The sequence below is a fragment of the Lepidochelys olivacea genome (genome assembly GCF_965140295.1).
Source record: "Lepidochelys olivacea isolate rLepOli2 genome assembly, chromosome: 3".
Taxonomy (NCBI): Eukaryota; Metazoa; Chordata; order Testudines; family Cheloniidae; genus Lepidochelys; species Lepidochelys olivacea.
Window position 1 is genome coordinate 23671200 of NC_140413.1, and position 71729 is coordinate 23742928.

At 44.2% G+C, this 71729-nt stretch overlaps 3 protein-coding genes across 3 annotated transcripts; all 3 read left to right on the forward strand.

Moving 5' to 3' along the window:
- Nucleotides 1–12222: 12222 nt before the first annotated feature.
- On the forward strand, nt 12223–16051 carry LOC311518820 (uncharacterized protein). The gene is made up of 2 exons (XM_084624895.1): nt 12223–12343; nt 12995–16051. Exon 2 carries the CDS (start codon nt 13030–13032, stop codon nt 15817–15819), a length of 2790 nt encoding a protein of 929 aa, XP_084481021.1. The 5' UTR covers nt 12223–12343; nt 12995–13029; the 3' UTR covers nt 15820–16051.
- A 10812-nt stretch (nt 16052–26863) lies between these two features.
- On the forward strand, nt 26864–39458 carry LOC311518615 (cytosolic 5'-nucleotidase 1A-like). The gene is made up of 6 exons (XM_084624569.1): nt 26864–27318; nt 28084–28251; nt 34724–34853; nt 35762–35884; nt 36860–37044; nt 38548–39458. The coding sequence occupies exons 1-6, from the start codon at nt 27160–27162 to the stop codon at nt 38908–38910; spliced, it is 1128 nt and encodes a 375-aa protein (XP_084480695.1). The 5' UTR covers nt 26864–27159; the 3' UTR covers nt 38911–39458.
- An 8047-nt stretch (nt 39459–47505) lies between these two features.
- LOC311518614 (retinol dehydrogenase 14-like) lies at nt 47506–55242 on the forward strand. Its single transcript, XM_084624568.1, has 2 exons — nt 47506–48042; nt 52712–55242. Exons 1-2 carry the CDS (start codon nt 47521–47523, stop codon nt 53327–53329), a joined length of 1140 nt encoding a protein of 379 aa, XP_084480694.1. The 5' UTR covers nt 47506–47520; the 3' UTR covers nt 53330–55242.
- Nucleotides 55243–71729: the final 16487 nt, after the last annotated feature.

Here is a 71729-nt window from a genome sequence, read left to right on the forward strand (position 1 = left end):
CTGGATAGATGCAGTAATTTAATAAATAACACCAGATCTGGTCAAAAAAACAGAATTCCGATCCCATGGGAAATTATTTAGTTTTGTCCCCAATTAGGACAAAAAGTAGAAATCCTGGAATTTTTCGCAAAATAAAATATAAGGCTGAAACATTTCATTTCAATAAGGTTAAGTGTTTCATTTTGACAATAAATATAATTATAATATGTCAAAACAATAAAGTCAACATGAAATATTTCAACTTTATCAAAGTGAAACATTTCAATAGTTTCCCTGTCAAAAATGTTGACAAAATCTGTATGTTCCTGCAAGACATTTTGATTTAGTGGAATCAGCATTTACTAATGGAAAATTTTTGAGCAGTTCTAGATGACACTTTAAAAGCAATCACTGTGCTAACATGTGAATTAGTGAAACAACAATAGAAGAAAACTCACCCAGAATTTCAGCAGATGTATTACACTCTAACAATTCTCTGCTTTATTTCAACTTAAAGCGCAGGTCTGAGAAGTGACTGTGAAAACAGTACATTTTTTATCAACAGGTCTGCTACTCCTTGTGAGTATTCAGATTCATTTTCTTGCAATCTGTCTTTATTTGTTCTATGAAGCAACACCTATGGTGCTATATAGTCTATAACAAAATTAATCTCTGCATAATTTAGATTTAAAAACCGTATGTATTAATTGTTTTTTCCACTCAGGTTCTCTGCAGAGCCACAAAAAAAAAAAATGAGTGAGATGGATTCTTATCCTTCTTGTGCATCACCAGCAGAGCTACTTACTAAACTATTTACAGAGCAAATTCATGCTTAAAGATTGCAAAATTAGCACTGAGGGCATAGATTCATAGATACTAAGGTCAGAAGGGACCATTATGATCATCTAGTCTGACCTCCAGCACAACGTAGGCCACAGAATTTCACCCATCCACTCCTGTGAAAAACCTCTCACATATGTCTGAGCTATTGAAGTCCTCAAATCGTGGTTTAAAGACTTCAAGGAGCAGAGAATCCTCCAGCAAGTGACCTGTGTCCCGTGTGAGCTACACGAAAGCTTATGCTCGAATAAATTTGTTAGTCTCTAAGGTGCCACAAGTACTCCTTTTTGCGGATACAGACTAACACGGCTGCTACTCTGAAACTTGTGGGGAGGTAAAGATGGCAGTGAGCTACCTTTCTGCCTCCTTTGGTTCTGGTCTCTTCAGTATTTTCTAGCAGTTACAAGATTTCTCTAATTTACATGGCTGGTTCACTAGTAGTGATGCCACTGATCCAAGATTGCAAGAGCCCAGTATATTCTAACTCTGCCCCTCCAATAATAATAATTAAATAATATGGAGGAGAAGTTGTTAAATACTCCTCTGAAACTACAAATCTACTGACTTCAAAGGGAGTTGGATTATGTCAGGAGACCAGACCGTAGTCAGTCTGGGCAAGTGGTCAGAGCAGGAGTCAGGCCTAGTGGTTGGAATCTGACTGCCAGAGCTCAAGGTCATAGAATCATAGAATATTAGGGTTGGAAGAGATCTCAGGAGGTCATCTAGTCCAAACCCCTGCTCAAAGCAGGACTAACACCCACTAAATCATCTCAGCCAGGGCTTTGTCAAGCCAGGCCTTAAAAACCTCTAAGGACGGAGATTCCACCACCTCCCTAGAAGCACTGGAATGTGTTACCACCACCCTCCTAGTGAAATAATGTTTCCTAATATCCAACCTAGACCTCCCGCACTGCAACTTGAGACCATTGGTTCTTGTTCTGTCATCTGCCACCACTGAGAACAGCCGAGCTACCTCCTCTTTGGAACCACTTCAGGTAGTTGAAGGCTGCTATCAAATCCCCCCTCACTCTTCTCTTCTGCAGACTATATAACCCCAGTTCCCTCAGCCTCTCCTCGTAAGTCATGTGCCCCAGCCCCCTAATCATTTTCGTTGCCCTCCGCTGGACTCTCTCCAATTTGTCCACATCCCTTCTGTAGTGGGGGGACCAAAACTGGACACAATACTCCAGGTGTGGCCTCACCTGTGCTGAATAGAGGGAAATAATCACTTCCTTCGATCTGCTGGCAATGCTTTTACTAATGCAGCCCAATATGCCGTTGGCCTTCTTGGCAGCAAGGGCACACTGCTGCCTCATATCCAGCTTCTCGTCCACTATAATCCCTAGGTCCCTTTCTGCAGAACTGCTGCCTAGCCAGTTGGTCCCCAACCTGTAGCGGTGCATGGGTTTCACGGCAGAGTCAGAGCCAGGGATCAGAGCCAAAGGTCAAAACAGGAATCACAGTCTGAATGACAGAGCCACAGGTGAAGACAGAGTCAGAGCCAGGAATCAGAGCTGAAGGTCAGAACAGATTATGTGGCGTTAGCAAAGCCAGGAGCAAGGCTGGGACAGGCCTGGAATGAGGCCAGGTGCAGGACAGGGTCTAAGCTGGAATGAGGCTGGATGCAGGGCAGGATCTAGGCTGGAGCAGAGCAGGAACAGGGGTAGGAGAGAGGTGAGCCCAGGGAGGCAGAGAAATGATGGGCATGAGCACTGAGCAGCTGCTGATCGTCCGCAGCTGCTGGTCTTAAAAGCAAAAGACTTGGCTGCCTTAGCCAATCAGGTGGTTCTGCTGTGGCCCAGCTGCACTCATTGGCTGCCTGAAGATTGGGCAGGCACAGCTGCAGGCCTTCATTCCTGACAGACTGAGTCCTACATAGGTGAATACATAACTAATAAACATAAGTGCCTTGTGTGTGTGTGGGGGGGGGGAGTCTGGATTGTTAAGGATTCAATTCATATTCTTTTTTTTCTTCTTTATCCTCCCACACCCTCAGATACATAAAGCATCCACCAGTTTCCGCCATTTATTTCCATCTTGTGCTGGCCTATTCAGGCTTCTGAATGTCATGTTGATGGATTTAGCTTCATTCTCTATTGTTCTACATAAGAACAATAGATTTCTGTAGGTTGCCCTCTTTTTCTTTTTCCAGCTGGTCTCCACGTTGTCACCTGACATGGAAGTGTTGTTGGCATCCATAAATAATGTCCTAAAAATGTCCATTGTCTTCATCTTGCCATGCTTGATGCTTCAACTTAGAATTTCTGATGTTGTTATCACATTGCCTGGTTCATGACCATGAGTGCCAACGTCAGGGCAGACTGTCAAAAAGCAGGGCAGACACCCCAAACTGGTGGCATGTTCTATAATTAGATTTCACCATCCCAGTAACAAATGTGAACTCCTGGATCACTCTAACAGTCTTACCATGGAGTCACTCCAATCTATCTTGCACCCAGGCAAGCTGGACTTAGTAATAAATGGTCATTGATTCAAAAAAAAAAAAAAAATCACAAAATATTCAGGTTCTCCCAGTCCCAAGAGACAAATCACTTACCCCAGGTCAATTTGTACCTCAAATCTCACATCAAAGACAATGCCTATAGCCAATCCTATAGTAAACTAACTAAAGATATATTAACTAGGAAAAATAAATAAGAGTTATTTACAGGTTAAAGCAGGCAACATATAAGCACATGAGTGCTAGAGCTGTAGAAATCTGTCTGAATGTCTTTTAGGGCTAACCATGGGTGACCCAGAAGATCTCTGCTTTTGTTTCTTAGCTCCAGCCCTTGTGAGAGTCCAAACAGAGAAAACTCTTTATATGCCCTCCCCCAAGAGTTCAAACCAATGGGATGAGTGCTCCTGCACATAACTTCTTCATGGGTGAATGCGGCCCATTTAGTTTTGATAGTCTTTCGTGATGGGTGGGGGAAGTATTCTTCCTGGCTAGGTTCATAAGTTCAGAACAGGCATTTTTTACAATTATAAAGCAAACGTTTCATATTACCTTATAGCATGAGATACAGACATTACCAGTAAGATTAATGCAGGCAGCAACTTACAAGAATTTTATAGAGTCTAAACACTAAACACATCCTTACAAGTCTAACACCTATCTTGAACAATACTAACATACAGGTGAGGTAGTCTGGTTTCAAGCTATGAATTTGTGAGTTCTCAGCTGATGCCAAGAGACTTCTCAGGAGCCGGCACCTGGTCTACCAACGTCACAGTTGTACATAAACTCTTTCCAAAAGACTCTGAAAATCTTCTGCAGACATTTACTTTGGAATGAGTTGATCTTCTTATCAATTGCTGTTGTGGATTTCCATGACTCTGTTCCATAAAGGAGGACAGAAATGATGCTGGTGTTAAAAATTCATATTTTTGTATCAGTGCTGATCATGCTACTTTTCCAAATCTTTCCAAGTTTATCCTTGTGATGTTGTTTGACATCTAGCATGGTGTCACCATCATAGCACATCTTGCTCTCCAGATACATAAAATGACTTACTTCCTCCAGTACTTCTCCATCTACTCAGATGTTTGCTTTTGGAACGTTAATAGCCATATATCATGTCTTCCCCTTCTTGATGAACAAACCAACTTGTTTTTCTCTGTCTGCCAAAAGCTGGGTCTTTTTTTCCCATTAAGCAATGTCATTAGCAAAAACAAGGTCATCCAACTGCACTTTATCATTTGCCCATAAAATTCCTCATTTGCCTTCTGGGGTTATTTTCCTCATGACACTGTCAGTGACCATTACAAACAACAGGGACATAATACACCCTTCCCTTACTCCAGTTGTCACTGCAAACCATTGGCTGATGTTATCACCATCTCTAACTGCATATCTGGCATTATCACATAGGTCTTTGATTATTCTAATTAAGATATCAGAACTGTTGATATGGTGAACTATTATGTTTGCTGTTTCTGACAGATTCTGCAATATGAATTAAAATTATCAGGGCATATATTAAAATTGGAATCCACTACCCTAGGAAAAAAGGGTCATATAAATCATCCAGTGGGAATGAAAATAGGTTTTATAAGGACTCTAAGTGCAAATCAGAAGTAATTCATGATTCATTTTGTCTGCATTGCTGTGCTCTAATTTAATTGACTAGTTATCTTTCTTTGACATTTCATCATAATTGTTGGCAGTGTAGCCTTTTCCTTTAAAAAACATTTGTCAGACAATAAAAATAAGACAAGAAGTTGGCTACTGGTTACTTCAGAGCTTTTTTATTAAACTGCAAAGAGTTTTATGTTTTTAGATGTGGATATAGTGACAAAGCTCTGTCCTTGCCTCCATGGGCCCCGCATTTCCTGGTGGATTTCGCTAGCCTCAGAGGCTCACTGTGACCCTCCACATAACCTTTCTCTCTCTAGAGACAAGGATCACAGCCTACTGAGCCATTTTCATCATAAGCCAGTGACGGAGGTGAGGAGAAGTTATCCTTCCTTGCACAGTCTCTGTTGTCTCCCAGTCTCAGTGATTAATCAGGGGGCAAAGGTGCGGGGGGGGCACCCAGGCCCACCCTCTACTCCAGGCTCCAGCCCAGGGACCCTAATAGTATCAGCTATGGTAGCTGACCTTTTAGACACATGACATGTACAATTCCCTGGGCTATTTCCCCCACAGCAGCCCTCACTTCCTCAAGCTCCACTTCACCCTTACCTCAGGGCCTCCTTCCTTGTGCCTGATATGGTGTGTACTGCTCAGCCTCTCCACCAGCACAACTTCCTTCCACAGCTCCTGACGTGCACACCCACCTGACTGACTGGGAGGCTTTTAACTAGTTTCAGCCAGCCCCTGATTGGCTTCAGGTGTCCCAATCAACCTAGCATTCTCCCTGCCTTCTAGAAAGTTCTTAATTGGCCCCAGGTGTCTTAACTGACGTGGAGCAGCTTCCATTTCACTTAACCTGGTACCAGGGATTTGTTTAGCCTGGAGCTAATATATCTATCTCCCACTACTTTTCTATAGCCATCTGGCCTTGCCCCGTCACAATATATTAAAGGCAGAGCTGGTACTGATGTCTAAGTTTAGGTTCCTAATACATTTCATTATAAGCCTAGATTTCAGTTGCTTATAACTTTGCCAAACTGTAACTATTTGGGCTTAAATGAGACAGTTCTTCAAGTGCTTGTCCCTATGTCTCTGCCACACGTGGGTACGCATGCACTTCATGTGCCTGAGACCAGAGCTTTGTAGCAGATAGTGTCTGTTGGTCCATGCCCGTGCAGTTACTCTCCTTGTGCTCTGAACTGAGGAAATAAAGCATGGCAAGGACCGAGACCTCTCCAATTCTTTGTTACGATCGCATGGCCTGAGTCAGAATCCTCTGGGTCTAAAACGATCTTCCTCTACTTTCAGAATCTATAAATATATTGTAAATAGTTTTTAATATTAGCCTTAGTGCCTCAGTGGTTTTAGTATTTATAGTTAATATAGTTTGATAGTTTCTCCCCATCTCAGGGAGTCTCTCCCTGTGGAGAAGGACTATACCCAGAGTCCCAGGGTTAAGAACTGTATCTGTTGCCCCAAGTCCTTCTCCATCAGAAATGAACACCAGTGCTGACTTACTGTTTTGGGAGGCTCACATCGCTACTAAGTGCAGCATTTCTTGCTCCTCCCTTCCCTGAATCCACAAGGGAAAAGAGCTCCATCTGCAGAAACAACTCATGGAGAATGCCATGAGACCCCAGTTGGATGCAGGCCAGAAAGTCCCCATGTACAACAGCCTCAGACTTCAAGCAGTGCCCCTCCAAGCACAAGCTCCGAAGCAGAGGCCAAAACTGTTAAGCCTTTTCATGAGAGCAGGGGACATACTCACAGGCATGAAGACAGATCCCTTTCCAGGTCTACCTCTAAGAAAAAAGATCCCTCTCCATGTCTCTCCAAGTCAGATTCCTTGCATGCATGGCAAAGGAATTAGGTCTGCATAAATCTTCTGGCCCTGAGACCACTCCAGATGACAAGAGTGATAAACACCTTGACATTCTGGAGAGGAAGGTATTTCCATCAACCAGGGTCCAATTCAGAGTTGCTAACTACCAGACCTTGTTAGCAAAGTATGATTTCACCAAATATTCCAAATTTGTAGAATTCAGGGACAAACTCCCCCCAGAAGGATATGGCTCAATGCCAGACCCTCATCGGTGGAGGCAAGCTTGCGGCTAAGACATCACTTCAGGCAGATGTGGACTCCACTGATACTGTGTTTAAAACCTTTGCCATAGTCATGACGTGCAAATCATAGCTTCACTCTTCGAGGTTCCCCAAGGAGGTCCAGAATACTATCAAGGACTTCTCCTTTCATGAGTTTAATCTGTTCAATGAAAAGACTAATGAGTCACTTCACTCTCTTAAGAACTCCAGAACAACCCTCCGCTCCCTTGGCATTTATACCCCAGCCTTAAAGAGAAATGCCTCAAGCAAATTTACAGACCCAGACCTCCCTCTCAGCCATTTTACTGCCAGCACCCTTACGAACCACCATGTAAATGCTTGAGGGTGCAAAAACCCAGGTACATGATATCCTCCACCTCAACTACTGCCACTCAACTGCACCCATCACCCAGGACACCTGAGAACTGTGTATCTATAGTGATGCCATGCCACATGATCCCCCAAACCTTTGGTGATTGCTTTGCCAATTTTGCCCACAACTGGAGGGCAATAAGAACAGACAAGTGGGTACTAGAGATCACCCACTTTGGGCACAAACAGACTGTTAACACAAATGATGCCACATTTCATAGAGAAAAAGTCTCCCTTCACCTCCACCCAAAATTCATCCCCAAGGTAATTTCTGAATTTCACACGAACCAAGTTATTAATTTACCAGTATTCTTACCAATACCCTACACTTCAATAAAGAAAAAGAGACTGACTCCCTTGCCGACAAATGAGCCTTGGTCTCTTATCTGCAACAGATAAACCAATTTGAAAATACCAAGGATATTTGCCATTATAGCAGAGCATTTGCCAGGACAAGCATTATCTGCCCAAAAGACTATCTCCATAGATCTCTAGATGCATCATTCTGTGTTATCGGTTGGCCTGTATTCCTCCCCCAGAAACGGTGAGGGCCCACTCCACAAGAGCACAAGCAACCTCAACAGCATCTCTTTGAGAAGTACCTATTCTGGACGTTTGTGAGGAAGCTACTTGGAACTCCAGCCACACCTTTATGAAGCATTACACCTTAGTCCAGTCCTCTTCTACAGATGCAACTGTGGTGAGAGCAGCATCACAGACATTCCTACCAACTGCATCCTCGCACTCTGTTTGAATACTGCTTACCAATCACCCACATGTGGAATACACATAAGGATTAGTACTCATAAAAGAAGTGGAGGTTACATACCTGTAACTGGAGGTTCTTTGAGATGTGTAGTCCCTATCTGTATTCCATTACCCACCCGCTTTGGATCTTATTTGATTTGTGGTAAGAAGAGTAACTGGAAAGGCATTGGCCCATGCCACCCCTTATGTCTTTGTTTCAGAGCACAAGAGCAACTGTGCAGGCATGGACCAATGGACACTACTTACAACAAATCTCGGCACAAATTAGGCACATGGAGAGCATGAGCATCTGTGTGTGGAATACAGATAGGGACCACACATCTTGAACAACCTCCAGTAACAGGCAAGTAACCTCCATATGTCTGCCTCAGACTTTTGTTTTTTCCCCCTCAACAAAAATGGTTCAGCTGTTTCAGCAAACACGGATGGAGGAAAATAATTTGTTTTGCTCATGTTCAAAAATTCTTACAATTTTTGCCATTCCCTGTGAAAATCTACCTGAATTTGGCCTAGTTAGAAGTCTAAAAAATATCAGTCTGCACATTCTCAGTAGAGACTTGATAGAGTTTAGCAGCTAAATTCTCTGAAGATTTCATCTGCACTTACCACGGTACATGCCCACCCAATTCCTAGGAGCTGACCAGACTGAACATGTACTGTCCCCCACAATCAGACCTAGCGTGATGCATAGCAGGGTTCCAAGGCTGAACAGAACTTTCTCTGCAATTGCATCTTCTGGCTGCTGGGAGCTGTTGTAACACTAGGAACCAGAAATGAGAGCCAGAAGACTACCTCTCCTGTCCTCTCAGTGCCCTCTCCCCCTCCACGCCCATGCCACATGGAAGCAAGGAATTAGCCTGACTGGAATGCTGAGGGGAGAGAGCTCGGCAGAATACTGAGACAATAAGTAGCAGGGAAGAAAGGCAGAAAGGAGTGGAATGGAGGTGGAGAAACTGAGGGCCAGTGAAGCACTCAGATTCTATGCACTCAGATCCTATGGTGATAACAGCCATTAAAAAAGCCCACAAATAAGTTAATAATTCTCTATTCAGAGTCTGTGCAGTATCTAAGACATGGGGCCACACACCGAGCAGTGAGGATAAAACGAAACATTGAATAGCTACCCACTTAGTGAGCACCATATATCCTGTGCAGGGTCTTGTGGAAAGGATATGTGATTATATAGTGAATGCTACCTCAAGTAAAGACCCATAGGACAAGAGGTCCCCAAACTGTAGGACATGCCTCCTAGGGGGGCACAGAGGAACCTTCAGAGGGCATGGCGGTGCCGGGCCAACCCCCATGGGGGTGGGAAGGGAGCACCACCCAGTCCTGCTCTGCCCCCAGCCTCAGGCCCCAGCTGCAGCTCCGCTCCTGGCCGTGACCCCAGCCTCGGCCCCTGGCCACGGCTCCATCCCCAGCCCCAGCCCCGCCCCTAGCTGCAGCCCCAGTCTTGGCCCCCTTCCCCCGCTTGGCCCCCTTCCCCCGCTTGGCCTCCTTCCCCCTCCCCAGAGCTCATGGGGCATGACTGTGAAAAGTTTGGGGACCACTGCCATAGTACCAGCAAAAATCTATTGCCTAGAAGAGGTAGGGCTAGGTTCATCCTATCTGGAACAGGAAACACCCTGCACTTCAGGACCATTCATAGCCAAGGAAGGCAAGCTATGTTTCTAGCTTCCATTTCTCGGACTCTCTGTCAAGGGCCACTGATTTAATTTCCATTGGGAGCTCAATGCAAGCCCTGTTGGGAGTGGCATCCTTGGGCTGTCCTGGTTCATCCTGAGCTTCCTCCAGGTCGGGGCTGCTCATTTTTTAGGTGGTGTTATTCCCCTAGACACCTCCAGCAGAGAGGAGGTCATATCGAGGAATGGATCTTGATAACTTAAGGATAAAGTACTGCAACTCTTCAACAGCCCTGAGGAACATTATGCAGCCGATTGGAACAGGAAGTATCCAGTTTAAAACAGCAGGGAGAATTTACAGTACATAGACAATATTTAATTACCCAAATTGAAACCTGGCCAGGCACCAGAGCTATCAGCCTTAATCGTGTGAAAAGTGGCCACAGGAGCTTTACTACTCAGAAGTGGTGATCAGCGCAATGGTTTTGCAAATGTCATTGGGGATCACCTCCAGGACCACAGTGCTTCCAAAAAGCACACTGGTGTAGGGGCATTCGTTCAGTACCAACTCAGAGGGAAGACTGCTACCTTCTGACTCGTCCAGTCCACTTCCAGCAGCACATTCAACACTGACTTACACTGAACCTATTTAACCTCTGAGAGCTGACAGGGTTGCAGCACAAATGGGTGTGATGGCAACCCAAAACAAGAACACGGGATACAACCGAAGTAGTAGCAAACATGGATGACAGGCACCATCACCTAGAATTCACTCAAACCCAGACCAGCAAATGGAAACGATAACAATACTTTTCTTTGTATGCCTGTAGTTTCTCTCTCTGAGGCTCCTAAAGTACTTTACAAAACGTACTGAATCCAGCCTCGCGACCATCCATTAATTGTAAGACCAAAAGCAACCATTATGATAGTCTTGTCCAAACTCTGGTGTAACACAGACAATTGAATTTCACCCAGTAAAATTTCTGCATTGAGCCCAATAACTTGTGGTTGACCTACAGCTAGGGTGACCAGATAGCAACTGTGAAAAAACGGGATAGGGGGTGGGGGGTAATAGGTGCCTATATAAGAAAAAGTCCCAAAAAACAGGACTGTCCCTATACAAACGGGACATCTGGTCACCCTACCTAGAGCGTACATTTTAGAAAGATGTGCCGTAATGACTGTCTCGCTGCAACTGATTTCCAGTGGATAGATTCACACTAGCTCCTCTCACTTTGGAGCTAGTGAACTAAAAGTAGCAGCATGGACAGTGCTGCTGGTGCGGCACCTCCAGCTAGCCACCACCCACGCTGCAACTTCCATGCTCCTATTTTTAGCATGCCAGCTTGAGCAGAACCGGTACAAGTCTGTCTACCTGTGCTGGGAATCACACCTCCCAGCGGCAGTGTAGATGTACCTTAAAGACTTCACATCCTTTGTTAGGCTGCTCCGGTGTCTAAATGGTTCAATATATTATTTGCAGTTTACATTTTGCTATATTTAAAAATCTGTCGGTGCCTAATTTTTGGCTGTGAAAGGTCACTAGGCACTTAGGTTTCTACCTCTGGTGATGCACGAACACCTTGATCTAGGAGCCCAGATCTATCTATCTATCTCATGCCTAAGCCTCAGTGAGATCCTCAGCTCACATGATGATAGGCTATTCCACCTATCTCATCTGCGGGGCCTGGTCCGGCAGGCATCCTCAAAGCAAACCTCATGCCACACAAAATGGGTGGGGGGAGCGGGTGGAAGGAGGAGGAGCTGGAGGAGAAGGAGACAGAACTGCAACACCTTTTATTTGGCTCTGGCCCAGAGAGGTTAAATGTTTTCCCCGAAGTCACAAGGCAAATCTACTGCCAAACTTGGTACAGACCCCAATCTCCTTACTCCCTGTCCTGTGCGCTATAGCTGATTGCAAGCTCTTTGGAGCAGGGACTGTCTTTTGATCTGTGTTTGTACAGCATCTAACACAGTGGGGTCCGGGTCCCTGATACGACCACAATAATAATAAAATAATAATTAATATAACCCTAAGACCATTCTAGCTCCCTATAGGAATCATCATAATTATTATTATTATTCTTATTATTATTACATGCCTTCAGTAGGGTCCTGTCATCAGTAGAAGATGAAGATTAGTAGAAAATGAAGAATAATACGGAGAACAGGGAACTTGAACTGTAACCAAATACAGCTTGACAGACATTCTCAGGGAGGCCAAAAGTAAGCTCGTACCTACTGAAAATACACAAAGAACTGTGGCTATGTCATGTGAAGACAGCAGACATATCTAACACAACAGTATCTAACACAAAAGCACTCTTATGCCTTTGGGCAGTGTCATAAATATAAAGGGAAGGGTAAACCCCTTTGAAATCCCTCCTGGCCAGGGGAAAGCTCCTCTCACCTGTAAAGGGTTAAGAAGCTAAAGGTAACCTCGCTGGCACCTGACCAAAATGACCAATGAGGAGACAAGATACTTTCAAAAGCTGGGAGGAGGGAGAGAAACAAAGGGTCTGTGTCTGTCTGTAGTCCTCTTGGCCAGGGACAGAACAGGAATGGAGTCTTAGAACTTTTAGTAAGTAATCTAGCTAGGTATGTGTTAGATTATGATTTCTTTAAATGGCTGAGAAAAGACTTGTGCTGAATAGAATAACTATTTCTGTCTGTGTATCTTTTTTGTAACTTAAGGTTTTGCCTAGAGGGCTTCTCTATGTTTTTGAATCTAATTACCCTGTAAGATATCTACCATCCTGATTTTACAGGGGGGATTTCTTTATTTCTATTTACTTCTATTTTTTTATTAAAAGTCTTCTTGTAAAACACTGAATGCTTTTTCATTGTTCTCAGATCCAAGGGTTTGGGTCTGTGGTCACCTATGCAAATTGGTGAGGCTTTTTATCCAACATTTCCCAGGAAAGGGGGGGTGCAAGTGTTGGGAGGATTGTTCAGTGTTCTTAAGATCCAAGGGTCTGGGTCTGTAGTCACCTAGGCAAATTGGTGAGGCTTTTTACCAAACCTTGTCCAGGAAGTGGGGTGCAAGGTTTTGGGAAGTATTTTGGGGGGAAGGACGCGTCCAAACAGCTCTTCCCCAGTAACCAGTATTAGTTTGGTGGTGGTAGCGGCCAGTCCAAGGTGTAATATTTTGTACCTTGGGGAAGTTTTGACCTAAGCTGGTAAAGATAAGCTTAGGAGGTTTTTCATGCAGGTCCCCACATCTGTACCCTAGAGTTCAGAGTGGGGGAGGAACCGTGACATGGTGGCATGTCTCCAGCATCAAGGGAACAGTTCCAGACCGAACAGGAAGCAGATGAAAGCATCCAGAGAGCGTGGACGGCGGCACGGAGCAACCCACCGCCTCTCAGCTCTTCTAATCGATCCAGGTTTGTGGTAGAAAGAGGACTTTTATACAAGGAAACTCTTTCTGGGGGACACCAGGAAGACTGGCATCCTCAGAGACAGTTGGTAGTTCCCACTAAATACCGGGCCAAGCTCTTGAGCTTAGCCCATGATCACCCTAGTGGCCATGCTGGGGTGAACAGGACCAAAGACCGTTTGGGGGGGTCATTCCACTGGGAGGGAATGGGCAAGGATGTTTCTACCTATGTCCAGTCTTGTGAGGTGTGCCAAAGAGTGGGAAAACCCCAAGACCAGGTCAAAGCTCCTCTCCAGCCACTCCCCATCATTGAAGTTCCATTTCAGCGAGTAGCTGTGGATATTCTGGGTCCTTTTCCGAAAAAGACACCCAGAGGAAAGCAGTACATACTGACTTTCATGGATTTTGCCACCCGATGGCCGGAAGCAGTAGCTCTAAGCAACACCAGGGCTAAAAGTGTGTGCCAGGCACTAGCAGACATTTTTGCCAGGGTAGGTTGGCCCTCCGACATCCTCACAGATGCAGGGACTAATTTCCTGGCAGGAACTATGAAAAACCTTTGGGAAGCTCATGGGGTAAATCACTTGGTTGCCACTCCTTACCATCATCAAACAAATGGCATGGTGGAGAAGTTTAATGGAACTTTGGGGGCCATGATACGTAAATTCGTAAATGAGCACTCCAATGATTGGGACCTAGTATTGCAGCAGTTGCTCTTTGCCTACAGAGCTGTACCACATCCCAGTTTAGGGTTTTCCCCATTTGAACTTGTATATGGCCGTGAGGTTAAGGGGCCATTGCAGTTGGTGAAGCAGCAATGGGAGGGATTTACACCTTCTCCAGGAACTAACATTCTGGACTTTGTAACCAACCTACAAAACACCCTCCGAACCTCTTTAGCCCTTGCTAGAGAAAACTTACAGGATGCTCAAAAAGAACAAAAAGCCTGGTATGATAAACATGCCAGAGAGCGTTCCTTCAAAGTAGGAGACCAGGTCATGGTCTTAAAGGCGCTCCAGGCCCATAAAATGGAAGCATCGTGGGAAGGGCCATTCGTGGTCCAGGAGCGCCTGGGAGCTGTTAATTATCTCATAGCATTCCCCACCTCCAACCGAAAGCCTAAGGTGTATCATATTAATTCTCTAAAGCCCTTTTATTCCAGAGAATTAAAGGTTTGTCAGTTTACAGCCCAGGGAGGAGACGACGCTGAGTGGCCTGAAGGTGTCTATTACGAAGGGAAATGTGCTGGTGGTGTGGAAGAGGTGAACCTCTCCATGACCCTTGGGCGTATGCAGCGACAGCAGATCCAGGAGCTGTGCACTAGCTACGCGCCAACGTTCTCAGCCACCCCAGGACTGACTGAACGGGCATACCACTCCATTGACACAGGTAATGCTCACCCAATTAGGGTCCAACCTTACCGGGTGTCTCCTCAAGCTAAAACTGCTATAGAACGGGAGATCCAGGATATGTTACAGATGGGTGTAATCGGCCCCTCTGAAAGTGCATGGGCATCTCCAGTGGTTCTAGTTCCCAAACCAGATGGGGAAATACGTTTTTGCGTGGACTACCGTAAGCTAAATGCTGTAACTCGCCCAGACAACTATCCCATGCCACGCACAGATGAACTATTAGAGAAACTGGGAAGGGCCCAGTTCATCTCTACCTTGGACTTAACCAAGGGGTACTGGCAGGTACCGCTAGATGAATCTGCCAAGGAAAGGTCAGCCTTCATCACACATCTCGGGCTGTATGAATTTAATGTACTCCCTTTCGGGCTGCGAAATGCACCCGCCACTTTCCAAAGACTTGTAGATGGTCTCCTAGCGGGATTAGGAGAATATGCAGTCGCCTACCTTGACGATGTGGCCATATTTTCGGATTCCTGGGCAGACCACCTGGAACATCTACAAAAAGTCCTTGAGCGCATAAGGGAGGCAGGACTAACTGTTAAGGCTAAGAAGTGTCAAATAGGCCTAAACAGAGTGACTTACCTTGGACACCAGGTGGGTCAAGGAACTATCAGCCCCCTACAGGCCAAAGTGGATGCTATCCAAAAGTGGCCTGTCCCAAAGTCAAAGAAACAGGTTCAATCCTTCTTAGGCTTGGCCGGTTATTACAGACGATTTGTACCGCACTACAGCCAAATCGCTGCCCCACTGACAGACCTAACCAAAAAGAAACAGCCAAATGCTGTTCAGTGGACCGGAAAGTGTCAGAAGGCCTTTAACAAGCTTAAAGCGACACTCATGTCTGACCCTGTACTAAGGGCCCCAGACTTTGACAAACCGTTCCTAGTAACCACAGATGCATCCGAGCGTGGTGTGGGAGCAGTTTTAATGCAGAAAGGACCTGATCAAGAATTCCACCCTGTAGTGTTTCTCAGCAAAAAACTGTCTGAGAGGGAAAGCAACTGGTCAGTCACTGAAAAAGAATGTTATGCCATTGTCTACGCTCTGGAAAAGCTACGCCCATATGTTTGGGGACGGCGTTTCCACCTGCAAACCGACCATGCTGCACTAAAGTGGCTTCACACCGTCAAAGAAACTAACAGAAAACTTCTTCGGTGGAGTTTAGCTCTCCAAGATTTTGATTTCGACATCCAACACATCTCAGGAGCTTCTAACAAAGTGGCTGATGCACTCTCCCGTGAAAGTTTCCCAGAATCAACTGGTTAAAATCGTCCTTGAGATGTGGAAAATATTGTTAGTCTTTATGTACTTGGTAGTATATTTAGAGATGCATGTGTCTTATTAACTCTGTTTTCCTAGAGCTCCAGGAAGAAATCCCAGCCAGTGTTTCACCCTAGCTGAGATTTGGGGGGCGTGTCATAAATATAAAGGGAAGGGTAAACCCCTTTGAAATCCCTCCTGGCCAGGGGAAAGCTCCTCTCACCTGTAAAGGGTTAAGAAGCTAAAGGTAACCTCGCTGGCACCTGACCAAAATGACCAATGAGGAGACAAGATACTTTCAAAAGCTGGGAGGAGGGAGAGAAACAAAGGGTCTGTGTCTGTCTGTAGTCCTCTTGGCCAGGGACAGAACAGGAATGGAGTCTTAGAACTTTTAGTAAGTAATCTAGCTAGGTATGTGTTAGATTATGATTTCTTTAAATGGCTGAGAAAAGACTTGGGCTGAATAGAATAACTATTTCTGTCTGTGTATCTTTTTTGTAACTTAAGGTTTTGCCTAGAGGGCTTCTCTATGTTTTTGAATCTAATTACCCTGTAAGATATCTACCATCCTGATTTTACAGGGGGGATTTCTTTATTTCTATTTACTTCTATTTTTTTATTAAAAGTCTTCTTGTAAAACACTGAATGCTTTTTCATTGTTCTCAGATCCAAGGGTTTGGGTCTGTGGTCACCTATGCAAATTGGTGAGGCTTTTTATCCAACATTTCCCAGGAAAGGGGGGGTGCAAGTGTTGGGAGGATTGTTCAGTGTTCTTAAGATCCAAGGGTCTGGGTCTGTAGTCACCTAGGCAAATTGGTGAGGCTTTTTACCAAACCTTGTCCAGGAAGTGGGGTGCAAGGTTTTGGGAAGTATTTTGGGGGGAAGAACGCGTCCAAACAGCTCTTCCCCAGTAACCAGTATTAGTTTGGTGGTGGTAGCGGCCAGTCCAAGGTGTAATATTTTGTACCTTGGGGAAGTTTTGACCTAAACTGGTGAAGATAAGCTTAGGAGGTTTTTCATGCAGGTCCCCACATCTGTACCCTAGAGTTCAGAGTGGGGGAGGAACCGTGACAGGCAGTGTCATAATACAAACACTAACACATTATCATTAGTTTTATTCTCTATGCGCCTACTCTCAATGGCTCATTACAGCAAAAAGTACTAACCAACTTGAAAAAGAAATGTGACACACTGCAAAATGGAATTGTGTTGCAACTCAGAGAACAGCCACATTGTAGATGAGTCACTGACAGGCTTGAAACTGCAACTCAGACAAGCCCTAAAGCTCTTCTAGCTGAATGTACACTAGTTTTGGGTTCTCAGGCACTGCTTTTCCCCTCTGGAGTGCTCTTCAATAACCACTCATGATTGTCTTCATACAACTGGGTCTTAACTATATATACAGTCAAATGCATCCCACTAGAGTTAAGCTTATCTCCTCTATGAACTGGTATAAGTGCACAATACCAGTGGTTCTCAAAGTCAGTCCACCACTTGTTCAGGGAAAGCCCCTGGCGGGCCAGGCCGGTTTGTTTACCTGCCACATCCGCAGGTTCGGCCGATCGCAGCTCCCACTGGCTGCGGTTTGCTGCTCCAGGCCAATGGGGGCTGCAGAAAGCGGTGCGGGTCGAGGGACGTGCTGGCCACCCTTATAGAATCATAGAATCATAGAATATCAGGGTTGGAAGGGACCCCAGAAGGTCATCTAGTCCAACCCCCTGCTCAAAGCAGGACCAATTCCCAGTTAAATCATCCCAGCCAGGGCTTTGTCAAGCCTGACCTTAAAAACCTCTAAGGAAGGAGATTCTACCACCTCCCTAGGTAACGCATTCCAGTGTTTCACCACCCTCTTAGTGAAAAAGTTTTTCCTAATATCCAATCTAAACCTCCCCCACTTGCACCTTCCCGCAGCCCCCATTGACCTGGAGTGGCAAACCACAGCCAGTGGGAGCCGTGATCTGCCAAACCTGCGGACACGGCAGGTAAACAAACCAGCCTGGCCCACCAGCGGCTTTCCCTGAAAAAGCGGCGGACTGGCTTTGAGAACTACTGCAATATATCACTGCCCTTACTTAAGGCAATTGGTAGCTGTCAATAATTGTAACCCCACCCTGTAATTACCTAGAAGTGTTTAATAAATGTAATTATTAAAACACATTTACAACAAAAAATATTTTCCCCTTAAGCCCTTTATCCATTCATGCCATTAAGGCCACAACTCTCAATTGTGACATCACTGTGCATGAGTAGTGACAAGTGTATAAACCAAAATTCTGCCCTCCGAATTCCCTTCTGCAACTCCCATTATTTGACACAAGTATCTGAGGGTAGAATTGGGCCTTATATTTGAGAGGAAAAGGCAGATGTATTGTTGTAGCAAAGGCTCAGTAGTCTTTCAATGTAAATATGGAACACAGTCAAAGTTACAATGTAATCAGTTTACTTTTTGTTCTGATGATAGCTATGCTTTTCCATTGTCATTGCCTCCCAAAAACTCTGTCACCTGTCAGATCTTGCAGAAGGGACTGTGGAATAGCTGCCATTAATGATACTTGAGTATGAACATAGTCTAAAGCAATGTTCCCTTAAAAGGAGATAAGTGGAAAACAAGAATTTACACTCTGTGTATGGATAAAAAGTATAGCTAAAAAGTAGCAACATTCTTGTTAGTCCTCTCTGTTTTTAAATTTAACAAGCGAAATGTGCCATACAGACAGTGTGATAGTCATGTATGCCAGTGTATGACTAATTTTTCCTTGGTATTTTCAATACGCTATTTTCATAAGATACCTTGACATTCCCATGAACCCTAATGGAAGACTATGTGACCTAGCAGATAAATTGTTGCCCATATTTTGCAAAGGTAGGGTATGTAAATCAGGATTGAGTCATACTATGCTTTAATATCTTTTGTTATTTGTCAAAACAAATAATTAGGTTTTTCAGCACCTAGGTCCAGATTTACCAAAGGACTTAGGCACCTGAGAGGGGTAGGGTTTAGGACATTTCCTTTTCCACAGCATCTGCTCTTGGCTAGCTTAGGTGGCTCTCCACCCAGCATGTATAGGGAGCCTGGGGGCTGGATCCGCAATGGTATTTAGGTGCCATTAAAATCTATGGGAATTAGGTATATAAATAGCTTAGAGGGTCTGGGCCTGGGCCTCTCACTAGGCAGCAGGTACATAAAAGTTAGACTCTGCAATGCCTAGTGTTGCAACATTTAATTCCCTTTGTGGAGAGGGTCCCAATCCTGCACAGACAGATCCATGTGCACATGTGGAAGAGTTTGCAGGACTGAGGCCTTAATTTATCTGTATCAACCAAAAGATACTTGACATGTAATACAATGCCAATTAAACAATCCTCCCCAATTAGCAAGACTGCTTTTAAATTGTTGATGATACTTTGCATACATCCTTTCCGTAAGACCCTGGAAACAGACCTTGTGTGAACACTTTAGCCCTCTTATTGATATTTTGTTTTACAATTCAAATATGCTTCTGTTTTATCTTGAGAGCAGTAGAAGAATCTTCCCAGGGCTAATCTAATACCCAGATATTTCCAGAATATTAATCAAAGTCTGTGTGCCCTAATCTAGACGTGTCTGTTGTATAACTCAAATGATGTAAGTTCAACTCCTGTTGGGCTTTAACAGGTCTATGATCATTTTGCAACATGTAAATTAGGGATTAATTACTACTTTTCTAAAGCTAAATGAAAAAGGCATATGACATATTTTTCAATGATATATCTTCACTGAAATTGATGGAATTACACTGGGGGGTAAATTTTGGACAGCATGTCTGAATATAAATATTTGCAGCTAGATTCTGCTCTTGTCAGACCTGCTTGCCTCACCTCCTCTTCATTTTGGTTAATCTACTTGGATCTTGGCTCCTGGATTGGTGTGTATAGTAGTCCCAGCCTACCGTTGAATGCGTATCACTTCGAGCAGCTGGGCACGGAGTTGGTGGTGAGTGAGAAGAGCCAAGGTTCTGCTCCCTTTCCTCCCCACTCACTGGCCAGGCACAAGGGGAAAATAAACTACACCATTTTTGTCTCCCCCAGAGAACAGTGGAAATATTGACTCTGGTTCACAGTTCTTTCCCTTAGTTGCTTTTGAAGAAGTACAGTTATGTGCCATCCTTTGCTCAGCCTAAATAATCATAATATGTTTGTTCAAAAAGTTAAGAAAATAGTTCAGTGATATAAAGATATGATATATATGGGCTTTTTTTTATACATGCAGCCTTCTAGGGAACAAAGATCCCCAGAAGGCTGCATTCATGCTGATGTCATGAACCTAATTCTCTAGGGGACTAGAGAAAAGTCAGGGTGTTGACCAAAGTGAAAGAGGAGAGCGGAAACTTCTGCTGCAGGGATTGCTAGAGCGGCTTAGGGGAAGGAGATCTCAGTTAAATGAGTTCTCTGCCTCCCATGCACCAAATGTTCCTGTGACGCTGGCAAACCAGGTGCCAGCTCATGCCAAGGCCCCTACACCTCACTGAACACTGATAAATGCATACCTGGAAACCAGTCTGGCTCGCCTCTCTATTAGTAATGTTAAAATAGAGATTAGAATTATAAGAATGTGTTTAGTATTTAGACTTTTTGAAATACCTGTAGGATGCTAAAAGTATCTTGTTTATAATATCTGTATTCCATGTTATAAGGTAATATTTAAATGTTTGTTCTGTAACTATAAATATATTTGCTAAGATTGTAAACCCCCAGTCAGAAGAGAAGCATTACCAAGTGTGAAACACTAGTTTACCACAAGATGTATCATCTCCTCTCCAACAAAAGAAGGCCCATAGATACCAGACAAACCAAAGTGGAACACCGGTGGACAAAAGATTTTGTTGATTGCTTCCCCTACACCCGTGAAGAGTAGACATGTACAAGCCCTTGTCCCATCACAGCTTGATCGCTGGGGGAAAGGAATACAAATCCCTGTTAAAGAGAAATTATTATCACTATGCTGCTTGGAATTCAGAAAGGGCAATATTTCTAAGCATAAGTAAAGGATCCCCAACCTGCTTAATTTACATTGTTCCTAAAGGACATATAGAGCTTGCGTATTACAACAGAATCTATTACCTTTTGAAACCTAAGACAGTAACTCATCTGTGTGTATATGTTTACCTGTTTTAACTTTGTAAATAGCTCTCATTTCTTTTTCCTAGTTAGTAAATCTTTAGTTAGTTTATTACAGGATTGGCTACAAGTATTGTCTTTCGTGAGAGAGCTAAGGTACAATTGACCTGGGGTAAGAGACTGGTCCTTTGGGACTGGTTATAATCTGAATATTGTTGTGATTTGGGATGTAAGTGACCATCATTCACAAAGGCTTGTTCGCCTGTGTGGCAAGATAGACCCGAGTACCCAAGGGGACTGTCTGTGACCCCATTGTTAGGCTGCTATAGTGCTTGAGGAGTTCACACTTGTTATTTGATTGGTGAAATCGAAGTACAGAACTTACCACCAGTTTGGGGTTTTGTGCCCTGCTTCTTGACAGTCTGTTATGAGGTTGGTATTCACACTCAAACTTCACAGCTCCTACCCTGGACTCATCTTTAGTTCCTTCCCATCCTGCCATCCCCACACTGGAGTCACTCATGCTCTAAGTTACTGGTAGACATGTGAGATGTCATCTGGTAAAATGCAAGATCTTTATTTCCAAGTAATACATCTGGCCATTGCTAATTAATTTAATGTTAAAGAAAGACTTTAACAGTAGAACACAGCTGGAAAAAGGACATCAAACTGTTGCCATAGGATGGAATGTGATGTCACAAATTTAGCGTTCCAATTTCCCTAGAAGAGCAGTGGTGGCAGGGCGGAGCGGGTGGAGTGGGGTGGGGAAATGGAAAGGATGGGCTGAGGGAGGCACAAACCATCATTTATTCTGTAACATCGTTAATAGTTACCAGATGTATGAAGAACTTTATGAAAAGAAAGAGGAAGGTAAATACCTTGAAGCGTTTGAAAGATTTCCACAGCGTAAATATATCATGGCATATCTCTGCTATTTACCAACTGACTTAGCATAAAAGTGGCATGCATGAATACAGGCACTTTAAAAGACAGCATCAAGAGGAAGCATGCAATTAAAGGGACAGAGGGAGTCTAGGATTCAAATGTAGGTTTTGTGGAAAAAATGTAAAAAATATATTGGTAATAGAAATGTGTTCATGATTTTTTTAAAAATCAGTGCTCTATGTGCAGAATTGTATTTAGAAGTATCTATATTAACTACAAAGCACATGGGCTTACCCGAAATGGTAATCTGGTGGAGCAGATGAAATTATAATTATTTATTATGTGTATTACCATAGCGCCTAGGGGTTCTAGTCATAGACCAGGAATCTGGTAGTACTTCACCAGCTATGTTTAGCAGCATGTCCTGGTTTGCTGCCCTGGGCCAAAGCCTTTCCCAGGCTCCTTCCAGGAACATTTCACTTTATGGCATGAATCTGGAAGACATACCAAGCATCAAATTGCCCTGTATGCATCTGGTACCTTTTGTAGCTAAGTCAGTGTAATCACAAAGATGAAGTGTCCTTGCAGAGTCCATTCTGCAATGTTTGAGTGCCTTACGTCCTAAGGACTGAATATTGGCTACTTTGCATTATCTATCAATGTGCAATATTTCTTACGGTCTATCCATTGAGAAGATAAAACTGATCCTTCCATCTCAGGCCCCTTCTTTGCCTTTGGGCCCAGAATTCTAAAGTTGGGAGGCTTCTTATAGCTGTTCCAGAGATGAATGGATCCAAGAAAAAAGCAACAGAATTTTCAGTGGAACCTTCAATCTGAGCACTGAAATACTGTCCATCCTTAAGCTTCTTTGTTTTTCTTTGCACCATTCCTGGAGGCACTGCAATACCAGGTCGATGCCTGGGGTGGACAGATCAAGCTCCTATTCCATCCCCCTGTTTCAAAAATCAATTTAATATACAGTCCTCAAATAAAGGACATATCAGATGTTAAACTGATAAGAACAGATACTACACTTGATCTTAAGTTTCTTGTTAGACAGGGACACCTAACGAGTTGATGGGAAAATAATTTCAACCAGGGATCAGTATCAAAAAGCAGGAAACCTCTCTTTCTATCCTCTCAGTGGTGACCGACTGTGAAATACACATGTGATTTTTTTAACAGCACATTCACAGGGTATGTCTACATTGCAATGTAAGCCCAGGTTAGTGGGACTCGAGTCAGCTGACCTGTGTTAGGGAACTCTGGGCTAGAGTATTCACATTATATTTTAACCCTATGTTAAGACTTTTCTAAACCATGCTCAAACCTAGAGCTCTGATGTACACACTGCAGTGTGCAGACATGAGTCAAAATAACCATATCCCAGAGTCCCTAGCACCCCTGCCCCCAAATGTGGCTGCTCTAGCCCTATGACCGTGGTGCACTGTGGGAAAACTTTACTGCCAACACGTTACCAGGAAGCAACTCAATTTGCAAAAGGCTTGATCAGTTCACTCTTCCTTGCAAGCCCAGGAGGCTCTCCGATAGTGTGCTTGCAGACCAATAATCAGAAGAGAATGGGTTAATGCTGACCTGAGCTGCTGCCATTTGCAAAGTGGGGGTGCCTTCTGTTTTCAATAGAGCAGATTACAGATTGTTGGGAGAGAGGAAGCCATCCCATGGAATTGTGAGATACTTCTGGCTGACTCTTGGGTGAGACCCAAGTCAAGCGGGGCTGCGTCTACACTGCAAAGCAACAGGACTCAGACCCTGGGTCCTGGCTTAACTCAAGCTTGGACCCTCCAGCCCTGCAGGTTCCTGGGACCCTGGATCTGAGCCCTGGTTTAGCGCAATTGTAGCATAGATGTCAGAGGGGTTAGGCTTGAGCCCAGGCTCAAGCATGGGCTTACGTTGCAGTGTAGACAGACCCACAAAGGCTCGAGCTCTTTTTTAACAGAGAACCCTAGTACAAACATTGCAGGTAAACTGGGAAATTCACTTCTATTAACTTCTGGCTGAGAAACCACCAAAGGAGTTAAATTTTGGATTCTTTCCTGTTCTTGGATTCCCCAAGAGACTTGAAGCAGTGAGAAATAACCCATTCCTCCTCAACAGAACTCTAAGGGCACCATTAAATATTTCAGATGACGCCACTGAATTTTGCATTTTGAAGGTCATGGCTTGATGTGTAAGCCCCTGAAGCCAGAACACTTCAGTGGTAGGACCCAGGATCATTGATTCAGGCAATAGAGTTGAAATTGTTGGCATTTTCTGGTAACTTGAAAAGGGTAAAAGGGATCTTCATCACTAACTGACTGAATAAACCACAAAAAGATGGGTGTGATAAATTCTGATTTTACTTGTGAGAAAAGCAATACAAAACATTGCACTAAGGGGTCAAATTAGAAGAAAAAAGTAGCGGAACTCAAAAGAGCCATCAACTGGTTTATATTTCAATGTAAGCTTACACTTTAGCGCAGAAGAGGGCAGCTACCACAAAAAAAGTTCCAGCTCATTGTAGTATATAGGAACAGAGTAGCAATAAATAATAATACCTAGTTTGTATGCAGCAATTTTTCATTAGTAGCTCTCCAAGTGCTTTACAAAGGAGGTCAGTATCACTATCACCATTTTACAGAGGGGGAAATTGAGGTATAGAGTCATATTTGCCCAAGGCCATCCAGCAGGCCAATGGCAGAGCCAGCAATAGAACCCAGGTCTCCTGAGTCCCAGTCTAATGCAGAATCCACTAAGCAAAATTGCTTTCCTTTAAATAGTTCTCAAGCTGTCCAGTGGTGTTCACGGCTGTGTCCTGTGTTTTAGAGCCACCCAGACACCAGCCAAAGTAGTATTTGTGACGAGGCCTTACCTGTTGTCTATATTTAATGAACAAAGTTACTTGGACCCCACTGTTCCCATGTAGTCCTTCATATTATATTTGTTATGTAAAGAGCACAAGACACAGCACTCACTGTGCCACTGAGAGCCAGCCACTTTTGACTGGTGGACACATCATTGTTCTTTTTCTCATATTCTAGTGAGAAAACCTTTGGATTTTTCTGCTGCAGTTAATGTTAAAGCAATTAAACTGTTGTGCAAGTCATAAGTCTCTAATCCTGTTAATAAAATCAGTGCCTGAAGCCATAACATAATATTAAATGGCTAAGACTAAGACTTGAGACATTAAGGTGAACAGCAGTTAGTCAGTGTCCAAGCTGGAAGGGCCAGGTCATATAATTCTTTTTCCATATTCCAAATTCTTCATTGTTCTCCTTAAAAACAAGCCCAAATAAACACCAGCAGCCTAGCAGCTACAGTTATAAACCAGTGCATATATGTTGAAATAATATTTCTGTAAGGAAACAGATTTCAAATTCTGAAAGGGAATTTCCTTTGATCCATCCACTGCCCTTTTTTAAAGTTACTAATACTTTTCACTTACTAGTGTTTAGGGCCTGATCCCAAGCCCACTGACTTCTGTGGGCTTTGGGCCAGGCCCACGCTTCATTTCTTCCAGTGATCTCACAGTACTTTGTAAAGGTGGGAAACTATGAGAAGTGAAGGTCAAATTTGCAAGCATGGGTGCCTGAAATTGGGCAGATAAATACATACTTTTAAAGTAGCCTTATTTTCAAAGGTGCTGGGCACTAGCAACTCCCATTCAAGTCAATGGAAGCTGTGGGCCTCTCTAAAAGTAAGGCCATTTATTTATTATGTAAAGCTGTATTGGGTGACTAAATATAATTTATTATGATTCTAAATTTAAGCAGCCACTGTAATAAGAATGTGACTGACTCCAGTGGCTACTGTTTGGGATTTGCAATCTAGCCCGTTCTCCCCAGACTATCTCTGTCTGTGTGTGCATGCATGCAGGCATGCGTGGGGGGAAGAGGGGTTCAAGTGCAGCTCTGGCCCCTGTTCTTCCTAGGCTATTTGTGCATTTGTCTTTCTTTCTGGGGGGGTGGGAGGTTGGCAGCCATGGCCCATTACCCCTTAGGCTGTGTACCTGTGGATGTCCGTCTGTGTGTGTGTGTCCATGCCCCTGTTCCCCTCACTCTGTCTGTCTTTCTGAGTTGGTGGTGACGGTTGCACCTTGGCCTCTGTCTCCTCCCCGCCCTCTGCTGTGTGTGTGTATCATGGGGTGTGGGTTACAGCCAGGGCCAGCTCTAGACCAAATGGTGCCCCAGGGGAGAAACTTCTTAGGTGCTGCCCCCCCCAACAATTTGCTAAACTTTTGAATACCTTATGCCACACCAAGCCTGGCACCCCCTGAAGCCCAGCACCCCAGGTGGTAACCTGCCCCTAAATCTGGTCGCGGTTGCAGCCCTCCCCTGGCGCCCCCCCCACATATACACACAGCCTGGGGGGGGCCAGGGGAGGGCTGCAACCGCGGCCAGATTTAGGGGCAGGTTACCACCTGGGGTGCTGGGCTTCAGGGGGTGCCAGGCTTGGTGTGGCATAAGGTATTCAAAAGTTTAGGAGGAATTGCAGTCCTGTCCCCTGTTCCCCTCAGGATGTATCTGTCTGTGTGGGGGTTGCAGCCCTGACCTCCCAAAAAGCTGTGTGGGCGTGGGGTGTGGGGGAGGCTGCAGCCCTAGTCCGTTCCCCCTAGGCTGTGGATAACTGTGTGTTTATGTGCGGGGCGGGGAGGGGGGGTTATAGCTCTGGCCCCTTTTCCCCCCAGACTGTGCATATCTGTTTGTGTGTATGTGTGTGTGTGGGGGTTATAGCTCAGCCCCCTGTTCCCCCCAGCTTGTGTGTATCTCTGTGTGTGTGTGTTAGCTCTGCCCTCTATTCCCCCCCCCAGGTTTTGTATATCGGGGGGGGGGGGGGTTAGCTCTGCCCTCTATCCCGCACCTCCCCCCCCCCAGGTTGTGTGTATCTCTGTGTGTGTGTGTTAGCTCTGCCCTCTATCCCCCCCCCACCAGGTTGTGTGTATTTGGCGGGGGTGGGGGACAGGTGTTGCGTCCCTGGCCCCCAGGCTGTGTGCATCTGGCCCCCAGGCTGTGTGCATCTATAAGGGAGGGGTGGAGGGTTGCAGCCCTGGTCCCCCCAACACTTTCCCGCAGGCTGTGGGGCTTGGTCGGCGGCTGGCGGGCAGCAGGCCCGGCGCTGGCGGCAGGCGGAAGGGCAGTGGTTGGCTGGGCGCGGCACAGCGAGCCCCGGGCAGGGCAGGGCCCGTCCCGTCCCGTCCCGTCATCACTTCCCCACAGCAGCAGCGGGCGGGGATGCCCGGAGAAGGCTGGTGCGCTCGGCGCTGACCTCGCTCCCGCTGGGTCCCTGTCGCTGCAGAGATCCTCCTCCTCCCCCGCGCCGCCCGGCTGCAGCAGCGGCCGCCAGCAGCGGGCCCCGGCCGCCGCCATGGACTCCTGCAGCTCGGACGAGTCCCAGGGCCACTCGGCCTGCAACAGCCCGCTCACCCCGGCGCAGCAGGCGGCGGCAGCGGCCGGCGCCGAGCAGGACTGGGCGGCGGCCAAGGCTTTCTACGACAACCTGGTGTCCACCAAGAGACCCCGCCCGGTGAGTGCAGCCGGCGGCAGCCCGGAGGTGGGGCGGGGGGGAGCCCTCCGGGGCTCATAAACAGCTGTGTTTGTTTCCTTCCTCCTCTCTCAGATGCGTGCCCTGTCTGTCCGCCTCCCTCTGCCGAGCCTTCCCTCCAAACCCCGGGCCTGGCTTCCCGTGTGCCACCCCCTCCCGGTGCCATCCCCATCTTCTCTTCCCTGGGTCACTGGGTGCCATCCCCACCCTCTCCTTCCTGGATACATCGCCCTCCAGCTCCCATGTTATCCTCCCCGTGTGCCACCCCCGTCCTCTCCTCCCGGGGCGCCATCCTCCTCCCCGTGTGCCACCCCCGTCCTCTCCTCCCGGGGCGCCATCCTCCTCCCCGTGTGCCACCCCCGTCCTCTCCTCCCGGGGCGCCATCCTCCTCCCCGTGTGCCACCCCCGTCCTCTCCTCCCGGGGCGCCATCCTCCTCCCCGTGTGCCACCCCCGTCCTCTCCTCCCGGGGCGCCATCCTCCTCCCCGTGTGCCACCCCCGTCCTCTCCTCCCGGGGCGCCATCCTCCTCCCCGTGTGCCACCCCCGTCCTCTCCTCCCTGGGCGCCATCCTCCTCCCCGTGTGTCACCCCGTCCTCTCCTCCCGGGGCGCCATCCTCCTTCCCGTGTGTCACCCCCGTCCTCTCCTCCTGGGGTGCCATCCACACCTCCCTGTGTGTCACCTTCCCCCCATTTCTCTCTCCTTCTTCCCCCCCCATCTGCCGTCTCTCACCCTTCCATTGTCTACAGCCTAAGCCCCAAAATGCCATCACTGTGGCAGTCTCCTCTCGGGCTCTCTTTGACATGGTGAAAGACAGGAAAATCTATGAAGAGGAAGGGGTGGAGACCTATGTGAAGTACCAGGAAGAAAACGAGAACCTCCCCCTGAAGCCTGGGCCAGCTTTCTACTTTGTCAAGGTAAGACACTCCATTTAAAAATTCAGCTAAGCTTTCCGTTCCACAAACTGCCTTACACAGAGTTTCCTGCCTGCCTCCACCCTTCCCCAGAGCCAGAGTGGTTGGTAAATACATCCGTTTACATAATCATGCAGCCAGAAGCCTTTTCTCACATAAAAATACACTAAACATGGCTCCTAGGTTTGTGTGCTGGAGGGGAACTACTCCAGGATGTCACACCAGGGAGGATGCTGAAAGCTCAAGCCCAAATTTGGGGAAGAGGAGGAGTCTTCTACTGAACACAGTGAGGCTGCTGGAAAATGATTTCAGGCTTAGTGGCCTGTTTGAGTTGATTGAGTAATCTCAGTTTGGTCTCTTTATCTCCCGACTGAAATAAATTAGAATTATTTTAATCTCCTCCCCTCCCTGAGTCAGTAAAGATACAAGCCTGTGTAAGATCATGTAGTATTTCCTACTGAAAAACTGGCACAGTTTAGATGGAGGAAGTTAATAGCCTCTTGGGAATCTAAAGGATGGTTTTATACACAAGGTGTGGTTAGGAGGGTAGAATTAATGCCCAGAGTCATGGTAGACAGAAAATTCATTTCCTTTTAAGGCGTTGTCAGATAATTTAGGCCCCAAACCAGGGGCATAGCTACAGGTGGACCTGGGTAGGCTGCAGCCCACCCACTTAGCATCCAGGCCCACGCCCTGCCCCAGCTCTGCTCTGGCCCCAGCGCTAGCCCCGCCCAGACCTGCAAGATACTGCACGCCAGGTGCACCCAGCTCGACCAGAGGGGGAGGAACAGCAGTGACACAGCAGCAGAGTGCTTGACGAACACGCCGCAGCAGGGGGAGGGCGACCCGCCCACCCAGAAGCGGCGATCATCAAAATACACAGGCCTGCCGCCTCGGGGAGCCAGGCTTGGCGTGGGGCAGTGTGACGGGGATGGGTGCCAGGAGCCATGTGCGCTGCAGAGTGGCGTCTCCTCATGGAGCTGGGTGCATGTATGAGGCCCTGGGGGGCCCCTGGCCAGAGCATCCGTCATTCCCCACAAGGCCAGCTGGACTGGTGGGGTTGGACGGAGGTGGGCCCCCCGATCCCTCTTGCCCCCCATCATTGCCCGCCCACCCAAATGTTCCATGCTAGCTACGGCACTGCCCCAAACTTGTGTGGGTTTTAATTAGTTATAAAACCAAATAAGTTCTTTACTCAGTGTGGAATGACAAAGGTTGATATTGACACCCTATCAAGGAAGATAGTAGCTGAAATAAATGGTCAAAAAGTGAACGATCCTGTGACTGATATCAAAGCATCTCAGAAAATAGCATCCACTATTGTGAGGCTGCAAATAAGCCACATGGCAGCAGTCAGAATCAATAGAGATGGGACCAAGATATATCTATTTTGGAAGATGATTTTAAAAAAAACTAGATACGTTCATGGAACATAGGTCCATCAATGGCTATTAGTCAGGGTGGACAGGGATGGTGTCCCTAGCCTCTGTTTGCCAGACGCTAGGAATGGATGACGGGATGGATCACTTGATGATTGCCTGTTCTGTTCATTCCCTCTGGGGCACCTGGCATTGGCCACTGTCGGAAGACAGGTTACTGGGATAGATGGACCTTTGGTCTGACCCAGTATGGCTGTTCTTATGTTTTTAAGACAGAGGTGGGCAAACTAAGGCCCGCGGGCCACATCCGGCCTGCAGGACTGTCCTGCCCGGCCCCTGAGCTCCTGGACGGGGAGGCTAGTCCCCGGCCCCTCCCCCGCTGTTCTCCCTCCCCCATAGGGACGCCACCGCACGGGTAGCGCGGCTCGCACCCGCCCACCTCTCCGGCTTTCTAGTAAGCCTGTCCGGGCCGCTCTGAGCAGCATGGTAAGAGGGTGGGGGGAGGGGGTTGGATAAGGGGCAGGGGGTCCTGGGGGGCAGACAAGGGGCAGTTGGATGGGGCGGAGGTTCGGGGGGGGCGGTCAGGAGACAGGGAACAAGGGGGGTTGGATAGGGGGTTGGGTGTCAGGAGGTCCCGGGAGGAGGGGGAGAGCGAGCGGGGGGGGGGGGGGGGTTGGATAGGGGGTGGGGTCCCGTGGGGGGGCGGTTAGGGGTGGAGGGGTTCTAGGAGGGGGCGGTCAGGGGACAAGAAGCAGGGTGGGGGGGGTTGGATGGGTCAGGAGTTCTGAATGGGGCTGTCAGGGGACAGGAAGTGGGAGGGGGCGGATGCCAGGCTGGTTGCAGACGCACAGCCTTCCCTACCTGGCCCTCCATACCATTTTGCAACCCTGATGTGGCCCTTGTGCCAAAAAGTTTGCCCACCCCATCTTAAGATGTACCAGGAGCAGGTTTAAATACTTGCCCAAGCTTTTGAGTGTAATATTATAAGGAAAGTGAAGCTTTTCAGATTGGACAGCTTGGATCAAGCCCTACATAGGACCCTGTACAAGTTGCTAAATTAATTCTCAAACTTCATGACCTGATACAACTCTTGTCCCACGATAAAACAACACCTCAGTTTTTCTCTGTTTACTCACTTCAATTAGAATTTACCTGACTAACAATGTGGGTTCAATATGAATAGAATTCCTTGCTCTATTTAAAAATAAAAACATTTATGACTGGTTTCAAACGTTGCTGGTGCAATGAGAACCAGGCAAAGAAACTGACTCTGATTCAGGGGCCTATATGCAGGAGTGAAACTGACTATTTTGTTTTCATTGTGTGAGCTAAGAGATATGCCAAAGGTAAACAACCCTAAATGATGTAGGGTAAACTATATTTAAAATAGTCTTTCATCTTTGGTTATTTAAATGTTTCTGATAAACACAGACTTCAGCAGGGTTTCTTGATTGTTATAGAGGAGAGAATTTGGTCCACAGAGTTCATTTTAGTTCTTCAGGGAATTGTCACCTCACAGGCCTCACCAATGCAGTTTTTGAGAAGATCTACTGGACTGTCCGTAATTAAAGAGACTAGCTTGGAGGAAGAGTCTATGGCATAGCATTTCCATGTGGATTTAAATTAAATTAAATTATAACTTTAATTGTTATAAGACTGGCCTCAGAAAGGTTTTGAGTAGCTAAACATTTTTTACCACTTATGACAAAATTATGGATGTGCTGGATGGAGGGGCAAAAAGAAATAGGTGACAGCCATGATGCGATTACTTGTGGTCTCCTAAGTGCAACAGGGAGAACAGCCACCAGCAACACTCAGCACCTTAGCAAGGATGTGTCTGGGCAGGATGGAAGCAGGACAATGAAAACACCCCTCCCACACACCAACAGGGCTACAGTGGATGGAGCACATGCTACACCATTTTACAAGTATAATAACTACTCCATATGGGTACGAGCATGCTCCCACGAGCCTCCACAAGCAGAATGTGTTTTCAAAAGAGCCTAAGAGTTAGATGCCCAGTTCCCAATGAATTTCAATAAGATTTGACTGCCCCACTCCCATAGGCTTATTTGAAAATCCTAGTTTTTAGGTAGTGTACCTCCCCGCTCATTCTATTGCAGTTCAGGCTGTAAGAGCCATAAATTAGGCTCTTTAGATTTAATCATTTGAGCACTAATGATAATTTTTTTTTAAGGACAATTGGATTGGAATGTGCTCACAATATTTTTTTAAATATTAAACTGTAACGTACTATACGTATGTTTGGTTGGGTGATATGGGATTGTTTACTCCAGGTTTCAGTCCCTGAGGCCAGAAGGCCAGAAGATGATCATTGGATCATCTAGTCACTAGTCTGACCTCCTGCATAACACATAGGGCACTAAATTTCAAATCTGATGAGGGATTATTTTCTACTTAGATGCAGAAATGAATAGTTCTTAAATAGTATCTCTGTATATGGACTCCTTTAAGGGAAAGCTTTAATATGTTGTTTGTATTACCATAGCACCTAGGAGGCCGAGTCATACCAGAACCCCATTGTGCTAGGCACTGAACAACAAGAACAAACTGAACAACAAGACAGCCCTTGCCCCACAGAGATTAATGTAGAACAACAGTCAAGGTTTGCTGACTTTTCAAGCCTAAAACCTTGAGTTTCTCACTAAAAAATTAATTAAGCTTTCAAGTCCACAAAAGTAACTTTTCCAGGTGAACAGCATTACCTGCCACTTCAGAAGGGATTTCTGTTTACCTTCAGGTTGGACTTTTGGGGCCAAATCATCAAATGCTGTAAATCAACATAACTCCATTGAAATGAGTGGAATCTAGCTGACTTACACCAACTGATGATCTGGCCGTGGTGGATTTGCTTTGTTTACAGTTTCTTTAAATTTCAAGAAAGTTGCAGTAAAAATAAGTGTGGTCGACACAGTCACTATAATCGACAGAATCTTATAAGTCACTACATCCACAAGGTGCTTGGAAGTGTGTACCAGATAATGAAAAAAATAAAAACATGATGAATTACAGTAGCCAATACACTAACATATCACCCTCTGCACTAAATGTATCCTCTTATCTGATACTTCAATGAATATGCAGTGTTGTTGTAGCCATGTCAGTCCCAGGATAATAGAGAGACAAGGTGGGTGAGGTAATACCTTTTATTGGACCAACTTCTGTTGGTGAGAGGGACAAGCTTTTAAGCTACACAGTCTGGGAAAGGTTATGAGAATGGCACAGCTAAATGCAAGATCAAACAGATAATTTAGTATAAGTAGTTAGCAAATATTGTAAGGGACCATTCAAGATGAAGTTAACACCCCTGTAATCATAGGACACAAAAGGGGGCTACGGGGTTGCAGATTGTTGTAATAAGCCATAAATCCTGTGTCTTTATTAAGACCATGATTTTTAGTGTCTAGCAAAGTTATGAATTTCAGCTACCAGGCTTCTCTTTTGCAAGTGTTGTGGAGGTTTCCTTTGAGGATGAGGACTGATAGGTCAGATATAGAGTGACTGGTTTGTGAAAAGTCCCACAAAGCGAAAGCGTGATATTACCTTGCCCACCTCGTCCCTTCAATAAATACTGGAATACTACAGGCCCGTGGACACAAGGTGGGAAAGGGGACATAGGGAGCCTTATCCTTTCTCTGTAGGTCTATAGATGGCTGTCACCTAGAGCTTTCCTAAGCATAGTCCACACAACAAGGCCAAGAATTTCAAAACTAAGTGCCTAAAGGTAGGTTATTAAGTGCACATTTAAGCACCTAAATAAGTGGTCTGTTTTTTAAAAGCACCATCTTGTTCCTTTATTTTTTCTGATACCCTGGGTCACTGGTTCTCAGACGTATTTGATCGGGCCCCCCTTCTTTGTGTATGTAGCTGTTTACGCTCCCAACCCTCCCGTGCGTATACCACCACCCAGCGTTGTGCCAGCAGCAGCAGCACAGAAATAAGGGAGGCAACATGAAAAGTGATATTTGTCAGTGTCACTTTTCACAGCAGACTTAGCACTCCACTGCCACCCTTACTTCTGACAGCTGGAATTCCGCCGCCTCCAGGTGAAGGATTGGGGGGCAGGGAAGGAGAACCTGAGCCTAGGTTGTCTCCTCGTCAGGGATTGAGGGATCCCGAGCCTGGGTGCCAGGGCCCTTCTGCAGGAGCCCCAGCCACCCAAGACTGACAGAGCTCTTAAAAAACAAAAACACACACACACAGATCTCACCCCCCTTGACATATTCCCGTGACTCCCTTGGGAGGCCTACCCCATAGTTTGAGAACCACTGCCCTAGGGTAAGCAGGATCTATCCAACTCACTACTTGGATTAGAATCCTCCAAGGGAAATATGTACTAGATAGGGCAGGATTTAATGCTCAATATTTAGGGACAAATTGTCAACCCTGCCTTCCTAAATAGTGTCTACACCAAACCTGCATTTGTAATCACATACATAAAGGCACTTTATGCTTGCTTGTGAATTTTGCAGGAGGAATTTAGATGTTGAGTTTAAAAAGTGTTTCTCAATACCTGTATCCGTTAACAAAATTTCATAAAGGATTACCAAAAAGTATTAATAGTTACCATCTACAATTTAAACAGCTGTACAGGTCTGGAAAAAAAATAATCTTTTGGCTCCTGGAGAAATCCCATTATCCAAAACCAGGAAAAACTACAGTTAAATACAGATCATAGTAAAACAAATATACTTCAACCTTCAGAATCTAGAAAGATTAGATGCCACAGTTCATCTGAAAACTAAAAGAAGACCTTTGGTTGTGTACAGTACCGTTGCGGATTTATTTTAGCTGATGATAGGTGTCCCAAGTAAAAGTTACTTCATTATAAAGTTGAATTCTGTAACTTTCATAAAAAGAAAACGGCTTATTTGCTTCTCTTATAACAAGTCCCAGAAAATAGTTGCTGGGAGGTGAAGAAGGGAAATGAATAAAACAGGTTTGGCAAGTTTAAACTGCCAAACTGCTTTTCACATTCTTCTTCAAGGCAGGGCCCATGTGTCTGACCAAAATTACTCTGCTTGAGAGGGTGCATATGCAGCTTGTTTACGCACATCGATGTTTCTAACCGGCAGGCACTGGAGCAGGTCAATGCCCGGCTTCGTGAGTTGTACCCTAATGATGAGGAGCTATTTGATATTGTTCTGATGACTAATAACCATGCCCAAGTGGGAGTGAGACTCATCAACAGCATCAATCACTATGGTAAGTAAAATAAATAACACCCTGTAGAGCTGCTTGCTGCCATGATGTAAACGGAAGCATTTTCAGTTTGCTCACTCTGACCCTGGAATGGGCAGGTTTTTTTTGATACAGATACCCATTGCAAGGTGAATGAGGTTTATTTGTGTGTGTCAGAACAAATGAGAGTGTGTTAAACAGGATTTGGCCCAAAGCTCTAGACTTAACTTGTCAAGTCTGAATCTCAATTTCTAAGGAAAGGTCCTTGAATGTTTCTTTATTTTGTATTTTTCCCTCTAAACTTGCAATCACTGAGCTGTCTCAGAGGGATTTTGGTGGGGATTCTTGGGGGATAAGGAACAATCAAACACTGTGGCCAGTTAAACCTCTTAAAGTTGTTAAAAGTCGGACTACTACTGAACACGGAAAACGTCTTTAAAAGTTTAACATTAATTGAAAAATAAAATTCCTCTTGTAGAACTACAGTGTCAGTTCCTCAGCTGATGTAAATTGGTGTCACTCCATTGATTCTGAATCATCACTTTATAAAACTGGAAGTCTTCAGACGGACATAGAGGAAGTCCTTAGCTGAATATCTGGCCACTATGTCCTTCTCAAGATTCATATTAAGTTTCAGTCTTTCCAACATGTGACTGCAAGAGTTGTCCAACATGTGACTGCAAGAGTGCATGTAAGCTGGTATCCCAGCTACAGATGACCCCATGTTTCAGAGGAAGTGGGAAAAGTAGCTTTTGCTCAGTGAGGAATTGGGACAACTGTGCAGCAAGGACAGATCTTAACATTTCAGAAATTTCACTCTGTTCAGATAGTAACTGTATTTTGTTTGTGTTAGGACAAAAACACAGCAGGGTTGCACCTTGTCATACTTTGTTTGTTTCCTCTGTATCTGAGATTTTCATGCCTGTTTTTAGGTTTATCGATTGAACGCTTCTGTATGACTGGTGGAGAAAGCCCTATTGGTTACCTAACAGCATATCTTACCAACTTATACCTTTCTGCTGACTCTGAAAAAGTCCAAGAAGCTATAGAAGCAGGTTTGGATTGGCTCTTACCTTGGTTTATTTCCCACTTAAGCCTATTAACACATGAACTCAAAAATTACATGTATCTTTTCCACAGGAGTAGAAAAGATTGCACTCCATATTTATTTCAGTAAATATGGAGTGCAATCCATATATGTAATATCAACTTGTCACTGATTTTATTTAATGATTATTATTCTTCTGCTTGGATTCTGTTTCTTATAATGCCCCTCTTTGCCCCCTGCACTGTGCCAGTAATGCCAGCCTAACCAATCCTTTTCTTTATCTCTTGCTCCCAGCTTCATATCTTCACCCATGCTGCCCCCTCCCTTGCATGACCACCAGAGTACCAGTCCTGCCTCCTGTCTCACGCAAATTATTCCTGATGTCACCTTTCCTCTGATGTCAAAAATTAGCCAACATCCAGTGCCTTCTGCACTACAACATTAGAAAGAAGAGAGTGAGCTTAAAATAAAAATAAATAAAGCTGGAATAAATATTGTCCTCAGAATTTCCCAGTATTTAATCATAGATCTTAAAGATTAATCATAAAATATCAGGGTTGGAAGGGACCTCAGAAGATCATCTCGTCCAACCCCCTGCTGAAAGCAGGACCAATCCTCAATTTTTGCCCCAGATCCTGAAATGGCCCCCTCAAGGATTGAACTCACACCCCTGGGTTTAGCAGGCCCATGCTCAAACCACTGAGCTATATTTCTTATCTTCAGTGTGATTTAGGGTCCAATCCTGCAAACACTTATGACTGAAAGTAACTATTCATGAGAATAATCTCACTTAAATCAATGGGACTGCTTGCATATGTAAAGTTACTCCTATGCATAAATCTATCCGGGGTCAGGGCCTTAGACTGTAAGTGCCTCTGGGCAGTGAAGTTTTGTACCCATTCTGTGTCTATGCAACAGCAATAAAAATTAATAATAGTGAGTCCACTGGAAACTGCTAATTGAGCTTCTGATGTATTTTCAGGCATTGCATCTGCTACAATGTTCACTGCAAATAAAGACATACCTTACTGTGATAAGCAGTTGAGGGTGGCGTTTGATGGGGATGCTGTTCTCTTTTCCGATGAATCAGAGCAGATCGTCAAAGAGCATGGATTAGATAGATTTTATGAACATGAACAGATGAATGAGAATAAGCCCCTTGCACAGGTATCTGCTTCTTGAACTGTTAAGACAACTTTGCTTTTTTATTGCTAACATTGTAGTTGGTACTTTGATTTTGTTTTTCGTATGTGTACATTATTTTTCTCTTAAATTTATACATTAATGTGTCTTGTTCTTCATGGATGTTTTATCTGTGATTCAAAGAACCTTTTAATTGTAACATCAATTTCATTATACCTGCTTGGATTTCCTTTTTCACGGACAGTCCTTAGAATGCACGTTTGATATTTAAGAGCCTGATCCTGCAGTCCTTCCACAGGACTCCCATTTAATTGGGAATATTGAATGAGTAAGAACATGAGGTTCTTGTAGCTACCTCTGGAGGTATTTTCATTTAATCATCCCCTAGAGGCCTGATCCAAAGTCCACTGAACTCATTGAAAAAGACTACTATTGATTTCAATGGACTTTGGGTCTGGTCCTAGGTAAGGTGAACATGGCAGCTTATATCCATTCATAGCAATCAGCCCCACCTCCAAACATACTGCTGTGGAATGTTTGGTCAGTATTTGTGATCCCTTGTTGCCCTCTGTGCATGTAACAGAATGCACATGTCTGGGCTTGGAATGTAATATCCATTCATACTTTGTTCCATGTTTTATTGTCATATGGAACAGCTATTGTACATCTCTCAATAACATATTAATAAAGAGTTGGCATTTGCTTCAAATACCAGAACGGTCCAAGTGTAATATTTATGTTCATTGTCAAACAGAATTATGATGTTTGTCCAGGAATGCAAACATGTTAGAATCAACTTAAACCAACTTTATTTTCATTTACACTGGTATAAATCAGAATAAGGGCCTGTTCTTTGAAAGCAATGGGAATTGCAGGTACTCAGTGTGTCAGAGTTTGACCCAAAATAGTTTTTGTTTTTAATTTTGGGCCTCCTCCTTCTGTCACTCAAACTAGTGTAAATCTGAAGGAACTCCACAGAAGTCAATGTAGTTACATGAGTGTAAAAAATCATTCTGAGAACAGAATCAGGTGTCGTTAAAAAGCAAAAGATATGTTTTTAATTTCATGAACTCTGGACAGAAACTCTGGACACAAACTGTGAATTAGGGATCTCCAGCCCCAGTCAGGGTCAGGACCCCTCTGAATTAGGCACTGTAGAGAACTATAGATGTACAAGATCTCTGCCCCAAAGATCATACAATCTAAGAAGACAGGCAACATTCAAAAAGAGTAAGAGGGATGCACTGAAATATATAGAAATTGTTATATACAAATATACTTTGTGGTGGGAGGGTATTCTATTATGCAAATAGGTATTGGTATTCAGCAGTTGCCCCACACAGCCAAGCTGTCATTTGCTGGTTGGATTTCTTTGTAGGCATTGTGTTGAGAAAGGATTCCAAGGAGGAGAAGGTTATGGATCATGGAAGGAGTTCTATACATAAGGGCCAGCATGGAAGAAAGTACAGAGATGTTTGTGGGAGAAGAGGAAAAACATTAAACCTGTTTCTGATATTTTATACCTAGGGTCCTTTGAAAGGTTTTCTGGAAGACTTAGGGAAGCTGCAGAAGAAATTTTATGCAAAAGACAAACGATTAGATTGTCCTATAAGGACCTACCTCGTCACAGCTAGAAGTGCAGCAAGTTCTGGAGCCAGAGTGCTGAAGACTCTCCGTAGCTGGGGTTTGGAGATTGATGAGGCGCTTTTCCTTGCAGGAGCTCCTAAAGGACCGATTTTGGTGAAAATCCGGCCTCATATTTTCTTTGATGATCAGATGTTTCACATTGAAGGAGCACAACAACTGGGTACTGTAGCAGCACATGTACCTTATGGCATTGGTCAGAAGTACAACAAATCCAAACGTAAAGATGACACTGTTAAAAAATAGCTTCCCTTAACTTAGACAGCCTCTAACACATCAATAGTTAAGTCTGAAAACTCTACATTTGTATATTATAAGGAGTATGTTTAAAGATTTGACCTCTGTAGCTAAAGAAGTTTTAAAAGGAAATATTTTTAATATAGGCATGTTTTTAATAGTTTTTTAATAGTACTCTTGAACACTTTTTGGTTTGGTTTGCTAGGTCTAGCACTGTAGTTTTTTTTTATATTAGGAAAAGTCTTGTGTTGTTTTTATATTTTAAGACATATTTTAAAGACTTATAAGTGTGTGACTTCTCTGAAAGGGTTGTAAATGGGTTATTTATAACATGAATCATGCTGCATAAAGAATATTTACAGGTTATTTTTGAAAAGACCAAAAACGTGGTGCGAGTATGTTTACCTATTCAGTGATTGTGTCATCATGAATCTTTGATTTGTATGGGTGATTTGTAATTCCAGTGGAAACTGTTAGTTTGTTTGGCCTTCTGTTTACAGGAACCCTTTATTTTTCTAAACTATTTTTCCTACTCGAATAAAGCTGACTTTGCAGAACATTGCCATTTTTCTGTGTTGGGGGTGGGGTGGGGGGGATTTTTTTTCCGCAACAAGGATCACTCAGAAGTTAAGGCTCTTCTGAGGCTTATGTAAAATGAGTTTGGTGACCTCAGTTCAGTTTCTGGTCGACCAGTGTCCACTTAAACACCACATTAATGTTCATTTGCACCATTGTTGATAAGCTGAGCAGAGAACCAAGGAATGACTGGGTATGGGAAAGGGAATTATGCATACCATGCACCTTCCCATCCAACCACCAGTCCATCTAGAGCATGAAGTGTGTTGGCCAGGGCATAGTTAGTAGGCTTGCAATGCTTCAGTTTGTGTTGATCCTGTAGATAGAGCACATTTTCTCCAGAGCCTTAACCAATCATGAGCACTAAAGTGTGTGAGGAGAAAAATTTTAAAAAGATCCTACTGTTTTTATTATGTTATACGTTTGTTCATCAGTAGTCAGACTCTAAATTGACACTGTAGGTTCTATTCTTTGATGTTTTAGTTATGCAAGCTTACCTTCAGATATGTCAGCTACATGTTGCAAGATATCAGCAATGTAAGATACTCAAGAATACATTCTAGCTGAGATAAAGTTAGCACAAATCCTAATTCATCTTTCCAAAGGAGGTTCCTCTTCACACACTTTATAAAGTTTTTGAATGCAAATCACAAGGGATCGACTTTAAAGCTCAGGACACATTTAGGCCAAAATTTTGAAAACGGGCCTCTGATTTTGGATGCCCATCCTGACACCTTGGGAGCTAATTCTCTAAGGTGCTGAGCACACACAACTCAGCTGAGGTCAGTGGGAGTGTACAGCATCTCTGAAAATCAGGTTCAATTTATTTCAAGTTGAGTGTTTAAAAAAAAAAGAAGAGGACAGAATCAGAGGCTACTTTTAAAAATACTGTCCACAGTGATTCTAGCCATGAGGTATGAAGATTGATGATTAAGTTTTCTGTAGTTCGCAAATGCTGTGTTTCCAGTTTTCTTCAATATAAGCAAAGGAAATATCCTGGTATCTGGTTAGGTTTTGTTGAGCTCTGTGATTGAATGGGCACATCCCAACTATTTGCTGGCAACTCCTGTAACTTCTGTCCATTACAGAATCAAAAGTAAAATGACGATGTATTTTTTGGAATGTTCTGCAACAGTTTGAAGCGTATTTTAAAATCTGCCTGAGAATTTAGTAAAGAACTCATCAACAAGGAGTCAGGCTGCAATCCTGTGTAAGCTTCTGAAAACTGGGAGGATATATACTACCTTTATGACCTGAAACTTCAAGCTAAAAGTACTTTTTTCTGCCGAACTCCAAAGATTAGAGTTTTGGAATGCAGTAAAACTGAGAATTGCCTTGGGATTACCAGTGACTATTAAGATACGTATCAGGCCAGCTGTCCTGAGAGATGGTAGTGAGCTAGATACTTTGAATTCTCCTGAAAAGCTTTCATTTTGGAAAACAATGATCATTGCTAATGGGCTAACTTTCTCATTATGGAAACAACCCATTGTAAAAATATAGTACACTGAAGGACTGACTGAATAGAGGTGATTAAGTTTTTAATCAAATACCTTTACCAGATTTGCTGAACTTTGTTCTGTTATACTGTGGCAGTCCTTCTTGGAAAGGATTTAGACTGAAAATATATTTTAGGCCTGTGGCTGACTTTGTTTTCTTCTTGATAATATTAATTTGATTGGTGTGTTCTGACTGGGATAACCCACAGGACAGAGATGAGGTTTGGGGTATTGTGACAAAGTTCCTGCTCTACCTTGGTGGGTCTTGCGCTTATTGGCAGATTTGCTCGCCTGGGAGCTTCACAGCAGCCCTCAGCTTGGCCGTTTTTCTGAACCCACAGTCCAGGTCGACTCCTCCTGTGTCTGACTGGGAGTTGGGAGGATTTGGGGGGAACCCGGGGCCGCCCTCTACTCCGGGTTCCAGCCCAGAGCCCTGTGGAATGCAGCTGTCTAGAGTGCCTCCTGAACAACTGTGCAACAGCTACAACTCCCTGGGCTACTTCCCCATGGCCTCCTCCCAACACCTTCTTTATCCTCACCCTAGGACCTTCCTCCTGGTGTCTGATAATGTTTGTACACCTCAGTCCTCCAACAGTCTGCATATTCACTCTCAGCTCCTAGTGCCTCTTGCTCCCAGCTCCTCACATGCACACCACAAACTGAAGTGAGCTCCTTTTTAAAACCCAGGTGCCCTGATTAGCCTGCCTTAACTGATTCTAGCAGCTTCTTGATTGGCTTCAGGTGTTCTAATCAGCCTGTCTTAATTGTTTCCAGAAGGTTTCTGATTGTCCCTGTTACCTTACCCAGGGAAAGGGAACCTACTTAGCCTGGGGCTAATATATCTGCCTTCTATTACTCTCCTATGGCCATCTGGCCCGACTCTGTCACAGGTATCTTTAGGCATTGCTCCAAGTCAGCATCTCTTCTTGGTGTGGTTCTTAGAATGAAAAGCAAAACTCATCCCTTTGACTTGGCTTTCCTTCTCTCCCACACACACACTCAGGGTGTGTACACACAATCACTAAGGCTGTGATTCTTTCACAGAGGTCGCAGAAGTCATGGATTCCGTGACTTTCTGCAACCTTCATGACTTCTGCAGCAGCTGGTGCAGCTGACTTCAGGGCCCCTGGGCCAGCTATTTGGGTGACCCATGGCCAGCCACACCTGCCACCAATGGAGCGACCTGGGGCCAGCTGCTCTGGCAGTCCCCGGGGCCAGCCGCTCTGGCAGTCCCCGGGGCCAGCCGCACCAGCCACTGCTCAGGCAGCTGCTCCGGGGACCGCCAGAACAGCAGCTGGTGTGGCTGGTTCCGGGGAACACCCAAGCAGTGGTCCTGCGGGAGCCCTGGGGACCGCCCAAGCAGCTGAAGCAGCGGCTCCAGAGGCACCCGGAAGCCATCCAGAGAGCAGTCCCCAGGAGCAGCAACTGGAAGGCAGTCAACCCCCAGCACTGGAGCAGCCCCCCCATCCCCTAGCAGGGGCTTCTCCTTAGCAGTGGGGCCTCAGAAGTAGAGATTTAGTCAGGGGTGTTTTTGGTAAAAGTCATGGACAGGTCATGGGCCATGAATTTTTATTTATTGCCCGTGATCTGTCCATGACTTTTACCAAAAATACTCCTAACTAGATCTTAGCCTTAACTATCAATATCACTAATCTTGGTCGGGGTGTGATTACGTCACTCCCCTAAGTGATGTGGGTTACACTGACCTAAGCACAAGTATGGACACCGCTATGTTGGCAGGAGAGCTTCTCACACTGACACAGGTATTGCCTCTTGCGGAGGTGGTTTTATTATGCTAACGGGAGAGCTGGGTTTGGAGGACAAGTTTGATTTATTTCCCTCTTTTTATTTTCCTTCAGAAAGGAGGAAAAACTCAGATGCTTCAAAGTGTATGTTATTCTGTGTGTTGCATTGTGCTTGTGTTACTTAGTTTATTAGCATCTGTACAATTGTACTTGAGTTTATATACAAAAAGTTTTGCTACCTCAGGCCCAGTCCTGTGAGGTGATGAGCACCCTCAGAGTCTAGCAGCAATAACTATTGGAAATAAGGGTGCTTGACACTTCGCCGAATTGCGCCTATGAATGATGAGCCAGAATGGACACGTTTATCTACATCTACCTTTGTGGTTGTGGTTTTAAGGTGGGAAAATGTTTGTAAAACATTTTGAGATACTCAGATGGAAAGTGGTAGAATTATGAAGTATTACTTTGTTTGGGGGCATTTTTTTGTTTTTGTTTCTTTGGTCATTATACTACTTAGCTGTCCTCTCAATGTTGTAAGTATTTAATGTGCTTTGTGATCCTGATTGATCATGCTCATCTTTTAGTATCTGAATTATTTGTCTTATCAATTATGCTGTTTTCTAATTTAACAGGGAAATACATTTGTACTCAGCAAAAAAACCTAGGCAACATTTTCTTTCAATGTAGACTAGTGATTTTTGTGGGTGCGCAACTTGACCAGCTTTGATTTTTGGAGAATGGATGTTCAGCCCTTTTTAAAAGCAGATCCCTTTAAGGCAGAGGTCTCAAACTCAGTTTACCGTAGGGCCACTGCCAGTCCTCAAATCTTCCCAGCAGGCCAGTAAGGTCACTGAAGATGGTGTTCAGAAAATAAAATGTTTATATTGTATTTTTTATTTTGAATTTCTTAGAAATAATAAAACTGTCATACAACTTTATACAATTCTTCGCCTGCCAGAGAGTTTTTAGGGTTTGCCAGACACCTGGCAACGCTTCAGTTGTGTCAGTTTGTTGGCGTTTGGCCTCAGTGACTGAACAGCTGAAACGTCAGGATTGCAGCAAGGTGGGCATCAGATAGTTGTGTTTGGTATTTTGACTTGTTTATATTCATTGGGGGAAAAAGTGATGCCGCCTCCATGGCTGACTCTGCCCGGCGACTAGTGATGGTATCTCTGTCCCTCTCCCTCAGTCAGTGGGAGCCATAGGTGCCGACTCTGCGAGTGCTCTGGCGCTGGAGCACTCATGGGGAAATATTAATGGGTGCTCCGCACCCACAGGCAGCCAATCTCCCTGCCCCACCCCCCCCCCGCCACACCTCCTCCTTCGCCTCTGCTTCCTCGCAGCACACCGTGTCTCTGATCCTCTCTCCCTCCCAGTGCTTGCCGCTGCCAAACAGCTGTAGCAAGCTCTTGGAGGGAGGGGGGAGGAGCAGGAACATAGCGCGCTCAGGGGAGGAGCTGGGGAAGAGGCGGGGCAGGGGCGGGGTTTTGGGGAAGGAGTCAAATAGGGACAGGGAGGAGCGGGGACTTTGCGGAAGGGGTTGGAATGGGGGCAGGAGGGGGCAGCGTAGGTAGGGAGTCAGGGTGGGGCTGGGGGCAGAGGGCGGTCGAGCACCCACCGGCACCAGAAGAAGTCGGTGCCTATGATGGGAGCTGTGGGGGATGGCACCTGCAGCAGACATTGGGCAGCGTGTCTGCATGTGTCTCTCCTCCGCGAGCTGCAATGGGGAGGTTCTAGGGCCGCAGATGGCCCACAGGCTGGGACTTTGAGACCCCTGCTTTAAGAATCCTCAAGTTGGGCAACCAAAATCACTGCTGTTTTTGAAAATCTTGGCCTTGGGGACAAGTCTTAGGAGGCAGTGTTTTGAGGGACAGTATTCAGCTGAGTGGGCTTGGTAATGTCTTTTCCAATCTCTGCTAGATCCTTGAGAAAGTATAAAATTAATCTTCAGGGACCAAGTTCTACCCATGGACTTACACCACATAGAACCCCAATGAAGTCAGGGTAGAACAAGTTTTAGTGCTCCCTTGAGATGAGTATTAAGAAAAACAGGAGCCTGGTCAAATAATAGCATCGTCTTTATCATGTATTACAGGGGTGGCCAACCTGAGCCTGAGAAGGAACCAGAATTTACCAATGTACATTGCCAAAGAGCCACACGTCAGTAGCCCCCTATCAGCTCTTCCCCCGCCCTGCCAATCAGTGCCTCCCCCTCCCTCCCTGCACCTCCCACCGGCTGGCAGCCCTGCCAATCAGCACCTCCCCGTCCCTCCCGATCAGCTGTGGCATGCAGGAGGCTCTGGTGGGTGGGTGGGTGGGCGGGGGGGGGGGGGAGGAGGCATGTCAGGCTCAGGGGAAGGTGAGGGAACGGGTAGAGTGGGGGCAGAGCCAGGGGTTGAGCAGTGAGCACCCCCCGGCACATGGGAAAGTTGGCACCTGTAGTCGGTGCCTATACAAGGAGCTGCATATTAACTTCTGAAGAGCCACGTGTGGCTCCGGAGCCACAGGTTGGCCACCCCTGATGTATTAGATTAAATCAGCAATCCGTACAGATATATATCCTTCTTCTAAGTTTTGTACTGAGAGATGGAGTTTTCTCCATGTGTCTATTAAAATCTTTCATGTTTTGAAGGGTTCTGGAGGCCTTAGATAGCTTTCGTAACCCAATTTGTTTAATTTTTCATTGGGTGGATAATTCAAAGTCACCTGACATTAAATATTTTGGATACTTTGAGAAATATTTCAATAGCAAATTGATTTGAAATTGAGCCATTTATAGGTTCACTATGGTTTATCTTCTGTCTCCCATTTTTGCTTTCATAGTACTAACCTTCATGCTTTTGTCTCTAGATTGGCCCAGAGTTTGCATTGGGAAACCTAAGCAAAAGAAAAGGACTGCTGCCTAAAGATAAGGAAGCAAACGTTGTCAGAGTATTCAAGATTAGTCTATACATAGCTGAATCCATGTCCATAGGTGCATCTGTGATTTTTTCTTTATTAGTTCTATGTAATAAATTCACCCATAACCTGTCATTAATAAAAAATGCATTCAGCCATGTTTTGTAATGAAGAATTTGTTAAGTAATATCATTCAGTAGCTCAGATCTGCGTAAAAACTGAGTATTACTTCACAGAATAGTAGATTTGTAGGGCTGGAAGGGACCTCACAAGGTCATCTAGTCCAGCCCCCTGCGCTAGATCATTTCTGACCAAAGTTAGTCTAACCTCCTGTTGAAAACCTCCAGTGAAGATTCCACAACCTCCCTCAAAAACCTGTTCCAATGCTTAACTGTCCTTATAGTTAGAAAGTTTTTCCTAATATCTAACCTAAATCTCCGTTACTGATTAAGCCCATGTCCAGTGGACTTCAGTGGACATGGACAACAACTGATCACCAGCCTCTTGACTTTATAACAACTCTTAATGTATCTGAAAACTATTATCAAGTTCCCCCTCAGTCTTCTTTTCTCAAGACTAAATATGCCTTTTTGTTTACATAGTATTTCCTTGTAGCTGCAGGGGTGCCCTGAACTGGACACCATACTCCATCTGAGGCCTCCTAAGTGCGGAGTACAGTGAAACAATTACCTCCCTCTTTGCAATGGCACTCCTGTTCATATAACCCAGAATATCAGTCTTTTTTGCAACTGCATCACATTGTCAGCTATATTTAATTTGTGATCCACCATAACCCTCAGATCCTGTTCTGCAGTATTACCGCCTAGCCAGTTTTTTTGCCATTTTCATAGAATCATAGAAGTGTAGGATTGGAAGGGACCTCATCTAGTCCATTCCCCAGCACTCAAGGTAGGACTAGGCAATCACTATTCCATTCCTGACAGGTATTTATTTTTAAAAACCTCCAGTGACAGAGATTCCACAACAGCCCTCGGCAATTGGTTCCAGTGCTTAACTACCCTGGCAGTTAGGAAGTTTTTCCTAATGTCCAGCCTAGCCCCCTCCCCCTTGCTGCAGTTTAAGCCCATGGCTTCTTGTCCAATCCTCAGAGCTTAAAGAGAACCATTTTTCACCCTCCTCCTTGTAACAACTTGAAAACTCTTATTGTGTCCCCCCTTGGTCTTCTCTTCTCCAGACTGAACCCATTTTTTCCAACCTTCCGTCCTAGGCCCTGTTTTCTAGACCTTTAATCATTTGTGCTGCTCTCCTCTGGACTTTCTCCAACGTCTCCCCATTTGTCCTGGTGCATCTGATCTGTCACGGTAGTACTTTGCACCGGCTGCCTTCCCTGACTGCTGCTACCTTTCAGAACAGAGTTCTCCCCATTGTCAAGGGAACTTTGATCTCTTCAGTCTTTCGGGCTCAGGCCCAGTCCTGACTGGGAAACTCACACGAAAAGGGTGCAGAGTAGCAGCGGTGTTAGTCTGTATTCACAAAAAGAACAGGAGGACGTGTGGCACCTTAGAGACTAACCAATTTATTTGAGCATGAGCTTTCGTGAGCGACAGCTCACTTCATGGCATGCATCCGATGAAATGAGCTGTCGCTCACGAAAGCTCATGCTCAAATGAACTGGTTAGTCTCTAAGGTGCCACACGTCCTCCTGTTCTTTTTACGAAAAGGGTGGTGGCTGCAGGAGACGCTTTTATCTGCCGGGGGCGCAAGCCGCTCAGGGGCTGCCCTGCCCGGGGAAGGGCTGCCTTGGGGCGGGACACCGCGGTACCGGAGCTCGGGGCTAACCCAGCCCAAGGGCCCCGCGCAGGCAGCTCCCACGGGCGCGCAGCCCTGGGCGGCGCTTCGAACCGACACTTGGGGAGGCGGAGGAAACTACGAGTCCCAGAATGCAAAGTGGGGGGACCGCGGGGGCCAACCGGCATCTAACGCCCCCGAGCGCGGCGCTGGGCTTCCGGCGGCGGGGTAGGGCCGGCGGCGCCCTGGGGAAAACGCCGGGGCGGGTGGCGTTCGGCCCCTGCTCGCGGCTCCCTCCTGGCCCCGAGCGCTGGGCTATGGCCGCTGCGGCGCTGCTGGCCGCGGCGCTGGGCGGGGGGCTGCTGCTCATCGCCCGCCGCTACCTGAGCGGGGCCGGCCGGGCTTCGCGGAGCGCGGCGGCGGCGCTGATGCGGGGCAAGACGGTGATCGTCACGGGCGCGAACAGCGGGCTGGGCCGGGCCACGGCGGCCGAGCTGCTGCGGCTGCAGGCGCGGGTGATCCTGGGCTGCCGGGACCGCGGCCGGGCCGAGCAGGCGGCCCGCGAGATCCGCGCCGAGCTGGGCGCCCAGGCGGAGGGCGGGGAGCTGGTGATCAGGGAGCTGGACCTGGCCTCGCTGCGCTCCGTGCGCAGCTTCTGCCAGCGGGTGCTGCAGGTACGGGGGGCGGGGCGGGGAGAGGGGGCCGGCGGGGGAGGGGTGGGGTGAGGGAAGGGGTTGAGTGGGGAGAGCAAATATGGGGAAGGGATGGGAAGAGGGTGGGCGGGGGAGGGGTAGGAGATGGGGTGAGGGCAGAGGGCAGGCTGGGGTGAGGAGGGGAAGAGGGCAGAGGAAGGGATGGGGAGAAGGTGGGCTGGGGAGGAGGAGGAGAAAGGTGGAGGGGCAGAGGGCAGAAGATGGGGTGGGGGAGAGGGTGAGGAGAGGGTGGGGTGGGGGGTGGAGGGGGAGTGGGTGAGGAGGGTGAGGGTGGGGTGGGGGTGAGGAGGGTGGTGGAGGGGAGGGGGAGGAGAGTGGGCTGGAGGGAAGGAGGGTGGCGGAGGGGGAGGGGCAGGAGATGGGGTGAGGGGAGAGGGCAGGCTGGGGGGTGAGGAGGGGAAGAGGGCAGAGGAAGGGATGGGGAGAAGGTGGGCTGGGGAGGAGGAGGAGAGAGGTGGAGGGGCAGAGGGCAGAAGATGGGGTTGAGGAGAGGGTGGGGTGGGGGGAGGAGGGGGAGTGGGTGAGGAGGGTGAGGGTGGGGTGGGGGGAGGAGGGGGAGTGGGTGAGGGGAGAAGGCAGGCTGGGGGGTGAGGAGGGGAAGAGGGCAGAGGAAGGGATGGGGAGAAGGTGGGCTGGGGAGGAGGAGGAGAAAGGTGGAGGGGCAGAGGGCAGAAGATGGGGTGGGGGAGAGGGTGGGGTGGAGGGGGAGTGGGTGAGGAGGGTGAGGGTGGGGTGGGGGTGAGGAGGGTGGTGGAGGGGAGGGGGAGGAGAGTGGGCTGGAGGGGAGGAGGGTGGTGGAGGGGGAGGGGAGGAGAGTGGGCTGGAGGGGGAGGGGCAGGAGATGGGGTGAGGGGAGAGGGCAGGCTGGGGTGAGGAGGGGAAGAGGGCAGAGGAAGGGATGGGGAGAAGGTGGGCTGGGGAGGAGGAGGAGAGAGGTGGAGGGGCAGAGGGCAGAAGATGGGGTGGGGGAGAGGGTGAGGAGAGGGTGGGGTGGAGGGGGAGTGGGTGAGGGGGGGTGGGGGGTAGGAGGGGGAGGGTGGGGGGGAGGAGGGGGAGGGGCAGGAGATGGGGTGAAGGGAGAAGTCAGGCTGGGGTGAGGAGGGGAAGAGGGCAGAGGAAGGGATGGGGAGAAGGTGGGCTGGGGAGGAGGAGGAGAGAGGTGGAGGGGCAGAGGGCAGAAGATGGGGTGAGGGGAGAGGGTGGGCTGGGGATGAGGAGGGTGGCGGAGGTGGAGAGGGCAGAGGAAGGGATGGGGAGAGGGTGGGCTGGGGGTGAGGAGGGGGAGAAGAGAGGAAGGGATGAGGAGAGAGTAGGCTGGGAGGGGGAGAGGGCAGAGGAAGGAATGGGGTGAGGGGAAAGAGTGGGCTGTCTCTCTCTCCATCATCCAGTAAGGGCTACTCAGTCTTCACATTACCCCTTTGGTGACTTGGGGTTCTTCAATGCTGATACTGAGTGGAGATTAGCAGCTTTTGTCAGAGCTGTTCTTGCATCTTGTTGGGCATTAAAAATAATCCCAAAATATTTTGGGATGTAATGTAATATTTTGGTGCATTCTTATGCATTGATTTTTAATCCAGGGAACAAAGCCTTATTAGGCCAAAGCTCCTTTCCTAGGGAAATCTTCCCGTTTCACTAGCTGTGTTGACCGGTAAGAAGAGGGACGGGGCCCATGGAGTATACAGTGCAGCCAGAAATCACCTTCACGAGCTCATATCAAGATGCAGCAGGCAAGGGGTGACCTGTTATCTCTGGGGGCAAAGAAAAAACTAGGGCAGCTGCAATCTGCTGCAGTTTATTCTTCAAGGCATCTGGGAATTTGTGGCTGTAAAGTGGCTTAAGTTTGAGTCCCCTTTGACCTACAGCATAGAGGATAGGCTGCAGTGAGAGATCACTTCATGGGGTCATCTGAATCCAACCTACATTTATCACATTTCTGTTACAGTACACCCTCTCTCTAATGCCCTTCATAATAACAAATCTTTGGATATAATGAACCCAGTCCCGGGATCCCACCTCCAGCCATGGGGCTGTCAGTTGCGGGTCTGGAGGAGCTGTCAGCTCCATGGCTGGAGAAACTGACCGCTCCTGGCGCCGGTCTTTTGGTATAATGACCCCCTGGCTATAATGAACAAATGGCTTGGATCCTGAGGAGTTTGTTATATCGAGGGTGTACTGTCCATAATTATTCTGACTTTGTCAGACCTATCCTGGATCCTGCAAGCCTAATTTTTGAGGTGCTCACTAGGGTCCTATAGGCGTTCCTAACAGATTTTGTAGACGGGCATGAGCAAGCCAACAAATGGTTTCACTGAGTATCTCATGGATACAATTTACACTGTTTAGGGATATTCCAAAATAGAGGAAAGGGTGTGTGCTGTGGGGGACTGTACATAATGGTAGAAAATGAGCTAATGCTGGAGCTGTCACCCTGTATAACTTTGGGGTAAATATTTTCTTGATATAATTTTCTTAACCCATGAAATGTTGTCATCTTAACACTTGATGTTTCAACATAACTTCACATTAATAATAATGTGATGAATATTCTCTTTCTCTTCACCCTTTTGGGCCTTTAACATAATTTGCCAGGAGGCCCACAGAACAACAGGGGAAATTGACTAAAGCCCTAATTCTGTAATTGGTTTGTCGCGGATGGACAGTTGTGGCCGTGTAAAACTTCAGTGGGAAACCATTTAGGGCCACCTGCATAGATCCAGTTGCAGGATCTGGTCTTGTTTGACTATACAGGGGAAACTGTGAATGTGACTAACTATACACAAAGTGCTGTGAAATGCACAAAGTAAACACTGGGAAAACAATATATACTTTTTTTCTAATCTGGTGTAGTACCTCATAGGTGTTAGTGATACATTTAAAAAAATGTGATTTTTAGGCTGGCAGTCTCTCTATTGGCAAAACCAATTAAAGTATTGTCTTTTCACAGGAAAAATTGAGAACAAAATAGCTAGGCAGGAGATGACGTGTGTGGGGTGACATACATGGGAGTGGTGCCGCTCTTGGGTTTATTTCTCGTGGTATCTGCTGTTTTAGAATACCCTCAACACAGCTTAAATGATGGAGAAACAAAATGATTGAGATGACTTGTTCTAGAAACACTTCCAAGGGCTGTAGTACATATGCACTTACGTTATTCCCCTCCTTTTCTGAACTTGTGACTCCTTTCTGAAGTTGTCTGTAAGATAAAGGAGGTTCCTAGATTGATAAGATGAGAGATAGCTGGCACCCCCACAGCCTGGCTTTCATTGTGCATGTTTAGATACCAGAATTCTGAACTGAATTTTCATTTTTCACTTTTTTAGCCTCACTGCACAAAGACCAACTGCATTGTGTATTCAGGGTAATATGCTGGCTTCAGTGATAAATTGTTACATCTTTCAGTACCATGAAGCTATGGGGGAGATGTGAATTCTTTACAACTCATACATGAAGGATCCAATCCTGTGAGATGCTGAGCAGCCTCAACTCCCTTTGATATCAGTAGGAGTTAAGGGAACTGAGCATCTTGCAGGATCAAGCCCCAGCTTGATTTAATTATTAACTAAATGCAGGATCAGATTCTGCTCTTAGTTATACTTGTGCCACTGATGGCAAAATGTGCATACTATTAAATTTCAAAGGTGTAAATGAGGATAGAATCTGGCCTGCAGAAAATTTCTTACTGGTGGTAAGGAGCCAGAAGGCGCTCAACTTGACTTCCAGATCCTATGTTAAATTTGCAGGACTGGCGGGAAAAGGTCGGGGAGGGGGGAATTCTTTACTGATAAACTGAGCATTCAGGTTGAAACATGGAACTTTATAGTGACACTTGTGTGAAGACATTTTTCAGAGTGGAACCACACTTTGAAACTCCTAAGATCTTTCTGTCTCCGAGTTCTGGGTGCACAGACTATGCAGGATTTGGAACATAAGTATTGGGGCCTTAGATTTTATTTTTCTGTTACCAGTTTTACTTTCTGGTTCTTGTGCATTGGCACAACATAGTATTTTGGTCCACCACAGTTCAGGCAAATTTTAAACTAGGTACCATTGTTTGAAATCATTAATAGCAGTGTTTTCAAAATTCATCATAAATCTAATTATTTTTCCATAATCAAATGATGGGTTTAAAATTTGTTGGCAGTGTCTCTTTAACCCTAAGTCCCTGCCTCAAAGAGCTAGATAATCTTTTTGTTCTTTGTTTGTACAGTGCCTAGCATAATAAGTTCCATGACTGGGGCTTCTAAGTACTACCACAATATAAATACTAACCAGTAGTACACTTGTCAGCTTGTCTTTAATGTCACATCCTGATCATTTTTTGGAAAGAAATTGGTATTACAAGAATAAATTCAGTAGATTTCAATTAAAAAATGCTGTTCTTGAAAAATGTTTATATTTTAGCTATCTTCAGAGTAACACATCCCCATCCCATGTGATTTGATACTCCTCTTACTGACAACTACCAATATGCTTATTTTTTCCAAGATTACATTAAAATAACCATGACTAGAAAATCCCATTTTAGAGGATGAGCAGTTGAATGGTTTTTCCTAATAAAGGTCAATGAATACAATTAATCTTAATAACAGCTTGCTGTGTTTATAAATCTGATTATTTTTGCTATTTTAAGGAAGAGCCGAGACTGGATGTCCTGATCAATAATGCGGGGATATTCCAGTGTCCATACATGAAGACAGAGGATGGTTTCGAGATGCAGTTTGGTGTCAACCACTTGGGTCATTTCTTGCTCACTAACCTTCTCCTTGGCCTCCTCAAAAGTTCTGCCCCAAGCAGGATTGTGGTAGTTTCTTCCAAACTTTACAAATACGGAGAGATCAACTTTGAAGACTTGAACAGTGAAATAAGTTACAATAAAAGTTTTGGCTACAGTCGCAGTAAACTGGCTAACATACTATTCACCAGGGAGCTAGCCCGCCGATTGGAAGGCACAGGAGTCACTGTCAACGTGCTTCATCCCGGTATTGTCCGAACCAATCTAGGCAGATACGTGCATATTCCTTTGCTGGCAAAACCCCTCTTCAATTTGGTGTCATGGGCTTTCTTCAAAACCCCATTGGAAGGAGCCCAGACTTCTATTTATTTGGCCTCCTCTGCAGAAGTAGAGGGTGTGTCAGGCAAGTATTTTGGGGATTGCAAAGAGGAGGAACTGCTGCCGAAAGCCATGGATGATTTAGTTGCAAGAAAACTGTGGGATATCAGTGAAGTGATGGTTGGATTATTAAAATAAATGCTAGGAAAAAAAGACCTACTGAAAGGAATGAAGATAACTAATATTTTGCTACCCTGAAGCTTTCTGCAATGGTATTTCCCCCTTGAATAGTGTGAAACACAAATTACTTTGCTCACAGATTTCAAAGCTACTAGGAGTAATGTGTACAGCTCTTTTAAAATAGAGAATATTCTCTATTTTACATAAATCCATATTTTGAAAAAATACAGAACTAGAGTCTTAACAGCCTGGGTGTTTGAATATTTTTCAGTTAAAATCTCTTCTGAAAGCTACTTGTTCTACTAATAAAAAGTTCTTTGCTATGTAATGTATATGCTTCTTTGTTGTCTTCCACTATTTGATCTCAAACATAGCACTGCATTGCATTGTATGTGAAATGTGTGGCTGTTTGTAGATGGTTTGTGAATCCATCCTAATACCGATAAGTGTTGGGTTGGTGAGCAATTCAAGCTAAAACGGTGTGAAAGATTTTACCACTGAGTTGTGAGCACTCTTCCTCTGTGATCCTCTAAGCCTCCAAATACTGTTTCCTAGCACAGAAACTCTTTCCCGCAACTGCGTATCACTGGCTGGCTGAACAGGAACTATATCAAGCCATATTATAACTCAGCTGTGGGTCACAAGTCAGATATTTTCAAGATGGCTCTCCATAAGCTAGCATCTGTCACTGCCATTACTCTAGTATGTATGTTTGATTGTACAGCAGGTTCTATTTTATTTGGGCCAAACCTGCTCTTCTGGAGATATGAGCCAAGGCCCCCATCCTGCAATAAGCCTTGTGCTGGTGGATGCCCCACCATTGACTTCAGTAGGTCAGTGACTGGAGGGTGTGTTAGAGCCCAAGATCTGACCCTGTGGTTTGTTTTGTGAATAGTCTATTTATAGATCTTTGTCACCCTGCCTTCCATAGTGAAATGTGCATAAGGTTCAGTCTAATATGGCCAACAGTTCTTCCTGATAAGTCATCTTCTGTGTAAGTGCATATTTCCTTAACCTCACTAATGCATACATGGTACAAATGTGATCAAGAAACTATTACACACTTGACAAAATTAGCCTTGGCAACTATGCTGCATAGGCTTAGAGAGTCTCTACTATGCAGAGATAATGGAATTAAAATAAGCCAAAAATAAATATAGGGATATTACATGAAGACGCTCCCTTATTTTAAATAATTACGTAATTATTTTAATAATTTAATATTAATTTTAAATAATATATAACTTCAGTAACTGTTTCTGGTTAGTTATGATTTGCTTGTCTCTCTTTAGTAATTTTATTTAACACCACCAATTTAAGGTACAAGTAAATTTAATGAATATGAAGAAAGTAATGCTTTGGGATCTTGATTACTACTAATAATTTATATATACATATAAAAGATTGAAGTGTTTGAAGCTTAGTCTATCCCACAATAAATCCTTATTGGTTCAACACTTGAGTTAACACCATTTTTGAGATTCTCAGATCATTTACAGTGTATGTTTCTAACTCATATTCACTGCATGTTCTGTATGTTCTCACTCACACACTGTATTGTGCTCAATCCCTTCCACACCTGTTTCTACAGATGCAGTACTGTGGGTATAGGAAGGAGGCATAGCAGGAGCTCCATGCTTTTGGGAGGAAGACAGCGAAATCTAGATGAGCATAAGTTAAGGGAGAAAATTGATTTTTTTTTTAAAGATCCTGTAACAATAGTTACAGCATATATTGCTCGCTATATTTTAATTGCAGTATATATTGCTCACTTATAGGCAACAGAGCCTGTAGGAGTAGAGCTGAAGTGTGTGATTATTGTGTACTCTGAATGTTTGACACAAAAATGCTGTTTGTAAATAATGCAAAGGGCCATCCTATAGAGAGGATGGAAATATGGTTAGAGAATAAACAGGAATTCAACCTGTGAAGTCCTATTTTACATTTATCTTGCGTCTTTCATCTAAAACAATCCCCAAATGACAATATGTAATACCATTGAAATGCGACCCTGGCTGGAGTGGAAGGCATCAACCAACTACCATGCAGCATAATACTGAAGGCAAGGCGAAGTTTTGACCAATTGCACCAGGGCACGAGCTCTTCTTACAAAAAGATGGGTTCTCTCAAGCCCCTACAGACCAGAAGATACCTTAGTTTTTACTGTTTCATCAAAAGGAGCTAAAGGTAAAGTAAATAGAACTCCAATTTATGATCTGTGTGATCCACTGTTCCATTGCTACCCCCGTCAAAACCTCAGTGTGCATGTTATGAGAGAGTCATGGATGCCTATTGGGGCATAGCTTGCAAAGAAAAGTGCCATGCTGAAAAGCACTTATGTGGGAATTCTGCACCTTGATCCCTTAGGGAGATTTTCAAACATGCCTGTGCCTAAGAGATTTGCCCAAGGTCAGACAGGGAGTCAGTGGTAGAACTGAACCTAGAATTTCTACAATGGCAGTCTGGTGCCCTAACCACTAAACCATCCTTCCTGTCTACATGGTCACCTCTGCAAGTGAATTTGCCACTAGGTTGTCATTTTTTGCTGTCTTTGTTCATGGCAAACAGGGCTTGTGTACATATTTTTAAAAAGAGAGTACAGAAGAAAATACCAAGTCTTTGGCCGTTGGGACACTTGCTTTATAAAGACCCAAAATCTACAACTGTGAGGGTGAAGCTGTACATAGCATGAGACTTCCAATATAAATGGTCCATCTTAATATGAGATAAATGATCAGTGTTTCCATGATGCAATCAAAAAAATATTTTAACTCCCATTTCATTCGTTTGTGGTTGCTCATTTTGCCCATGTAAGCTTCCTATTATGGGAAAGCATCACAGGCTTCAAAGCCTGAGTCCTGTGGGAGTAGGGTAAGGGCATGATGGGATTATGCAGATATGGATAGCTCCCAGTTTAAATACATTTGATTTACTTCTACCTCAGGCCATAAAGAAAATAACTTGCAAGAGTCATTCAAATAATTTTAGTGTACAAGGCCTGTTCCCCTTTACATATACATTTTCCCAAGCTAATCTTGAAGGAGCTATTGGGCTGGCAAAAAGATCCAGGAGGCCTAGATAGCTGAATCGTTACTTTTGATGTGTCGCAGAGTGGAGCTGATATTTCTCATAACAGAAAAACTGCCTCCCTACAGGCTTCTTACCCACCCCATCAGCTACCAGAAGTGCCCTTGCACCTGTTGTGACTGGACTCAGATTTGAGAACTTATATTTGAATATTTAATTGTTTGCAAATGTTCTAAACCAGAGGTTTTCAAACTGTGGTCTGTGGACCATTGTTCCCTCTAAGATGCGTTCCTGGGCAGCTGCACCCAAGAGAATGAAGGGCCACCCACCTAATTAGTGGAGTCGTGCAGGTGTGGCTCCACTAATTAGATGCCTGGCCCCTGGAGAAGACGCACATGTAAAGTGAGGTAGTAGTCTCGGGGGGAATACTGGGTAGGTGGGAGGGGTTAGTGGGGTGAGAAGAGGTGATGGGGGAAATTTGGGATGTGCAGGGCTGTGGTGGCCAGAGAAAGAGGCGACTCTCCAGCTCCAGGGCAGCCAGGGAGAGATGGCCCTTCTTCCCAGCCTCACCTCTGTGGCTGCTGTGGTGGTGGAGAGACCCCACTCCTTCCCAGCCCCAGCTCGGGGTCTGCCGCGGTGGGGGAGAGAGGACACATCCATCACATTAGAAAGGTAAGACCACTGATATTAAAATATGCATTGTATGCTTTTATATGTAGAACAAAAAAAGTTAATTATTAAGTTTTATCCAAAGCGCTTTACAATAGTTAGCTAACAGTACAAATAACATTTGGAAAGATCATTAAGTGGTCCACCAAGATGCTCAGCGATTTTCATGTGGTCCACAAAAGAAAAAGTTTGAGAACCACTGTTCTAAACAGCATAGTGAAGAGAACATGTTACTAATCATCCTTCAGAAAGGCTGGCACACTAGCCATCTAATAAGGTTAACAAACCTCTCCTGCAAATTGGAAATTTTTACTTCTTAAATATTTGCAGATAAACTGAAGGAGATTCACTGTAACTAGGAGGGGTGTGGGACAATGGATGGATGGCCATGAGTGCTGCAAGATGCTGAGGTAATATCTTTTATTGGACCAACTTCTTTTGGCAAAAGAGACAATCATACATACATAGAGTTGACGAAGAGCTCACCTACAGAAGTTGGCACAGTAAAAATTATCTCATTAACCTTGTCTGTCTGACATCTTGGGTCCAGCGTAATATAACAACACTAGATGAAATGCTGCAACCATAAGCATCAGGCTTGAAATACAGCCCAATTCTGGAAGGTGTTGAACACCTTAACAACTGCCTAGGTTCCCAAACTCCCAGGATGAAATCCTGGCCCTACTGAAGTCAATGATAGTTTTCAATAGGGCCAGGATTTCACTTCCCATCGACTTAAAGTAAAGTCAGTGGGAGCTTAAGATTGTCTATGCATTGTGGGGTCAGGCCATTAGACTGCTTGGAAGTGCGTGTCCCAATCCTGCCCAGCTTTTTTTGCCCCTTCTCTGTTAGATACATTAAGCTTTGGGTAGATTAGTGTTTGTGTACCTTTTCCAAAAGACCTTAACAAACACAGTCTTTACTGTGTGGACATTTAAGATTCCAAGGCATTTTCCATAAGACTTAGGGTCCACTCCCCGGCTATCCTTTGCCAATATGTTCTTTTCTCCACCTTGCTGTTGCTCTGAGAGTCAATTTTCTAGCTGGCTACTACCCTCCATCCATGCCAGAGGTGTCTGCAGTTCAGTGGTAAGTGAAATGAATCCTGGAACCCTCATCCTATAGTCCTATGGGAGCCCAAGTGACCTCTTGCGAGAATAAGGACTGTTGATTGGGCTGAGATGCACAGGGGTGACAAAACCTACAATACATACATTGAAGATTAACAGCCACATTCTCAAAGGTGGCCTGTTTTTGGGTTCTCAACTTGAGATACCTGGCCTAATTTTCTGAGGTGCTGAATACCTGCAATGCCACTTGAAGTAAACAGGAACTGCAGTTGCTCAAAACTACAATTGGCAGGAAAATGTTGGAGTCCAAAGTTTTTGAGTGAAAAACATGGACTTTTTTTGCAAAACGTTTTGCATTTTCCTCATTTTCAATTAGCTCTACTCAAACCCTCTGAAAATCAGGTCAAAGGTGGCTCAAATTGTGCTCCCCAAATCTTGAGGCACACGAATTCAGAGAGTACTTTTGAAAATTTTGGCCATAATACTTCCCTAAAATGGACAACTTCAAAACACTTTTCTTAACATTGCATGTATCCATGGTCATGTGTTGTTATTAATCAATTGTTTTCCTGTAGCACTGAGGCTCCAACCAAGCCTGGGGCCCAGGCACAGTAGAAGCAGAGTAGGAGATGATGCATTATCCTTTGTTATCTCAAAACAAAGGCAACAGTGATGTCCCTTTAAGCATACTTGGGACAAAGGTTAAGTCCTATCAAACTACTTTGCTTTTTGAATTTATTTATTTAAATAAAGCTTGCTTTTGGACATCTATTATTTTTAAAAGGGGTTAAAGCATTGGGAAAAGTGTAAATGGTCATTGCTTCAACAAAACAGCAACATGTTTGCTATGGAAAACACATAAAATGAGAGGAAATGGCTTAATGGGGGAGGTGTACAATTTTAAGGCTTCTGTTGACAGAAGTTGATGAGTGAAAATATTGCATTCAATAAGGAGCGTGGAATTTTGATGCAGCCTAGAGGGATAGCTTTGTACTATGGTGGTCTAAATTGGGGTTTTACATTAATGTAACCAATCAAAACCCTTGTTAAAGCTAGAGTCAAAAGTGAAGACTGAGCAAAAGCACCACAAAGTTTATCTTTTGCTCATCTGGAAGAGTTTATTTTAAAAACAGAACATTGTTTGCTGCTGTTGAAATGAAAGTGTGAGAGTTGCAGCTTTCTTCTGATGCCATCTGGCAAACGATTGAATAGCGTGTGGTATTCACTAATCCAAATAACCCTGTGTGTGGTAACCATTGTCTCTTTACTGATCATGCAGCTGGGTTGATTGAACTTTAGAGGGCTCATGCAAGACTATCAATGGTGGGACTGTAGATAATTTAAAATGAGCACAGTATTAAGGAAATGTATATGATACAAAACATGCATGCCAAATTCATGGTGGTTTTTATTAAGAATCCTCCCTTTTATTGACCTTAATTCAGATTGTTGTATGCGGTGCAGTTGTAGCCATTTTGGTCCCAGGATATTAATGAAAAATATTACCTCACCCACTTCGTCTGTCTGATGTCAGATCAACATTTTGCCTCAATTCTGTGGTCTTGATTCACCACATAAATTCTAGTTCTATGCAGGTTACTTCACTGAAATCAATACCAATACCAGCATAACCTTGGAATAACAGAATCATGTATGGGACTTAGTGCTGACCATTCAAAAGGCTTTCTCCTTAGATTTGTTTAATATTTTTGTTAATAATATAGTTGAATTTCTAACTGTTGTCCTCTGTGTGAGTTAGTTCTTTTTCAATTTTTTAAGGCCAGTTTAAAATTCATGAAAGCACCACATTCTTTGATTAACCCTGGAAATAAAAGTCACGCATAGAATTATATTATAAGGACAGGAAAGGAGTTACAGATATACATAAATGTATATGCACTGGAGAGAACGTGGTACAATTGAATCCAAGAATGCAAAAGAGAGGGTGTCAGAAAATACACATGAGAGGGTCTCAGCTACATGTCATGGAACAGAATTCAGAGATTCTTCAGAATAAATATTTTGGGCAGAATTTGTCTCTCACCAATTTTACAGCAGTGAAACTTCACTGACTTCAGAGCAATTTCTCCTGATTGAGTCCAGCAGTCACCTTCAGCCCCCAACTAAAACCCCTCCAACGCATTATTAAGGATCTACAACCTATCCTGAAGGATGACCCAACACTCTCACAAATCTTGGGAGACAGGCCAGTCCTTGCCTACAGACAGCCCTCCAACCTGAAGCAAATACTCACCAGCAACCACATACCACACAACAGAACCACTAACCCAGGAACCTATCCTTGCAACAAAGCCCGTTGCCAACTGTGCCCACATATCTATTCAGGGGACACCATCACAGCGCCTAATAACATCAGCCACACTATCAGAGGCTCGTTCACCTGCACATCCACCAATGTGATATATGCCATCATGTGCCAGCAATGCCCCTCTGCAATGTACATTGGTCAAACTGGACAGTCTCTACGTAAAAGAATAAATGGACACAAATCAGATGTCAAGAATTATAACATTCATAAACCAGTCGGAGAACACTTCAATCTCTCTGGTCACACGATTACAGACATGAAAGTTGTGATATTACAACAAAAAACCTTCAAATCCAGACTCCAGCGAGAAACTGTTGAATTGGAATTAATTTGCAAATTGGATACAATTAACTTAGGCTTGAATAGAGACTGGGAGTGGCTAAGTCATTATGCAAGAAGAAAAGGAGTGCTTGTGGCACCTTAGGGACTGGCCAATTTATTTGAGCATTGGCTTTCAGAGAGAGCTGTAGCTCACAAAGGCTTATGCTCAGGTGGATTGGTTGCTCTCTGGGGTTCTACAAGTACTCCTTTTCTCTTTGCGAATACAGACTAACACAGCTGTTACTCTGAAACCTGTCATTATGCAAGGTAACCTATTTCCCCTTGTGTTTTCCTACCCCCCATCCTCAGACATTCTTGTTAAACCCTGGATTTGTGCTGAAAATGGCCCAACTTGATTATCATACACATTGTAAGGAGAGTGATCACTTTAGATAAGCTATTACCAGCAGGAGAGTGGGGTGGGGGAGGTATTTTTTCATGCTTTGTGTGTATAAAAAGTTCTTCTACACTTTCCACAATATGCATCCGATGAAGTGAGCTGTAGCTCATGAAAGCTTATGCTCAAATAAATTGGTTAGTCTCTAAGGTGCCACAAGTACTCCTTTTCTTTTTGTAAGTGGTTAGAGTATCCGAACCATTATTAATATCAACATACCATTATTTCTGTGTATTTCCATTTCCAAATTAAGGCCCTGCTTTTGGAATTGGATCCACTAGCACGGGCCTCGTGATGATAGAATTACACAGTTTCTCTCTTCTCTTTTAAGTCCAGGAGGGACCATTATATCATCTAGACTGACTTCCTGAATAACACAGGCAAAAGAATTTCACGCAGTTACCCTTCTATTGAGCCCAAAAACTTGTGTTTAGCCAAAGCACATCTTCTAGAAAGCATTCAATCTAGATGTGAAGACATCAAGAGACGGAGAATCCACCCCTTTCCTTGGTACTTTGTTCCAACACCTTCACTGTTAAAAAACTGTCTTATTTCCAGTTTGAATTTGACTTTCACTTTCAGCCATTGATTCTTGTTGTGCTTTTCTCCAGTGGACTGAAGAGCCCTTTAGTTCCCAATACTTTCTCCCTGTGAAGATATTTATGCACTGTAATCATGTCACCTTTGTATCTGTGTTTTGTTGTTTTGTTTTAAATAAACTAAGCAAATGGAGCTCCTTAAATCTCTCTATGGTATTTTTCTCATAAATCATTTTTGTGGATCACCTCTAAACCCTCTCCAGGGTTTTTGATTTTTTTTTTTTAGGAGCTGTGTGCCCCAGACTCCAGGTGTTGGTCTGTCTTATATAGAAGTAAAGTCACTTCCCTACTCCCACACTTCGTTGTCCTAAATGCCCCATGGGCCTTGCGAACCTTACTCTATTTTTTTAGCTACCAAGGGATTCTTAACAGTTCTACATTAAAAAGTTATAGAGTCATAGGAATTGCAAATGGAAGGAGGGAGGGAAATAAAGACAATATAATGTATATGGGAAACATTTTTAAAAAGTAGATATTACTTTGCTGTACTTTGCAATTTCCCCCTGTAAATCACATAAGACGTACACATACGGTGGGATTTTTCCAATGGCGAAAAATGTGCTCCTAAGTCACAGAGGTGCTTTGAAAATTCACCCTGCAAGCTAAATATTTTCTTTAAAATTAATCCTGATCTCTGCCTTTTACCCTAAGAATTGAGTAAGTAAGAACTGAATAATCACACAACTGGTGTTAGGAAGTGGACTTTTCTGCCATCAGTTTGATTTCAAATGGGACAAGAGACAATGCAGAGGTGACAAAAGGAAGCAAATCCATTTTCCATTCCTTTGATATCTGATTTGAATTCATTACATTCATCAGTTTAAGATCAGATCCTCCCCTGGTTGGTGCAGTGGCAGGGAGCAGAAGCACTGTTCAGTGAGCCCTACACTGTAGACTTTCCGCTGGCTTGAGGAAAGTCCCAATTTAAAATTAAACTGATGCAATATTGAATATTGGCAAGGCTAGCATTGCTGTTAATATTCACCGCTAGAAGCAAATGTGTTGGAAAGCATTTAAATGGTAGCTGAGTCACAAAGCTCATTGCAGGCTCACAGTGGGGATTCATCATCGCTTTCATTAGGTTTTATTATCATCCCCTTCAATGGCACATACAATGTTTATTACATCACTCTGTATGATGTTTAAACATTTTATGACAAACAAATACTTCCTAGCACCTGGCTGTCTGGTTAACCTTTGTTCTGTATAGTTTGTTTTGCCACTGTAGATTTTTAATGTGCACTTCTGCATGTAAGCCAGGTGATGAGATCACATATAACTAGTGCGTCCTTGACAAATTTATTATTCTTGGTCTAATTTGATTTACAGAACTCTGACAATGAAAGGCCACTATACCAGACTGTGCTAGGGAAATGAATGTACACACAGACATCTGCAATTAATGATGCTCTACTATATTTAATGCACTATAAGTTCAGCATTTTATCAAGACGATTGCTTAGATCGGTCTCTTTGAACACTAATTTAGGAATTTTGGCAAAGACCACACAGAGTAATATATATAATTTATTATACTAACAATGTTTATATTTGTTGTTTCATCAATCAATCTGCAGTGCTCAAAGAAAACAGAGGAACTCATGTATTGCTGCAGTGTAGGTCTGATCTCTGTAGCGTACAGGTAATATATTTTGAAATAGAAATATGCATTGCAAAACTGTTCTCATAAGACCCTTTTATGGAGTATTTCTCTCCCTCTCTTCCTTTATGTTTGTCCCTATCTCTTTTGACATTCTTTTATTCCTTCATTGTCTTTATTGTTTAAGTGAAACAAGAGAAAACATCACCAGCAGGAGAGTGAATTTGTGTGGGGGGGTGGAGGGTGAGAAAACCTGGATTTGTGCTGGAAATGGCCCACCTGATGATCACTTTAGATAAGCTATTACCAGCAGGACAGTGGGGTGGGAGGAGGTATTGTTTCATATTCTCTGTGTATATATAAAGTCTGCTGCAGTTTCCACGGTATGCATCCGATGAAGTGAGCTGTAGCTCACGAAAGCTCATGCTCAAATAAATTGGTTAGTCTCTAAGGTGCCACAAGTACTCCTTTTCTTTTTAAGAGAAAACATAGATTTTTATACTAGGAAAAAAGTACAAATTCTTCTCAGCTGCTGCTGTTAAAAAACACTGAAACTCAACTGCCCCAGGTTCTTACTCACTTTTTGGAATACAAATGTGAACAATGTGAACAACAGTAATGTCATATGTAAATATGGATTTATTCTAGGCTCTCTTTTTGCAGCAGGAAACCCCGGGCTTATCAAGTAGGGGCTTTGTTGCCGAAAGAGAATTAAAATAGCACAAAGTGGTCATGTAGTTAATCTAGTAAGAGAAATGCAATTGTGTTGTTGATTTTACTTAATAATTCACTTGTCGTGCTGTTGATTTGACTTGAGCAAAGGTGGAAATAAATATAACGGAAGGGCTCGATCGTGGCTTTGATGAGTGCCGTATAGAAAGAACAGAAAAGCAAAGGGCAGAACATTGTTGTGCTACCTCAGGAGCAGACCGGGATATTGTGATTCAAAGCGTCGCAGGCTTTGTCTAGACTACACACCTTACCGCAGCACAGCTGTACGGTTGCAGTTGTGCCGCTCTAAGGTTTCCCGTGTAGCTGCTCCATGCTGGTGGGGGAGAGCTCTCCCACCAGCATAATGAAACCACCCCTAACAAGAGGCAGCAGCTCTGTCGGCAAGACAGCGTCTCTTGCTGACATTGCACTGTCCATACCGGTGCTTTTATTGGTGAAATTTTGTCAGGGGTGTGTTTTCACACCCCTGACTGACAAAAGTACTAGTATAGACGAAGTCACAATTCCCTTCCTGGTTCCCCTACTGCTCCGAGAGGGAGCAAATTTCTGAGCCCTGTACCCTGTGCAGTGTATGTTTCTCTGATGTGCCTTGCACCCCCTTATGCCCCTGTGCCACCACACTTACTAGGCCAGAGTTGAGCCCTAAAGCGTTATACATTTTAGAGAAGTGTATTCACAAATTTCAACATTTCTAGTTAGCAACAGTTCCCAATTCTCATTGGAGCAGATTTTTAAAAGCACCTACAAAATGTAGGAGTATAAATCCTAATGACTTTCAATGAGATCTTTGCTCCTCAATCGTGTAAAAAAATCTCCTCTATGATTAGTTGTTAATAACCAACATTGTGTTCAGTTCTGGACTGGTAGGGGGTAGACAATGAGGCCCAGTGGGTTTTTCTCTGTGTTTAAAATTCATAACATGAAATGTTGTGTCAACTGTTATAGTCAATTTCTGTGAATTATGCAATGTATGATACTGTACTTCATTAAAATGCCACTTTTCTTGTCAATTTGCATCTAATTTACTATTTGAATCTAGGAGAATTTAGTCCTGGTTTTTGTTAACTAGATTAACTTTAAACACAGAGCTTAAATCATGTTGTTTTGGATCTTTCAGCAAGTCAAAGTGGCTGCCAATTCCCTAGAAATAAGCAAACTGACTGTTTCTCATAAGATGTACTGTTTGTTTGAAATTTGCAGTGGGGCATTACCATATGTTTGTACATAGGCTTCACTTATGGCTCTGCTTTTTGTTCATAAATTATAACATTGCTTCATTACTCCCTATGCATTGATCTCCAGTTTGATTTTAGTGTTTTAGCTAATTGGTTTCCCAGGAAAAAACAAATTTGTTTAATATCTCCCTGTCATGTTCACTTAGCTTCTTGGCAACACCATTTAGGGTTTTCTGACTTTAAAGATAACTGGCAAAGTTAAAAAAATGAGCTTGTTTCCCTTTTCCCTCTTGATGATGTATCAAAGTTTTTTAAATAGATACGTTTAAAATATAAACATATTTTTTCTGCTTGCTTTTTATTCATTAGCAATTCAGATACTACCTAGGCTGGAAGACTCTATGAAATGGTGTAGTCACAAGAGCTTTACAAGCAAAAATTGAGCTGCAAAGAGGATACAGAATTAGAGTAAGACTGCTTAAAATGGTTGTTGTTTTTGTTCTGGACACCTATTTAACTTCAATGATTGAATTAACATTTTGAAGAAAAGAAGCCTTTAGTAAACTCTTTCACCCATTCAGCAATGTCACAATGAACAATACCTCTCACCTTCCCTCCAACAAAGCCATGGGGAACCAGACTTTTTGTTCTTGATATTTCTAAGGTTAAAAAAAGGTAGAAAACAGCAGCTTTAAAATAATGATAATAATTAATAATAAAAACACATTCAGGCCCTCTTTATACATCATAAAGAATCAAAAGAGGGCAGAAGTTCAATTAAAAGAAAATCCTTTACAGGTCACCTTTCAATGTTTATGCAAAATGCGTTGGCACATAGGAATACAAGTGATGGAGGCCAGATACTGGAGGGGACTTTCCCTATTTGAGAAGTCTCCCATAGGAATACAACACTGCTCTATTTGTAATTAAATGTCTGCGCTATTATAGATTTGCCCTATTAGTAAAATTTCCCCATCTGGTTAAACTCACTATGCATGTACCCTGCTTGTTCTATCCTAGGGGACTCAAATCTGGAGCCTACTGCTGTATAAGCACTATAGTGCTGCCAGATAAGCCAACTAGGAGCCTTCCAACAGCAAAGACCTCAGATTGGAAAAGCATCCCTATTCATCAACGGTATGTCTTCACTACAGAGCTAGCCCAGGTTATATCCTGGGTGTTGCCTCTTAACCTCTTCCGTCCACGTAGAAAAACCTCTAACGTGGGCTTGAGGGTGCTTTAAGCTAGCAGGCACAACTGAAGGTACAGGCTTGAGCTCAGACTGGTGACCTGCCTATTTTGCAGTGAAAATGAAGGCTAAACAAGTCCAGGTCCTCTTAATTCTTCCAACCTATCCCAGAATTTCACCTGGGATGTACTTTTTTTCCAGTTCCTCCCCTCTGCATTTTAATGCATATCTGCCTGCTTCATTTCTGCTGCACTTCTATAGCATTTGAACAGAGAGGCTGGCCAAGAAATCCTTCTCCATATTGCTGGTTAGCTAGAAGCTGTCACAAGCTGCCGAGTAAAGCTGTGGTATGATATCAGCAAGACTCATTAGAGCACTTCTGCATAGGCGCCCTGTATAATGCCACTGCAGACACAACCACCTGGGTCTGGCACAGGTAGGACTTTACAGTGGTGATGCTCCACCGATGGTAGGCTTGCCTGGACTAACTCTGCAGTGAAGGTATAGACCAAAGGACTGAAGCACACGCTTAAGACCCACTGAAATCAAGTTAAGCATACTTTCCATAATAATAAGCTTGTATAATTTGCTGAATCAAGGCACAAGCCTGTAAGAGCAGTGCTACGTTGCTTCCAGATGAAGAATGGATTTTGTGAATCTGAAACATTACATGCCTTTTATGATTTTCTACATAAAGCAAAGTACTGTAAGAAATTCGGAGTAAACAGTTTCTCCACCAAAATTTAAGACTCTTTCCTGCACACAGAAAGAGGTGTAACGTATTGTGCTTTCTCCAGTGTACTACAGTGCTTCCCTGTAACAATTCAACCCTGACACAATCTATCCCTTAATCTTTTTAGAGAGTTGGAATAAATGGATTCAAAATATACTGTATTTAAAATAGCTTTGATCAACAAAGGGCACCTTTATATTTTATTTATTTATTTTTGTTTGAGGCAAAGATCCAAGAAGTCATAATTAATGAACTGTTCATTCATAGAATCATAGGACTGGAAGGGACCTTGAGAAGTGATCTAGTCCCATCCCCTGAACTCATGACAGGACTAAGTATTATCTAGACCAGTGGTTCTCAAAGCCGGTCCACCACTTGTTCAGGGAAAGACCCTGGCGCTCCGGACAGGTTTGTTTACCTGCCATGTCCGCAGGTTTGGCCGATCGCGGCTCCCACTGGCCGCGGTTCACTGCTCCAGGCCAATGGGGGCTGCGGGAAGGGCGGCCAGCATGTCCCTTGGCCTGCGCTGCTTCCCGCAGCCCCCATTGGCCTGGAGTGGTGAACCGCAGCCAGTGGGAGCCACGATCGGCCGAACCTGAGGACGTGGCAGGTAAACAAACCGGTCCGGCGCGCCAGGGGCTTTCCCTGAACAAGCGGCGGACCAGCTTTGAGAACCACTGATCTAGACCATCCCTGACAGGTGTTTGTCTAACCCGCTTTTAAAAATCTCCAATGAGGGAGTTTCTACAACTTTCCAAGACAATTTATTCCAGTGCTTAACCGCCCTGACAGGAAGTTTTTCCTAACATCCAACTCTAAAGCACCCTTGCTGCAATTTAAGCTCATTGCTTCTTGTCCTATCTTCAGAAGTTGAGGAGAACAATTTTTCTCCCTACTCCTTGTAACAACCTTTTATATACTTGAAAATTGTTATCATGTCCCCCCTCAGTCTTCTCTTCTCCAGACTAAACAAACCCAATTTTTTCAATTGTCCCTCATGGGTCATGTTTTCTAGATCTTTAATCATTTTTATTGCTCTTCTCTAGACTTTTCTCCAGTTTATCCACATCTTTCCTGAAATATGATGCCCAGAACTGGTCACCATTCTCCAGCTGAGGCCTAATCAGAATGGAATAGTTCAGAAGAATTACTTCTTGTGTCTTGCTTACAACAACTCCCAGAATGATGTTTGCCTTTTTTGCAACAGTGTTATACTGTTCACTCATATTTAGCTTGTGATCCACTATGACCCCCAAATCCCTTTCTGCAGTGCTTCTTCATTGGCAGTCATTTCCCATGTATGGTGTGCAACTGATTTGTTCTTCCTAAGTGGAGTACTTTGCATTTGTCCTTGTTGAATTTCATCCTATTTATTTGAGACCATTTCTCCAGTTTGTCCAGATCATTTTAAATTTTAATCCCATCCTCCAAAGCACTTGCAACCTCTTCCAGCTTGGTATCGTCTTCAAACTTTATAAGTTTACTCTCTATGCCATTATCTAAATCATTGATGAAGATATTGAACAGAACCAGACCCAGAACTGATCCCTGCAGGACCCCACTTGATATGCCTTCCAGCTTGACAGTGAACCACTGATAACTACTCTCTGGGAACGGTTTTCCAACCAGTTATGCAACCACCTTATAGTAGCTCCATCTAGGTTGTATTTCCCTAGAAGGTCATGCGAGACAGTCATGTGAGACAATATCAAAAGCCTTACTAAAGTCAAGATACTAAAGTAATTGATCTCTCTTTTTATGTTTAAATGCAAAGTCTTTAGGAGACACTGGAAAATTTCAATTACAAAGTATGTTTGCTTTTCAGCAGGTAAAGCAAGTATTCCAAATGGCAATTCAACAATGGTAACTATTAAGCCATAGAGCAATTCCAAATGACTCTCAGTTGTGTTTTCCAAGAAAAAGGATAGAATTGTAGCAATGATGAACAAAGTAGCATATGTTGCATGGTTGGTATTTTAATTAATGAAGGGTTTTTTTTTATTTGTAGGGTGACTGAGTAAAAGCTGAAGTGACCTTGCCAGATCTGTCTGAAATGTACACAGTAGCTTCTAATTGGCTCCTAGAGTGATTATAAAGCCAGAATGCTTGTTTTTGCCAAACATCCTTCTCATTCATATGTCATTTCTGGAACAGGTGCTAGGTAACACACGATTATTCCTTTTAAATAGATCATTAAAAAGTGTTTTCTCAAGCAGACTGTTGAAATAAGTCAGATAATTTGTAGTTTCTCTGTCAGCACAACTTAATTTAGAAGCCTCCTGTGTAATAACCATAACTTTCAATTGTTTATCAGGATGGTTTCAATAAGCAGTATGTAACATAGACCAGTGACCAGCATAACCAGTTGGTTCAGTGCCAGAATAGTATCATCTTTCATTGGTGTTAGAGAAATAGCACAAACAATGATGTCTGAGTTATGTCACAGTACTGTGATCAAAAGAAACGTATTCCTTAAATATTATAATAAGCCCAGTGATTTCTTTTGAAACAGAATGATTTTAATTCACAAACATCTGCTTGAAAGTCCAAGGAGATTAGAAATGTCCAGTTATGAAAACATACTAATTAAAGACTCTAAATACTTAGAATAGTTCTTGGGCTATGTAAGTTGGTCCAACTGATAACACAACTTGACATGTTTCATATTATTTCAACTTCTTTTATTTGAACAAGGGAATAGATAAACAAAAGGAAAAGATCCCGTTGTTTTTTAAATTTTATAAAAATATAACCCGAACAGAGGTCAGACTTCAAATGTACAGTCCATATGGCTTGGCTGATACAAAGTAGCTATAAGGATAATATCATTTTGTATGCACAATGGATTTTAGCTCCATCCCAACACAGTGTAATAGAGGAATAGAAAGTAAATGTAAACCAAACTGCCTCCTTATCCACTGTTTTTGATGTTTCTAGAGCTGCGTCATTTGGAGAAGCTTAAACTATTGCACAGAAAACATAGCTTCCTTGTATTTTGGTGTTACATCTGAAGGACTGCTAATTAACATTTTCAAAAAATAGTTATCTTCTAACTCATCTAAAAGGTTGGGACTGACTATATTATATTTAGCTGTCTGTCTGTTACTGGATGGCACTATTATAGATAGCCTTGCAAGTTCTGTTTAACTGGCTGCATGTACCTTAGAGAATGCCTTTTGATAGCTATGGTGCAATTATTTTGGGGCAACTATCATTTAACAAGTAAACCCTGTTTGCTGCTGTACTCCTGAATGAATCGTTTCTTAGATGCAGCTTTTGCCTACACAATAAACAGATACAAACAAAATAAATCACCTGGGGCCAAAACACTGCATAATTTATTATGTCTACTACATAACTGCATTTTCAGTTAGACATCTTCTTCTTCTTTACTTCCTTTCCTAAACTGTGGTATGCAGGTGCTTTGCACTGTTTAATTGTTGCTTCCTTCCAGCTGCTCCTTTTCAGTAATGGATGAAGTGAATTCTGTATATACTGGGCCACATTCTGCAGTCATTACTTAGGTGCAGTTCCCCAATTCCCTTTGACTTCAATGGAGAATCAAGAGGAGCTGTGTTTGTATATCTGGTACCAGGATGTAACCTGTCATTTATAAATCACTTTGGGAATTAAAGGCGCTATGCAAATGTAAAGATGTTAATATTAATACTGAATTAAATTAAAGCTAATGATCACTTGCACTACATGCTGTAAAGTAATTAGAGGTGAGTCCAAACTGCAAAGTTTGCCTGCCAATCTGCATTTCCCTAAAAATTCAGGACCAATGGGGTTTGATTCAGCCCATTGTAGTGCTACCAGGCCAGTGGCAATGTTTAGATCATGGTGCAAACCTCTCCAAAGTTCAGGGGTGTTTGGCCATGATGTTTGATTCAAGCCCATCTCCAAAAAAAAAAAAAAAAAAGTGATATAAGTTTTAGTCAATGTATGTCTGGAACAGACAATGGATTTCAGCTCCATCTCAGCACAGTGCAGTAGTGGAATGGAAAGAGTCATAACAAAACTGTCTCCTTATCCACTGTTATTGATGTCTCAAATGAAGCTGAGTCATTTGGAGAAGCATAAACTGCTGCCCAAACTCACTGTAAAGGATGGTGCAGAAGCTAAGAATTAAATTGTCAGAAGCCTTTCCTGCATTGAGCCAGTAGGAACCATGAGGAGTAAATCTCTGATAGCAGTTACTCTTTCAAAGATAACAAGTGACTCGTGATTATACCGCACGGATAGTATGGGGCTAAGGGTTAGGGGTAGTGTATAAATAAAATTAATAATAGAGCACAGAGCTGGAAGACAGGAGATCTGGGTTTTGTTCCTTACTCTCCCATTGATTTGCTTAGACACAGCTTCCCCATATCTCAGTTTACACCATCTGTGACATGGGGATAATACTGCTTATCTAACAACCAGTGAATGTGTGGGGCTCAATTAACTGAGAAATGTTTATAGAGCATTTGGAAATTCTCTACTGAAGGACACTGTGGTGGTTCTAATTTTTGCTCTTATTATGGCAAAGGTGGGCAAACTACAGCCCGCAGGACGGATCCATCCCGCCAGCCATT

Coding starts and splice junctions, on each gene's coding strand:
- LOC311518614 (XM_084624568.1), top strand. CDS start 47,521: ATGCAAAGTGGGGGGACCGCGGGGGCCAACCGGCATCTAACGCCCCCG. Junction 48,043..52,711: donor TCTGCCAGCGGGTGCTGCAG/GTACGGGGGGCG, acceptor TGCTATTTTAAG/GAAGAGCCGAGACTGGATGT.
- LOC311518615 (XM_084624569.1), top strand. CDS start 27,160: ATGGACTCCTGCAGCTCGGACGAGTCCCAGGGCCACTCGGCCTGCAAC. Junction 35,885..36,859: donor CCAAGAAGCTATAGAAGCAG/GTTTGGATTGGC, acceptor ATGTATTTTCAG/GCATTGCATCTGCTACAATG. Junction 37,045..38,547: donor AGAATAAGCCCCTTGCACAG/GTATCTGCTTCT, acceptor TTTTATACCTAG/GGTCCTTTGAAAGGTTTTCT.
- LOC311518820 (XM_084624895.1), top strand. CDS start 13,030: ATGTCTCCAGCATCAAGGGAACAGTTCCAGACCGAACAGGAAGCAGAT.